General features: G+C 45.6%; 5 protein-coding genes across 7 annotated transcripts; 3 read left to right on the top strand and 2 right to left on the bottom strand.

Annotated features, from left to right (window-relative positions):
- Positions 1-1,519: 1,519 nt before the first annotated feature.
- LOC115407476 (C-terminal-binding protein 1) lies at positions 1,520-21,316 on the bottom strand. The gene is made up of 11 exons (XM_030117825.1): positions 20,844-21,316; positions 11,473-11,627; positions 9,965-10,109; positions 7,382-7,485; positions 7,125-7,227; positions 6,460-6,584; positions 6,300-6,389; positions 5,934-6,064; positions 5,397-5,524; positions 5,124-5,238; positions 1,520-3,753 (listed from the first exon to the last, which is right to left on the bottom strand). The coding sequence occupies exons 1-11, from the start codon at positions 20,881-20,883 to the stop codon at positions 3,558-3,560; spliced, it is 1,332 nt and encodes a 443-aa protein (XP_029973685.1). The 5' UTR covers positions 20,884-21,316; the 3' UTR covers positions 1,520-3,557.
- Positions 21,317-29,259: 7,943 nt separating this feature from the next.
- On the top strand, positions 29,260-41,142 carry maea (macrophage erythroblast attacher, E3 ubiquitin ligase). Its single transcript, XM_030117846.1, has 9 exons — positions 29,260-29,342; positions 33,912-34,094; positions 36,115-36,318; positions 36,467-36,589; positions 37,435-37,511; positions 37,624-37,732; positions 38,675-38,808; positions 39,170-39,365; positions 39,459-41,142. The coding sequence occupies exons 1-9, from the start codon at positions 29,274-29,276 to the stop codon at positions 39,552-39,554; spliced, it is 1,191 nt and encodes a 396-aa protein (XP_029973706.1). The 5' UTR covers positions 29,260-29,273; the 3' UTR covers positions 39,555-41,142.
- Positions 41,143-42,371: 1,229 nt separating this feature from the next.
- Positions 42,372-46,219, top strand: LOC115407515 (heterogeneous nuclear ribonucleoprotein A0-like). Of its 2 annotated transcripts, XM_030117887.1 has the most exons (3): positions 42,372-43,530; positions 44,930-45,037; positions 46,116-46,219. In XM_030117887.1, exon 1 carries the CDS (start codon positions 42,446-42,448, stop codon positions 43,352-43,354), a length of 909 nt encoding a protein of 302 aa, XP_029973747.1. In that variant the 5' UTR covers positions 42,372-42,445; the 3' UTR covers positions 43,355-43,530; positions 44,930-45,037; positions 46,116-46,219. The 2 variants fall into 2 exon arrangements, with proteins under 2 accessions (XP_029973747.1, XP_029973738.1); XM_030117878.1 differs by having other exon boundaries at positions 42,372-45,037.
- A 1,526-nt stretch (positions 46,220-47,745) lies between these two features.
- LOC115407530 (heterogeneous nuclear ribonucleoprotein A0-like) lies at positions 47,746-49,355 on the top strand. The gene has a single exon (XM_030117898.1). The coding sequence runs from the start codon at positions 47,817-47,819 to the stop codon at positions 48,708-48,710; it is 894 nt and encodes a 297-aa protein (XP_029973758.1). The 5' UTR covers positions 47,746-47,816; the 3' UTR covers positions 48,711-49,355.
- Positions 49,356-50,489: 1,134 nt separating this feature from the next.
- On the bottom strand, positions 50,490-59,408 carry klhl3 (kelch-like family member 3). 2 transcript variants are annotated; one of them, XM_030117808.1, is made up of 15 exons: positions 59,337-59,408; positions 57,506-57,643; positions 57,163-57,269; positions 56,842-56,963; positions 55,744-55,906; positions 55,512-55,621; positions 54,529-54,645; positions 54,274-54,423; positions 54,076-54,193; positions 53,810-54,007; positions 53,624-53,725; positions 53,415-53,543; positions 52,696-52,836; positions 52,453-52,596; positions 50,490-52,358 (listed from the first exon to the last, which is right to left on the bottom strand). In XM_030117808.1, the coding sequence occupies exons 1-15, from the start codon at positions 59,354-59,356 to the stop codon at positions 52,330-52,332; spliced, it is 1,788 nt and encodes a 595-aa protein (XP_029973668.1). In that variant the 5' UTR covers positions 59,357-59,408; the 3' UTR covers positions 50,490-52,329. The 2 variants fall into 2 exon arrangements, with proteins under 2 accessions (XP_029973668.1, XP_029973675.1); XM_030117815.1 differs by having other exon boundaries at positions 57,506-57,640; positions 59,337-59,357.
- Between the last annotated feature and the right edge of the window lie 11,157 nt (positions 59,409-70,565).

Below are 70,565 nucleotides of genomic sequence, written 5' to 3' on the forward strand. Positions count from 1 at the left end.
CTGTAGAAATTCAGCTTTATTTCATCATTAATGAAAGCAACTGCAAGCACCATTAATCTAGTTTTATTTTCATTTAAAAGTATTTTCCCAAACTATTTTTCACCAACAAAACCAACTCATTTTCTTTCATATCAATTTCTGAACAAAATAACATTGTGACATCAGAAAATGTACTAAATTTCTAATTTATTGGATATTGTAAAGATGCTACTTAAATTAAGTTTAAATAATTTTGGTCTCAAACCCAAACCCTGTGGAACACCATGCATTTTCCACAAGGTGATTCAGTGTCACTGATTGAAAGAAGTTATTCAGATAAACTGCTACATTTGCTTAAAGCTTAAGAATGAATTTAAAATCTCAGGAGCAGAGGACTGGGCTGACACTAGCAAACAGAAATACACAGACTGAGGGCCTAAATACACACCGAGGAGCTGATGAAACATAAGACAACAATCAGGGAGGAGAGAGCACAGAGAAGAACAGACAGATCTCTAGGGGGGAAAAAAAAATGAACCAGTCCAGATCCACAGAAAACCAAGACCCAGACCAGGAACTAATCCAAACAAAGACCAGAGTGAAACAGTATAAAACAAATTCTTAACAGAGTAGAGTATAGACGGACTGTCTGGATCAGGACTGGACTCATTATCTGGATCACGTTACCTGTGGTTGAGCTGATTAAGCTCTGCAGGCTGATCTCAGCCTCTCCAGCAGCTCCCTCTTGTGGTCACCGTGGGTCATTACACCGAGACCTGAAAAAAAGCAGCTTCTATCCTCTGAATTAATTCCTACAACATATGTTCTTCATAAACTAAAGAAGAAGAAAAAAATGGACGGTCCAGCACGATGTTATAACCCTTTTCGTTATATTTGGATCTTTTAAAAGATTCCATAAGTTTGACATCAATATAAAAAGTATATGATACTGATAAACTAATAAAAACCACAGCTTGGTACAAAATGACAGTACTTTTAGTGATATCTGTCCTCTTGACATTCACTTGAGTAAACCAAGAAAAAGTATGTATAAAGAGTCAATACCAAGCTGGCCTGCTTTTGTTTTGCACCTTCAGACTGGAAATTCTTGTTCCACTGATAAATAAAGCACAAAGTCTGTGTGAATTTTAAACAGTGATGAGACAGAGATAAGCTCAGATGTCTTTGATTCAAGCACAAAGGAAAACTTCAGAGGGCCAAAAACATGAAAAATAAAATCAGAACTCTTAAAGCTGAACAAGGAGAGCAGGCAGGCTGAAAATCAGAGACAAATGAGACACATGAAATCAGTCAGCAGAGGACAATGTGGTTAGTATGTTGGGGTGGTAGTCTTGTTTTTGTAATGGAACAACACAGATTCAGTGTCCTGCTGGGAACATTATGGGAGGACAACACTAAACATCGATTTTAACCTGAGAAACCAAACTGAGAACAGACGTCACCTTTCCACAGTTTATTTCTTTTTAAAATAATTCATACAAATGCATACAGTCACAAACATATCTTTGTCAGTTGTCAGTTTTTGACCAAAAATAATGATATTTACTGTAGAATATAGAATATGTATACTGTATATTGCTACGCCTACTACTTTACCATAAAGGGGACCAAAGGTAGGCAACAGTGGACTGTGTGTTACTACCAGGGATGGACTTCCACCGAGCGCCTCCACACGGCGCTCATTAGAAGGTGGAGTTTCCACGCGGCACCGATCAGTTTCAGGGAGGAATGCTTACAGTTTGTATCTGGAAGGAGCAGCGAGGAGGTTCGTCCTCACAACTGTGAGGATTTTAAAGTAGTCCTGCTCTAACTTCACGAGATTTTCAGATTGGGATCGGTGAGAGTTTGACCTGGTTTTGTTATGGAGACGTCCATCCCTGATCGCTACGCTTACTACCTCACCATGAAGAAGACCAGGTAGGCGACAGTAAACTGTTTGAACTACTCAGCTGCTGGCAGAAGGGGATCCGGGAAGCACCGGCACTCGGCTCAAAGCACACCAACTCCTCGTACGGCCCAGAGGGATCTGGAGATTTCGCGTCGCTTGCACCGTGGGAACGTGAAACCAGTCAAAGTGCAGATTATCTTAGGTTTGGAGTTCAAAGCTTTTCCGAGCGTGTGCATCTCAATGGCAGTTTTGAGCAGTACGAGCTGCCGCCACCCCCCCCTCCTCCCAGTGCTGCTTTTTTAGACACAGATACAACCAAGTCACATTGACACAGGCAGGCAGAACACCATATGTACACATAGACACAGGCCACAGGGGGCGGCTCAACGCTATACTCAGGAAGGACCCATCGCGAAATGTTAAAGGGAAATACAGGTCTGGAGAAGTCGCAACGTGCTCACATGCCAAATCTTTACTTCATTGTGCAAGAACCCTTCTTCAGAACTGGAGGTTTTTTTTTTCCCCTATTGGAACAAGCAGGTTCTTCTCAGAAGGTCCTTAAAGGAAGATCAAAAACATGATTTGATGCAAGTTCAAATGCAAGACTTCTCATCTGTCACTGTTTTCATCAACTGGTCTGCAGGTTATATTTAAAAATCAGCAGCATGAAGCAACACAATGAAACTGGTCTGTATGATGTGTGTGTGTGTGTGTGTGTGTGTGTGTGAAAGTGGGGGGGGGAGTACCAGATGAGACCTTAAAGACGACAATCATTTTCTCAAGCTGCTAAAAAACTCTGTGCATCACCTCCTAGGCCCGGAATACCATTTACTGCCTCCATCAAGCCTTTTCCCTCCCAACATCTGGGTTAAACATTTACACAAGAGGAAAAAAAAAAAAAAAAAAAAAAAAAAAGAACATGCCCCTCAAACAGAATCAACAAAAGCAAACATTAGATCGACTTTCAAAGCTCTTTCTCTAATGGAGCGAGACACGAAAAGGCAAGCAGGTAGAAAAACAAAAGCACTAAGTGGCTTCAAATGAAAGAAAAAAAAACAAAAATTAACCAACTGAGGAAACGTAACTTCCTGAGATGGTGTGCAAAAAGCTGCCTATTTTTTGGGGGAGTTTGCTAATCTTGGGACACTTTAAAGAAAAACAGAAGCACGTGTTGAATTGTGGAAGCGGTTTGGCTACATGAAGACGGATCACCTTCGATTTTGTTAAGACTGGAATACAAATATCAGTATGTTCTCGCTGGAAGTCTAAAACTGTACACAGACGGGTTACATTCATCTCATAACCTACTCACTTCGCTTGTACACCGAACTAAAGGAAGGACACGGAAAAGAGAGAAAGACGTGAAACCCGCCCTCGACCTGTGAACACACTACAGCCTAACAGTGGAGACGCTTTCCTCTCAAATCCAGTCACCCTTTGTTTTTGTTTTTTTTGTTTTTTTTCCTGTTGTTTTTTTTTTTAAGTTAGGTATGGCAGAGAAAGTGAAGATGATCCTGCGAGCCACAGATCTGCTTCTGGGTGGGGAAGAGGACTGACCGGAGCACCCAACAGGCATCCACTCCTCCTCATCATCCTCTTCCTCTTCTTCCTCCTCGGAGTGAGAATCGTGTGTTTTTCGGGGAGGGGGTGTGTTGGGGGGAGGGAGAAGCTACAGTTGGTCGTTTGGATGCTGCTCTCTGTCGCCCTCTGGTGGCTTCACTGTGTTCTGTCCCGGGGACGGGGCGTGAGGGGGGTGTGTGATGGCCGGCGGGAGGGTGTGTGTGATGGGCACGGCGCTGGGCACGATGCCCTCGACGGGCGGGGGGAGGCCGCCGGCCGGCAGGTTCACCACGCCCGGGGGATACCTGGAGGAGGGAGGGCGAGCTCATCAATCACACCACACCATGGAAGCACAGGGAGAACATGCAAACTCCCCACAGTTCCTCTTCTTGCCCCTGGATTATCCAAGCTGTAACTGAGCCTGTATTATTTTTTCAGCCATTCTTTCAGTTTTTGTTCTTGTGACTTCTGTACTAATTAAAGAGATCAACCAACAGTTTTCACCTGGTACATGCAAATAACCACACTTCATTTCCCCATTTTGGATGCACAGTGTCTAGAAAGAGAATTTACCCGTTGAGTCCGTCTGCATATTTTACTTGTTGACACTGTGATAACAACCACAGTCCAAGCTCCTCTTTTATTCACACCAGTCTTGTATTTATAATATAAAATTGCACACTCGGAGGACTCGGTATCCATGAGGGATTTTGCTGAGATTTTCAACATTAGACAGAAATATAAAAGCAGTGGTGTTAATATTCTGGAGGATGAGGATCCTGCCTTCACTCTCAGCGTTCAGACAAAGCACAATAGAAAATGAGCGGTGTTTACATCCACATATCCTGACATGAACACCAACACGCCAGAATTAATAGCTACTCTGAACAGGAACGTGACATCTCGCCTCGGAGCAAAGCAGAAGAATCAAACTCGCGTATTGTGGATGGAAATAACAAACTGACACCCAGCATGGTGTTACACATAAATTCAAAGCAAGCTGTGTGTGTTGTTTTTTTTCACACTGCCGAGCCGCGGTTCGTACAGTGAATATCTAAGTGTAGAGATATTTGGACCGGAGCTGTGAGCTGTAAGCCTCTGAGGTGAACTCTGTTTCTATTTTAGGACGTGATACACCCTGCAAACACTGCGTGTGTGTGTGTGTGTGTATCACTGCCTGGCTGAATTCCTCATGGCATGCAGAGACGGTGTATTTATAGAGCGGTGTGCTGCCGCTCTTATCGTGTGCGGTCGGTTCTGTCATCACGCCTGTGAGCTCCATCAGTCCGAGTCCAGCACGCTCCGCTCATCACAAACACAGCTGCTGAAAAACAAGCTAATAAAAGAAAACTGCGTGCGTGGCGTCCTTCCATTTGTGGCTAATAGCATTAGCAAGTTAACCAGCTGCAGCAGCCTCGGCCTGGCCGGTCTTTAAATCCACTGTCTGGGTATCAAACTCGATAACTCAGCAGATCAAACAGATCCTGGCTGCAGCACTAAAGTGATCCCCTCTAAATAACAAAAAAGTCCTTGGATTTGGTACAAAAAGAGACGTGTGCATGATGAAACAGTCACAAAGCCTCAATAAATAACAGTAATTTCAATCAATGGTGCAAAACACAGCAAAATATTTAAAAAGCAGGTAATCTGTTTGAATTTTTCGTCATTTTTTTACCTGTATGCCCCATTGAGCTCTGGGTGGACGGTTGCCGGGTCGACTCCGGTCCAGTGGTTGTTCTGAGTGAGAAACTCTTTATTCACACAGTTCTTCAGACTGTCCGGGATTCGACCTGGAAAGCAGGAAAACGGATCAAACCCATCCAGAATTAAACCTGTGAGTTCTGATTGTGGATGCGGGACGTTAAATACATCACTGGAAGACAGATTTTAGAATAAATATCCCAGGTATGCATTTTATCTGTGTGTGTGTGTGTGTGTGTGTCTGTACCCGTCACGGCCCGTCGGATCTCCCTGGCCGCCTCCTCCCTCATCTCCAGTGAAGCCTGCTCGCTGTACCAGGCGGCGTGCGGCGTGCAGATCAGGTTGGGGGCGTCCTTCAGCGGACCCTGACTGAAACTGACACACCGTCAGACAAAACCGTCAAACCCTCGTTCATTAGCCACTTTCAATTTTAATTATAATTAACGTTCGCTGTCAGAGACAATCATGCTCCAGATTGAACAAAACCAGCAGCGACACATCTCAAAAAAAACAACAACAACACAAAGACTTGATGACAGCTCGCCTGACTGATGTTTCAACAATCTATTTCACTCTGAAGAACTGAAAAATAGGACTAAAATAAGTCATCAAGTCAGAACACAGAACCTGTTTTTAATTTATCACGGTTTATCAATATGTTCATATATTCATAGCATTTCTGCAAGAAAGACATTTTTAACTGTACATATTAATGATATATAATGTTGATTTTAGCTCTCCGGAGTAGAAAACCGTCTGTTAACATGTTGTTGAGGGGTTTTACCTAAACGGTTCTGTCTCGTGAACGTCCAGAGCAGAGCCACGTATCCTGCCCTCCTTCAGGGCCTGAGCCAAGGCCTTCTCGTCCACCAGGCCGCCCCGGGCCGTGTTCACCAGGAAGGCCCCCTGCCGCATCTTCAGCACACACAAACAAGATCCGACTCACCAGCTGTTACATCAGCAGTGTAAAACCTTATCCAGTGTAGAAGGCAGAGAAAGTCATGCACTCTGCTCCATAGCGACTTTCTCTGCTCCTGGTCGGTCAGGCTGTGAACGGCGCCGTGAGCGTCGAGTCTGAACAGGAGTTCAGCAAGTTCGCTCAGTGTTCACCATGAATGAATCATTCAGACCTGTGTGTGTGTGTGTGTACCTGTTTGATGGTGAAGTCGTTGATCAGGTGGTGGTTGTGCTCGTTGAGGCTACAGTGCAGAGACACACAATCCGAGTGGAAGAGCAGATCCTGAGAAAACAAACATCAGATTAAATCCTGACTCTAGGATTCTGTGCGCGTGTGTGTGTGTGTGTGTTACCTGTAGTGTTGTGACCCTTTGTAGTCCCAGAGATCTTTCTACGCCATCAGCCAGATAAGGGTCATAGAAAATCACATTGAATCCGAAGGCCTTTGCTCGCAGCGCTACAGCCTGACCCACCCGACCTGCGCACACACACACACACACACACCGACACCCACACACACCCCCACGACACACAAAAATGCATCAACACACACAAAGACACGTGCCAGCACACAGGAGCAATATTTCTCTATTTAAATGAAAAGTAAAAAGTGCAGAAGTTGACACTTTTCAGCATCATAAATTCATAATTTTTTTTTTTTTTTTTTTTTTTTTTAACTTCTGCAGAGCCCAGAACTCTCCGCCTGCACCGCCGGCTCATTGTTACTGCAGAAACTTCCCACACCGTGCGGGGATGAGCTCTGCTTTCTGCTTCTGGTTAATCCGCTTTTTTTTTTTTTATCAGCAGTAACTCCCCGGGAAGCCAATTTAGCCGAGCAGCGACCGAACTTCCCCAAATTAAAATAGAAAAGAGGAATTTTTTTTTTTACCTTGTGAAACACGTCTTATAATATTCAACCAAACTAAACATTTCAGCTGTTTATTAACTCTGTGTGTGTGTGTGTGTGTGTGTGTGTGTGTGTGTGTGTGTGTGTGTGTGTTGCTTCAGATTGACCCACCGAGCCCGATGAGTCCGAGCGTCTCCCCTCGGATCCTCGCCGCTCCCGACGCCACCTCTCGGATCTGCTCCACGCTCTGGACCCGTGTGCCCTCCCGGAGAGCCTGCAGCCAACACACAACTTTCAGAGAAACGACTAAAACACAGCGAAGCAGCACACACACTCAGCTCCGCTTCAAGGCGTGACGACCAGATGAAAGCTCGGTCCGGGACTTCCTGCAGAATGCGGAACGCCTCACGGCGCCGGCCCGTACCAACCTGGTGCAGCCAGGTGGTGCGTCGGTACAGGGTGAGGATGTGGCACAGCGTGGAGTCGGCCGTCTCCTCCACCGAGGCGGCGGGCATGTTGCACACGGCGATGCCTGTCGGAGAGAAGGGCTGCTTAATGGCGTCTTCAGGGCGATCTGGGGACAGCAGGGGCGTTTCGGAGCAGCGTGGGCCGCCAGCCGCTCGCTCCACTAAACGCTTCACAACTCCATTCTGATGTGACGGAGCTTCTTGTGGACAGAGAAAGGGCTTCTGGGAGGAAATGAGTGCAACAAAAAGCTTCGGCTGTTCACATTTCTGCTAATATCACCGACATGGCTGCAAACAGTGAGGCAGGAAAATGGACGTTCAGCATTTTTAACCGTTTAACTCAGCGGGTCAAACACTTTTCAGTTCGTCACAAGTTCATCCGGAGTGGGCTGAACCGGTCAGTAACAGTCTGTGGGGGAAAAACTCCTTTTAAAAACCTGATGTTTTGTCCAGAAGTCACTGGAGGAAAAACTTACGAACAAAGGAAGAAGATGCAAACCCACACAGAACATCCTTCTCACTAAGAGGTGAAAGTAAAAACCACGGACAACGAAATGTGAAAACTTCACACCGTTTCTTCTTCTGTGCTGGTGAAAAATCCTCCTTTAGGACTTTATGTTCTGACAAATTGAATTTTCAGTTAAAAGCAGAACTTGACGCTGAATTGAGCCCCTGAGGAAAAAGTGTGTGTGCTCCGCTGAATGTATGTGTGAGAAAGGTGTGTGTTCTGTGTGTGTGTGTCCAGTTAAAGGTGTAACCTGCCGTCAGTCAGGTGGGACCAGCTGGAGCCTCCAGAATACTACGTTGACATGCAGCTAAAATTCGGGTTCAGGTCAATATCTGTGTTTCTGAAACAATTAGGAAAACCCCGTTTACATGCTTTAACAGACAGAGAGTTACCCCGTTTACAAGTCAGCGCATTCAATCGGGATCTCCCTTTCTAAACCACGGCGCACGTCATGCTGTTCTCAAAACAAAACAGCTCTGACCGGAGCGGCTTTGTGTTGCCAGATTGGGTGGGGTTTCCGCCAAAGCAAGCTTCTTTTTTGAACACGCTGGATGGGTTGATTAAATGATTATGTGTTTATGACGTGTTTTCGTATCATACAAATACGGTTTTAACGTGCATTTTCAACCGAGATGGGGGTTTGGGCTGCTTTCTACGAGTTTCAGATGTTTTTACGGTCTAGATCGACAGATCTGGCAACCTCCTCCACCGGTCTGCAGAGGCAGACGCTGCTGCGGTGACTCCGTTCTGTAGACGGAACGCAGACAGAACGGTTGTTCTGTTGTTCATGATTTTTCTGCAGGCCGTACAAGTCGCCAACTTTCAGAAGGAAGCATGTGCGGTGTGCGCGCTCAGAATAACAGTTCGTATCGTGCGTCACGGAAGCCTCACACGGACAAAAGTGTGGTGAGTTTCGCGCCTACTCGTTGCTGGACTCAAAAGACCATGATTCATTGCGGATGGGAGCATGCGCAGAACCAAAAACAATGTCCCTTAACTCGATATCTGTTTACACGGCGGCACTTTCGAGTTTGAAAACGAGTAACCCAGGGGTCTTTATCAGGTTTTACAAATCTCGAAAATGAGCTTTTCCGGGTTTTGGGGGGTGTTTACATGGCCACGCACTACTGGGTTATTGCCAACATTCGAGTTTGAAAAGGGTTTGAAAAGAGTTATTGGCTGCATGTAAACGTACTGACTAACCTAACCCTAATGAAGATTTTCAGAAGATGTTCGACCCTTTTTCTTTTTGAGACTAAAACAATCCAGAACAGGTTTGTTCAGTATTGGTGAAAAGGACTGAAGGACGACGCAGCATTTAAAGATCGCAGGACCAGCAGGAGCGACTTAAGAGATAAATTGAGGTATTTAATGTGTAGAAAACAATCATCCCCATCCTAGCTTTAAACACAGTGCAGTAGCAGCCTCTCCACCAACTTCAGACTGAAAGCATTAATCTGGCCGTGCTGATTTAACGTGTGGAAAACTTTGTGCAAGTGCAGCAATTTGTGTAACATCCACTATGCTCACTATCACAACTGTAAAAGTTCCTGAAATAATTAGGATTTATTTACCCATGACTCATCTTAACAAGTGTAAATGAAAAAAGCTGCAAATTACATGATATGTGCTACAACATTTTTTTTTTGAAAGCTGGGATTTCCCAAAGGGTCCTCGATCAGCTATCATAAATACGTGTGGGTGTGTGTGTGTATGTGTGTTTGTGTGTGTGTGTTCTTGTATTTCTATCCTTGTCGGGGCCAAATGTCCCCACAAGGATAGCAAAACGTGGAACGACGTGCCTTGTGGGGACCTTTTTCCGGTCCTAATGAGGGGAAACAGTGTTTTCTTGACCATGTTGTTGTTACTGAAAAAAGTAAAAGTGCAAAAACATTTCTTTAGGGTTAGATTTTGTTGTGGTGTGGGTTAGGGTTAGGGTAAGGGTCAGGGTTAGGGGCTAGACATGAATGGGAGTCAATGGACGGTCCCCACAAGGATAGAAATACAAGACTGCGTGTGTGTGTGTGTGTTCATACCAAGCTCTCCAGCAGATTTAATGTCGATGTTGTCGTAGCCGCTGCCGATGCGGACGATGATACGGAGCGCTTTAAACTTCTCCAGGTCTTCTCTCATCAGGGTGATAGTGTGATACATCAGAGCTCCAACAGCTTCATTCAGGACCTGGACACACACACACACACACACACACACACACACACACACACACACACACACACACACACACACACACACACACACACACACACACACACACACACACACACACACACACACACACACACACACACACACACACACACACACACACACACACACACACACACACACACACACACACACACACACACACACACACACACAGACACAGACACAGAGACACAGAGACACAGAGACACACACATTCATGTTTTTTTCCATCTGAAAGTGTCACTGAAGTCACATCCTGTTTAGCTGAAATGTCCTGATGAACAGGAACAGAGTAAGTTTTCTGAGGGAGAGCGAAGAACTTCTAACCAAGAGGTCGTCTTTTTGTTTTAACGGAGGGGAATAAAGCGAGGACGAGCTGGAAGACGGCCGGCCAGCTTCTCTGTGAGCAGTTCAGTGTCAGACGCTCCAGTTAATCATCCGATCTTTTTCCAGCCCTTTGATTCATGTGAAAATCACAGAAGAGGAGCACTTTAAAACACACAACGCTGAGAGACACACAGGGAGGGAGCGCCATCTGTTTCTCCACGCCGCGACCGGCTGAGCCGAGCGCTCACACACCGGCCCACCTGGCACACCCCCAGAACTAAACACACAAAGCCATTAACACACACGGCGAGCGGCGGGAGGCCGGCCTGCATCACAGGTTCACTCTTCACACCCAGCATTCCTCTGACTTCCATTTACGAGCGTGTCGGTGTTCAAGTGTTTGTAATATAATTCACAGACTGTTACACAGGGTGATAATACATTTTGATATTAATGGAGATAACTTAAAAAACAAACATCTGCTTGTCACTGTTACTCAAGTTTAACATCACATTTTAAATCAAAACGAAGTCAAACTTCCAATGAAGGATTTCAGAAATCTTTTTATGCTTAAAGAAAATAAAGAATAAAACAAGAAAACATCCTGATGAGTAAATTTGCTTTGACAATATGAACTGATAAGTCTTTCATTTTTCTGGGTTTTGCCTCATTAGTGCTGCAACTGTTAGAATCTTTGATGTTCTTAAAGGTTTTAACTTCAAATTCATGATGATAAATTAAACTAACAGCCGGCTGGGTGACTCGAACAATTCTCTGCTGACTTTGTGTCTCCGGCTAATTGTGACGAACATTTCAGTCATTTTTCAGGCTCAGATTAATCAGGTGATTAATTACTAATGAAAGCAGGAATTAATTAGAGGACGACGGGCTTGGTAGGAACTGAGATGGATGAGAAGCTACAGAAGAAAAGCCAGCTCGTGACAAAACGATCCGTCGTCTCATTTCTGGATTCCATCAAGCTCAAATCCCCTCCGGCCGCCATGCTCACCTTCTCGTGGATCTCCTGCGTGGACTGAGCGTCGCAGAACGCCACCGTGGCCACGTCTTTCAGGATGGGCATCTCCACGGTGCAGTCCCGGCCGTCCAGCAGCGCCACCAGGGGGCGGGGGTGCATGGGCCCGTTCATGATGGGAGGCCTGATGCCTGAAGACCGACAGAGGAGGGAGCGTCAGCAGGGAAACGGGAGGCAGAAGGACGCAACACTGAGCAACACAGAGAGAGACGGTCGCACTCATGCATGCATGGGAAGAACATGCAATCTCAGCAGCCACAGTGCGAACCACGACACCGCCGCGCGGCACCGACTGAACCTGGTCACCCGGCCGTATCCCATAATGTCTCTGCTCTGGGCTGACACAGTTGCTATGACAACAGGAGGAGAGTAGCACGGTCTCCCCGAGCACTCTCCATGTGCGCAGTTTCACTCCTCTTCAGAGGGTTTTTATTGATTATTACAGTTTGATCTTTAAGTTTCCAACTCTAAGGATCAGTAACAAGGACGATTGGGGGAAAAAAAAACAGTTTCTGCAACATTAACAGTCAGGAGGTTGGAAAGAAAAAAGACTGGTAATAAGCAGTATCCTTTAATATTTCAAAATGTTCACACATTTTTAAAATTACTTCTTAAAAACTCCTCTTGAATGTAAATGTTTGCGCTGCTGGAGAGCAGGATGTGACTCTGGGGAGACACTTAGTGGAAAAATGAGGACCAGAATATCATAAAGCACCCAGCCTGAAGCTTCAATACAGCAATTTTCACAGTGTGTGTGTGTGTGTGGATGTGTGTGCATGTCTTTCTATGGCTGTGAGTCCCAGGTCCTGGTGAACACCAACGTTGCGAGGTCTTTTTGCCCCGTCATTTATTTTTGATGGTAAGGGGTTAGAAAATACCTTATGTCAATGAATGTCCTCACAGCTGTAGAAATGCAAACGCGTGTGTTAAACTTATAAACCCCTGCTGAAGATTAAAGCTCTGTTATATATTTCGCTCAAATACAATTTAATAAATTACATTTGAGCAAGTAAATGTGAAAACACAACAGGAAGTTATAAATCCCCCCTAAAAAACAGTGCTCTGAATAAAATGAATAAATGTAATAATGTACCTGCCTCCTCTTTCTTTATTATGATTTATTAATTTTAAAAAATTAAAGCAAAATTATTACATAACTCATGCATTTTTTATCGTTTCAAACTGATGATGTCTGGTAAATGTGCTAATCTTTCTTTAGCTATGTTAAAGACAGTGTAACTGTGATTTGCTGCGTTTCCATTTTATCATGTTTCGTTGTGACAAACGCCTGTTCTGACCAGTCGGTTCACCTCATCAAAGCCTTGAACTTGACAGTAAATGAAAAACAAGGGTTGCTCCTGAGGCTTTAACCTGAACTGGTGGCTTTTACTCATCGGCTCACTTTCAGGGGAAGAATTACTGCAGGTATTTTGCAGAAGTTTCAATAAGTACAGACGAGGAGGAAAACTTCCGCCAGTCTTTGTGTGATTGGGATTCTGTGCTGCGAGGAGCTTTGACAGCTCTGTAGATGAAATGAGTTTTTCTGCTGATGCCGACTGTCCCGTCACTCATTCCCGACTCCCCCCCCCCCCCCACATCAGAGACGTCTCCAATAAGAAACCTCTTCTGTCAGTTCACTCAGAATATCCCACCACTCCCGCTCCTTTTTCCGTTCTGAGCACTAGACTGTGAGAAATATGAAAATCCATTCAAAAAGAATTAACATTTCAAGGGTTTCAAATAATATTTTGAAAAGAAAGAATCTCTGAAGTGTATCTGTAGACAGACGTTTGGGAACTTCAGTCCCACAAATCGCTGGATAATCGGAGAAACGCAACACACTTCCCTCAGTTTATCATCATTGCAGTGGAGAAAATAATGTAAAACCTTTGTGGGACTCATCTCACCACCACCACTCGGTTGCCGTCGTGTTTCTGTACATACTTTAAAACTGGGCTGTTATTGATTTAACCTGCTGAACCTCTTTCATCGGGGGCGTGATGTTATCAGATAAACAGCTATTTCAGTCTTTTCCACCATAGTCTGACCTCCATGTGCAGCTGTTTGATGAAAACACAGCCTGGTCTTTCACGCCAATATTTTTTTTTTTTAGCAGCTTTTAGGAAAATTGTAGTTATTGTGTGTGAATAAGTGAACAGCTACAGTAGATCTCTTAATACTTTCTGAGCTTTCTTCAGCAAATCCTTGAAACGTTTTAAAATGCTGAAGGTAAAAATGACATGAATACTTTCATGAACTTCAGCTCTGAGATATGCGACACGGAGCTTCAAATCAACCTAAATCCCACAGGACTTCCTCTGCACGAGCGTCCAATCACAGACGGGATTCACCAACGGAAACACCGTGATGTTAAAGAAATGACGGACCCTGAAAGTTGAAGTTATCCCGGAAAATGGAGCAAAAAGCTCTCACCGATTGTCCATTTCAATGCTCGTTTGTAACATCAGAAAGCTTGTTTTTGTCCTGCGAGGCCCCGGGGGGCTGCAGGCTGCAGGTTTTCAGCAGTGAATGAGTGTGACCGGGTGGACGCAGCGGAAAAAAAAAGAAAGATGCTATAAACGTCCACGGACCAACGGAGATGGATGAGCTTCCTTTTCTCGTGTGAAATACGGGCATTATCCTTGAAGCTGGAGCCACTCGCTGCACTTTTCTCCGGCTGCTGACTGAAACATACAAATAACGGATTTATTTCAGCGCCAAGTCAGAGTGCTGCGGCAGGAATCTGTATTGAGAAGGACAGAGACGAAGGTTAACGCTCTGTCTGGGCTGTAAACACTAACAAGTACTTTTACGTCCAGTCATCAGTCCGTCAGACGACTACAGTCAATTTAGAGACATATATTAACCCCAAACGCACGTTTATGGACTGTGAGAGGGAACCAGGAGAACACTTACCATCAGAATACAGTGAAAACATTCTGGCTGTAACGTGAGAATAAAAAGATTCTCCTCCTCCGCCATGCAGCCATGAAGACGTTTCACATTCTGAAGCATCCAGAGCTGAGCAGGTTTCATGTTTCTAGTGACGAGCCGTAAAGATTATAGAATGATTAATGTCGCAATGATATGATTCACACTAAAAATATCAATAAATCCGTCATTTGGAATTTTTAGTTTATGGAAACTTAAATTGAAAACAACTTGCTATGTTGACCTCCCTTCACCAAGGCACTTCCTCTCAGCTCTTTAAAATCAGATCACTGTAACGCCGCTCATTTTAAAATAGGAATAGTCTTTTTTTTTTTTTTTTAATGAGCTGTATGGCAGAAGCTGCTCATCGCTGTGATTGATTGTTATGAAGGTGACTGTCCACTGTAAAAACCACCAAGTCCAGGAGAATCTGGTCTGGCACCGGGACTTTTCCCATTTCCACTTGAAGACGTTGTCAACGAGGCCTAAAATCACGTAGCACTGGCAGCTCGTCCCGTCCCTCCAGCACTCCCTGAAGATAAAAGCGTTTCCTACATGCATTCAGCGATAACAGAAAATCAAAGGGTAATAGATTCCACTCTGAAGCACTCAGGAACTCCACCGGAGCGAAGACGTTTGTGAACCTAACCCGGTCCATCACTCAATTTCTCAATCGTCGTCTCCTGCACGTTGTCAGATTACAGCGTGAAACCTGATCTGATGGAGAAGCCCTGCAGCGTGCCAACACCAATAAGGTGAAACTCAAATCCTGCGCTCACCGCCTTATGCAGACCGATCAGACATCAGCTTCCTCCTAATAGGATTTGCCTGGAGGCCATTGCACTTATGCATCAATGTAAAATCTATGCTTTGTCGCTCAGAATCTGAAATTCATATCCAGTGGAAAAAAAATAGTCCAAGGCCTGCACACACACCGTCTCCTGCTCACTTCTCCGTCTGACCTACAAACCTGCACCGCATTTTTCCACAAAAACTGAAGTGTATAATTAAGAAAACACAAACCTCCACCTCAGAAAACAGTGAAATCCTCCTGTGCTGCTGGGTTGCTGGGTAGAGTTTTTGTTTTTTTTCCCCCTCCTTTTTCCTCAGATTCCAGACATTTCTCCAGCTCACACTTGGTCAAACGGAGGGAGGAAATAGTTTTCATTCCAGCTCCATGCGTGACCTTGAGAGGAGCAGCAGGACTGAGTGGAGGATCAAACACTGCTCCATTCATCTCAACCTACACCACGGCCATTTATACCCTCCTTTTATTTCCACTCCTCATCAACCCAACATTTCCTCTCATTTAAAAAATGTATTTTCTTGTTAAACACTCATTAAATCCCTCATTATTCTGAATAATCGCTCCTCTTTCCCTTCACTCCGCTCACTCTGTAAATCCTCATCTCTCTGCCCTCTGCGGTCATATTAAACACTCCCCCCCCCTTCGACCCCCCATTGCCCCGGGGTTGGATGACTGCTGCGAGCTTTCACAGTACAAACAGGCCTCTTGACAGCCAGCAGGGCCGCGGCGTCAGCTCCGCCGCAGCAGTTCATTCACGGCCGCCACAACGCATAATCAACGCTTCTCAGCAGCGCAGCACATCCCGAGTTTCAACCAGGGGAGCGTTAAAAATAAGTCCCCTTCCTTACTGACTGAAAAAAACAGTAACCATCCGAGTGTCGGGGACTGACCTGAGCCGCACGCCATCTGAAAATGGCATCCCTCGCAAAAAAAAAAAAAAAAAATGATGGCGAAAGACCGAGTGAGTGACATTTGGAGACGTGAAAAGCATCTGCTGGTGGGAAGGCCCTGCAGCCGGCCGCCGCTGACCAGATCACACAACAGCTGGACGCGTCTCCCGAGGACGCGCGCATTGTTTGCACGCTGTCCGTCAACCGCAAAGACCGGCGATCTGCATACGCTTAAGGAGCGCAGGTCACCGGGAAGTCCGCCAGCTTCCAGAAGAACAATCTGCAAACAGCCAGCTGCAGAGCTTCCAGAGATTTCCTCACAAATGGACACGAAAACACCAAAAACCCTCCTCCTCCCAACTCCTCAGCCATAAATATTGACCATTTCCTCACATTTATTTCATCAGCTCTAGTTTCAAGAGGCCAATATTCATCATTTCCACATTTCTTCGTGTTTTCAGTAATTGTCCTTCAAATATAACAAGAAGACATTTTTGTGCTCTTTATGTATAAGCCACATTTTTTAGATGATTTCTTCAATGATCCAGTGAGAAGTTATTCTATTCTGTAATACTTTAAGGCTTTAAACTGTAGAATATGAGTCAATTTGGGCAGGTTTACAGTTTTAAGATTTTATTACACATGCACTGCATAAAATTTGTGTTTGAGTTACAAATGTAAAAAATATTTTTCAAAATTTTAATTTCTACAAATTCCAGAGCTTTAAGTGCAGTTCTACATTAACTTAATTAGCTGTAAATATAATAAGGATGAATTAAAATCATCTACTTCTACAATGTGGGTGTAACGAACACTTTCACAGATATCTCAGAGGAGTTATCTGGACCCATATTGATCTGAACAATAGTTACTGTAAAAAAACAGGAGTCAGTCACTGCTCGGTGTGATATAAACCATGCGGGTTCATCTCATGTTGGAAATGAACCCAGTCACCCACATCTCCCTCAGCCATGAAACATACAGCGTTTATTATGACCCAAAGATTTCCATTTCAGCCCGTTTCTCAGTGAAATCCATCCAAACAACCGGCCGCTGTTTCAAAACTCCCTCTTCCGTTGCCGCATCCTGAAATAAGGTCACACTTCCTGGATTAAATCTCTTTAGTGAGTGAACTGAGAGTGAACCCGGCACATGACTCCACCACATTTCAGCTGTTTGCATTTTCCTCTGTGTGAAACGGCGAGACGAGGAAGGAGAGCGTCTCCGTCTGTCGGCGCCTCAGAGAGCCTCCGTCCAGAACGGTTCAGCAGCTACCAGCTCCTGCAGCAACATGCCACCGTGTGAAAGACCCCACATCCTCCTCATCCTCACACCAGCAGCTCATCTATCAGGGCCTCGTTTTCACATCTCCACCCCTCTCTCCTTGTTTAAATCCATTCTGTCTTCTTGTAGCAGAAAGAAAAGAAACAATTATTACAAACACACTAATATATGACTACAAAGTGTTCAGAAATCCTCTTTCTCTTGTGAATACACAATTCCCCTCCTCAAGAGGAACACTGACAGATCCTCAACACACACACACCTTGAAACACAGGTGCACACTCAGCGCCCTGATCCACGCTGGTTGACATGTTCAATACTGGGTGATATATGATGCATACAAGTGCTTACACACAGAAATGATCACCATGCAGGTCTCTTATGTGCACACATCCAAGGTCCTGGGGTCTGCAGGTACAGTGTCAGCACCGCAGGTTCAGGTTTGTCAGCTTTTTATTCCGCTATATTTGACACCAGCAGCCCAACGTTCAACTTCGGGTCCAAACCAGCACAACTTCAATCTATTTACAACTTTAACAACTCAAGATCAACTTCATCTGCAGAAGTTACAAAAGAACACCATTTCTATGTAAAATGTTCCATTTTAAAAGTGAAAAAAATGCATTTCCAATGTGTAAATCTGAGCACGAAGCTAATTAATCAATCCTGATGCTCATTCATAAGCTGCCATGAATCCTTAAGAACTGAACAATACTGCAAATATTACCTACCAAAAACAAGCTTTAATTGGATTATTGTGCATCTGCTGAGGAATTCTCTTGGATTAATCATTAATATACAGAAAAAAATGCTTTTAAACTAGGTCACTATGGAGTAAATGAGGCATCCTAATGAATTATTAAGGCCGCAAAGCAGTCATTGTGTTTAGATTAAGAGTCTTTAAACTGGAGTCAAAGAATCCACAGGGGATCTTTGTGTGGTTTTTCCTCGGCATTTCTTTTTTTCCAGTTTATTACAGTTGGTGTACAAGTAAATACTGCTGATCTCTGGTGAAGAAATGGGAGAAACCGCCACGTGTACAGGCTGTTTTCAAGTCGTGTAATTAAGCTGCCTGTTCCATTAAGAAGAAAACCAGAGTGTGAAGACACAGTTAACACGACCATGAAGATCCGATTACTGGGAATAATCACATAATTGTGATAGTCGGACCTGAGGCCTTGAACTGAGCTTCCAGGATGTGATAATTTAAAGGTTATCAAGTTTCTTTCCGAGTGCGTTCGTATGCAGGGACATCAAACAGGAACGGCCAGTTCAGATTCATTATCAGCATGTGCAGATGTAACAGGACGAAATAAATTAGAGGCTATATGAGCACCGTCAAAGGCCTTCCACGCACGTTTACTTGATCACGTGAATAATCTGATTACTACAGAAATCCTACAGGAGCCAACGGCCAGAGAGTCGTTTCATTTGACGTTTTATTCTGACCAGACTCGACTGAAAGAATAAAAATAATGAAGAGACTTTCAGGCATCAACATATCGTTCATATACTTATCTCAAAAGAGTGACTGAACTGTGAGAAATTGAGTTTAAATAGGGAAACAAAGTGCACGAATGTTAAGTCACATCATCTGCATAAGCTTTTGTTCTCACTACAAATGATATTGTAATCACAATACTGTAATCATCACCATCAGGGCTGTTCACGGAATATGGTGCAGCTCTAATTTGTACCTCTCAGCTGAATTACTGCCTTCACAGTAATGGCTGTTTGGGATGTTCCACTGCAGGCCTGCTGTTTTTCTGAAACCCGTCTAGACCGTCACATTTCTGAAGGACATGTTCTCATCTGAGCAGCTTTGTCCATAAAAGACAGGTTGTGAGACAGCAGTAGTATCACAGATAACCTTTGAAATCGTGTCTGACAGGAACATTAATGGATCTGATGCTGACTGTTGGTTTGATCAGAAGCAGGAGGTGCACACATTTAGTGTTTTTAGGTGTTTGTTTAGCGTTCCCTGGCTGGATGTGCAGTGACTTGCACTCTAACAGCCAGACGGAGTTCCTCTGCACTGACTGCATGTCGCCACACGAGCCCGTTTCTTCTGTATGTCCTTTGACATCTGAACGTGTTTGACATGAAATCTCCCGGTGGGAAACTGCCCGGAGCTAATAACCACAATCACGTTACCGTTGGCCTTCTATCCGTGCAATAAGAGGATTTTATCGGGAGCGTGAAACAACACCGTGCTGGAATAAACAATAGGATGGCTTTATAATCTCTAATCCGGGGAATCGGGTTTTACAAGTCAGGATGCTTGTCAGTGATCTCCATAATCAGATCAGACATGATCTAACATTGCAGATCAGAAGACCCCCCAACCTCTCAAATATGAATCAGAGCATCCATCAGTCACCGGCGGAGGAGGACCTGATCTCCGAGCTCTCAAAGGTTCAGCGACGAGGGCTGAAACAGACCTGATGAAGCACATCACACCTCCGCCACCGCAGGAGATTTGCATCTTAAAAGGGAAACTACAATTCACAAGCATCACTTCTGCGACCCTGTGGACTCACAAGCTGTTTGAAGAGACACAGAAAAGGTGAGGAGGTGGAGGGTAAAAAGATCTGAGCTGCAACTTTAACGTCTGATGTCAAGACGAGAAACGGCCCGCAGCCTGTTGATGACGCCACGTCACAATCCCAGGCTTCACCGGGAGAAACCAGCCATCACAAATTCAGATTTAGGTGAGTGCAAATGCAATAATTCAGCTTTACAGGGGATGATCATTTATCCTCACAGCCGCCTCCTCTTCCTCTCCTCCTCCTCCTCCTCCTCCCTCCCCCCTTCTTATTCACAGCCGCCTGTACCTTGATCCCATTTTCTAGAAGAGTCTTTTCCAGCCTGAATCATGTGCTGCATCTTCCACCTGCACTCATGCACGCTCACACTGGAATATGTGTCAGTTTCGGTATGAGTGCGTGTGTGCTCGAGTGTGTGTGTGTGTGTGTGTGTGTGTGTAATAAAAGATGGATAAAGAAAAGGGAAATATGTGTCATGTCCTTGCTAGCCCTCGAAGGAGAGCGAGATCTATTCCTGTCGACATGTATAAAGGTGTTCTACAGCCTTCAATCGCTGAGATTTTCCTCCTCGCTCACACACATCCATACTCACTCACACACACATACACACACACAAACACACACACACACTGGTGAAAAGGCTAACCATTCTGGTGTGACGAGACAGGCTGAACGATGAAAAAAAAAATAATGGAGTGAGAGAGAATTAGGAAGAGAAGAAGGAGGGGATAGAGAGAGAGAAGGGGGAGGGGAGGAGGAGGAAGGCAGAATAATGTACACTGAGTTCACAAATATTGGCGCGCACACACACACAGGCACACAGACACATGTACACACACGCGCACACGCAGACAGACGTGCAGTTCCCACATAAAGCCGAGTGTTTACCTAGAGGCATGCCTTTGTTGAGGAGATGTGAGCTTCCCATGGTGTGTGTTCCCCGGCCGGCCAGCACAACACAGACTTTCACACAGCAGCAGACATGAACGGGATCCAGTCAGCATATGGCGGCCGTGGCCAGCTACCTCGCTTCCCTCAGCCCTTCTCCCAGCCCCTTAGTGACAAGCATACACATGTGCTCCCCCTCTTTCTCTCTCTCTCTCCTCTCTCTCTCTCTCTCTCTCTCTCCCCTCCCTTCCGTCCCCTTCGCTCGCCTTGCTCTTTCTATCTATCTCACCCCTCCCTGCCGTCTCTCGCCCCCTCCCCTCCTCTTCCTTTCTCACTTTCTATGACACAAAATCTCCTTGTCTTTCCGTCTCTGTCACCGGAAAAAAAAAAAAAAGAACAAGAAGAAAAAGAAATGTGCACACACAGAATGTACTGCTGCATTTATGGGAGCGGGAGGGCAAAGACGTGTGTGTGTGTGTGTGTGTGTGTGTGTGTGTGTGTGTGTGTGTGTGTGTGTGTGTGTGTGTGTGTGTGTGTGAGAGAGAGAGAGAGAGCGAGAGAGCAGGAATGGGGAGGAGCCAGCGCCGGCTAAAATTCATCTTTTGTTTCCTGAAAGACGACGAGGAGATTGAAAAAAAAAAAAAAAAGAAGAAGAAGAAAAGACAGAAGAGTTATGCAACTGGGAGTCAGCAGAGAGACCGGAAAAACTAGTTCTCTCTGTTGATCCGTTTTCAGTCCCTTGAACTCACGTTCGGAACAGATTGAGTTGATAACAGCTCCTTGAAATGAACTGTGGATTAATGTTTGAAGCGCTTCCTCCGCTCATGGAGAAATGTTTTATTTCTATGTTGGACGCGTCCAGAGAGTTGACTCCAGGACGTAATGTTTGTGGGTGATTTGAGAAACACTGATATGATATACACTACTCTGAATGCATTTCTTTTAGCTTTATATTCTAAAGTTATTCTCTTTAATTTAACTTTTGTCTTTTGAATGTGCTTTGTTTTGTTTAATTCCTATGATTTGAATGCATTTTTATGAGTTCCTTTGCCTTTGTGAAGCTCTTTGAATTGCTTTGTGTATGAACGGTGCTGTGTAAATAAATTCGCTTTGTCTTTCCATTATGTGAGAAAACCATTAGAGGATTCAAACTATCATAACATGTTGCGACAATCAATTCATAAAATAACATTTAATGTTGGTCCTCATTACTCCAACACTGCAAACTGTTAGATATGCAGTAACAATTTGTATTTATGGATAAACACCTAAGTACAGAAAGTTTTTATTCCTAAAACTAACAGTGCTCTGTTTGATCCACTTTACTGGACCATGTTTGAATATGTCTTTTTGAACACATGTTCCCTTCAGCAGTGATTCTGAAGCGGTTTCTTAATGTTTCTTTTTGTCTCATTTTTGTGCTTTCTCAACAGCAGATAGGACATCCTGGAGACATAATGAAATGAAAATAAATCTGTTAATACAATACAGTGCAGCAGGCTTCCTCTGAATGGTCCAACATGCAGAGTTTGACTGCATGGAAACATTTATTACAGTTCAGTCAAATGTTGATTTACGACAGCGATATTGTGCAGTTCTCTTGCAGATGTAAGACAGTTTTGTTATTTGTACCAGTTTAACGGTGATGTGTAATCACGTGTGTAATCAGACTCTTTCAGCTAAGAAAACTTAATGTCACTGGGAGAACTTGACAAAAGGGACAAAAATTTGTAGACGCTTTATTGATGCTATAATAAATATAAAATTCAAACGCATGGTTTCTTTTGTCCTTTCAAATGGTGTCGCTGCTCTGCTGCTCATCTCTCAAATGCATAAGCCACACGAGACATCACTTAAAAGAATAATAGATGTGATTCCTCAATGGTGTAAGATCTAATTTTTATTTTTAAGCATCTTTAGGACAATGAAATAATCTACACAAATTCTCTTATTGTGACTAGTCTGACCAAGACACAGTGCAATATAAAAATAATTAATCCCAGAGGGAATAAACCACGCTTTGATGTTTTTTGTACCCGTCTCTTAACTTTACTTATTTTTAATAACAAAATGCACCAAAGCAATAGACGAATGAGACTGTAATAGTTAACGTATGAGATAATCCAGAAATTATTTAAATCAAACAACTAGATTATTTCTCCAATATCTAAATTCCTCCAATAGTCTCATTAAGATAGTTATAAGCCCTCGCTTTAAAAACATGACTGAATATCTTGTTATATTAACTTAGAATATAATTAGTGAGAGATATAATTCCATCAATTGAATTTGAGCATTTCATAGCATCCAGAAGCCACTAATAGACGCCTAAAATTACAATTATTTCAGTTCATTTCACTGCAGGAAAAGACATAAATGATGCTAAACTAATTAGTAGTTTGAGACGGTGTCATCACATGTGTTAGTGTTCAGTCTTTATGAGCAGCTGCTCCATTTCCCTTTCAAATAAACTTATTAGCCAAATATCCGGCTCATTTAAATGCCGTTAATATTTCCTCTCACTGCGACCAAAACTAAGAACAACAAGTTGTCTGATTTAATTAATGAAGCAGAAAGACGGATTAATTAAGAGTTTCTCTCACACAGACACAGTCCTATTTAGAGAGAGAGAGATATCAAACTAATGAGGCATGCGAGGTCCAAAACTTCATCTGGGCCGTTGTTTTATTTGCATTAGATATTCATTTAAGGTTTTGATGAGCTCCACCTCCTGTAGATTTTTATTTTTTTCCTGCTTGAAGGTGGAACATTAGAATGATTAGACCCTGTTAAACCTGGGCGTCTCTCTCCGGTCGGGACCCGTACGCCCAGTCGGCTCGGTGCGGTCAGGATTCACGCACACATGGTCCCCTGACGGCTGAAACGATGCGACAAACCCTGAGCTGTCAGCGCCGAACCTCGTCCAGGAGCACCGACGTTACGTCACGCACTGGCTGTTGGTAAATGTCACAGAGCGCCGACGGGAGACTCGTTCAGCGGGTGAGAGAAACTGTTGTTTTCATCACTGATGCAGGACCTTTAATGTCTGATATTAACCCCGTCTTTTTCCCCCTTCTCTCCCTCACAGCTCCTTTCTGCATTATCGGTTTGATACGGTTGTGTTTTTTTAGTATGCAGAATTAGTTTTTGTTTTAAATTATGAGGCAATTCTCCTCTTGAGGGCGCCAGGGAGCGTGAGGATGTACTGAATATTAAATATTACAGCCAAAGTGAATAACAATGATTATTTGTTGATGATGGAATTGCTAGAGAGAGAAAATAAAGTCAATAACTGGCGGTGATTCGTAACTGATCCATCTACGAGGATGTTAAACACCTCCAGGTGACGGGAATACGATAGTTACTTCCTCACAAGGCCATGTTTAGAAGATTTACTCCTTTCATTTCCTCTAACCTCGCCTCTCCAGATGGTACTGCAACGTTTGGGTCGTATCTAAACTGCCAGGTCATGAACAGAAAAACACGTAATCAATGTAGAGTACATCTTTCTTCATGTCTGCTTTTTACAACAGAAACTTGTTCTTTACGCTGCGTTCACTCTGCAGGTCTTAATGCTCAGTTCATACATCTCTGCATTGTTGTTCAAAATGCAATTTAAAAGAAACGACCGTCACGACGGAAAAATATTGGCAGCCATGTGAACGCAGTCTGGAACTGAACTGAAAACTCAGATATGTTAAAATATGAGTCACATATAGACCGAAAAACAGGCAGATTCACTCCCCTTCCGGCCACATTTTGACAGGGTGTCCACCAAAAAGATGGCCTGTAGAAATTATAATTTAAAAAGAAGAACTCAAGAACTCACCAAATCAAAGAAATTCTCTTTTTTTTTTCATTATTCTGAGTTGTTGGCTTAAAAATAAAAGGTAAAAATCTTCTGGAATTTGTTGAGACATAAGCCAAATCTACAGAATCTACATATTATTGTGAAAAATCTACACAAAATTACGATGAAATGAGGCACTTTCAGTTGAGGAAGCTCGTTTATCACAAAGATTCATCAAAGCTCGTTTTCCCAGATCGCTTTAGTGAGCGACTCAGAATAACCACGGAAAACAGAAGGGACTCTGCTTTCCATCACACATCCTTCCGTTTGTACTCAGGAATCATTTTTAGGAATCATAAAATCAGCTGGTTTGCTGCACTGATCATAGTCCTACAGTGTGATTTGGGGGAAACTGTACAATTAAAAAAAAACAGATGAGTTAGTTCTGAGTGCTGAAAGATGCATCTGCAGTGGAATTTTTCAAGCTTTCACAAAACCAGACCCAAAATATATCACCTTCCGGGATTGAGCTTTATGAAACCAAAACCTCTGAAAGAAACGCAGCAGCCCGGTTAGAAACCCAAACGTGTTAGCGGTCATATCTGAGCCAGTGAAAAGCACACGTGCCGAAGCATTAATTATCTCCCAGTCACGGCAGCAGCGGGAATAATTTGCTGTGGGATCAGGAGACCGGTGAGGGATGGTACCGTGACTTCAGCTTCAACGGCACTGTGAGAAAAGACACTCAAATTATCCATAATCTAGTGATATTAACTAGATTATTAAAAAAAAAGGTGCAGCAGTCAAGCCAAATCATGTTTACAGGTGAAAATGGTGTGTGACACAACGCCTGTTGTCACGGCTGGTGGCCAAAGTGTCACGACTCCCAGTCCACATTACTCTTTCAATAAACTCTAAGTAGCTCTACCCACTTTTTTTTTGGGGGGGGGGGGGGGGGGAATCACTATACGTTCACGTCATCTCAAAGCATCCAGCACAACAGTGGCGGTCTCCAGAGTCTGTGATTCGCTTCATTCAGGGATGAAAATCACAGCGACAACCTGGTGTCAACAATGCGAGAAGCTGCAGACACGTTCGGCTGAGGCCGATGGCAACTTCACTCACAAGCACCTCAAACACGCCCCAGGAGACAGACGGAGCGCCGAGCATTGTGGGCGCTCTCTTAATAAGGACGGAGAGAGGAGAAGACAGTGCGGGGATCCCCGGGGAGCGAGAGAGAATGGGTGAAAGAGAGAGAGACAGAGATGAGAAAGAACAAATGCCCCAAAGAATAAACAATATTAAAGGAATATTTCATGCTCTTCATGAGGGAAACTGCAAAAAAAAAAAAAAAAAAAAAAAAAAAGAAAAGAAAAAGTGGGAGATAAGGAGGACTGGGAGTAGATGGAGAGTGTGTTTATTTAATTTCACACTTCACTCTTTCGCGTATCTCAGTGAAATAATATTCACAGGGCTGGAAATCATGCAGCTGCACCCTTTCTTCACGTATCACTCCATATCTGCCGTTTTCCTCTTTCATTTTGTCTTCACCTCCATTCCCCCACCTTTCACTCCTCCCGTTCCATCTGTCTTCACCTCCCTCTGCCTGCCTCCGCCCTCCTCCTCTATCTCTACATCTTGCTGTTTTCCTTCCCTCCCAGTTTCTCAGTATCATTCACACTCCATGGCCCCCCCTCCCTCCCTCCCCCCCCCAACTTCATCCCTCATCCCCGCATCTCTTCTTCTCTACTGCTCCACATCTGAGGCTTTCTCACCACACATCACCACCCTCCCACTCCTTCTTTTCTCTCTGTAGTCACTGCAGCGTGTCTAATGGCTCAGCTCCTTCTCAGCAGATCCACCAAGCAGAGGCAGGCGAGCGGCAGCTCCGGCTACGCCTCCCCACCAACGGCCTTATCAAGAGTGACAGCCAACAAGACCTGGAGCCATCCCTAACACATGCACATGCACACACACACACACACACACACACACACACAACACACCAAGGCTGAAATGATCATAAAGACACCTGAAATCACAACGGCTGAGTACAAATACACCTGCATGCACACAAGCAGTACTCTTACTGACACGCACAATGCAAGAGCTGCTGCAACAATCATGCACACAAACAAACAAGTGTGAAACCACAGCAGGATGCAATCAAATAATTAGAAAAGACTGCACAACTACAAAGATATCACTACACAAAAAAGATGCAGGGGATACAGAAACAAATGTACAGCACAGCACCCAAGCAGGCGTCTGCAAAAAAACAAACATATTGGTATGGATCGTACAAGAAATACAGCAGTAAACACTGAAATCGCTGCAAAAATGCGAGCCGAGCCCTGCAGAAAATTTATTAATGTGGGTAATGCAAGAAATGCAGTTGCAACCATGCACATGCAATGAAATAATTAGAAGACATTTGGCTGCACAACAGAGATACAACACAAATACAGTATGCCATGCACACACAAAATTAATTATATATACAGTATACCACACTGCTCAACCACAAAGTTGGAAATACAACAGTCACATGGCCAAGTTCCTGAAAATCAATTGAACAAATGCAGCTGCAACCATGCACATGCATGAATTCAAAGGAATAATTCAAAACATGTCTGCTCAACAGAGATACAACACACAAGTACAGTATGCCACATTAGCAAATAAATGCAAATGAAACGCGCGCGCACACACACAAACTGGTTAGATGCAGAGAGTGAGCATGAACAGTGTGGAAGCAACTACAGAGGAGAGAGCAGATGCTGCAGGAGCCAGCAGAATTACCCGGAATGAATAATCAGAGATGTGAACTGCAGGAACCAGTTGAATATTTTTCTTGTTCCTTCCTTTCCTTTTTACATTTTAAATAACGAAAGATTACTTATTATTATCACTGCAATGTCTGAGTGTAAAGGTGTCTGGGCGCAATACACCCATTAGCAAAGGATGGATCCTTAACTTCCACTGACCAACTTCAATGTCCACACAATACATGTTTTCATCTTTCAAAAGTTACACACAATTTTACCATTTTCCATCTATGGAAACTTAAAATGAGCAGGCTCAACAGATTGTGCAGGTTATTGCACAAATCGGTCTTGCCCCTGCTGGAGCTTCAAATACTAACATGTATTGGTAAAATGCGCAGCACAATCGATGGATCTTTGCGCAGCGCGGTCGGTAGATGGTGCAAATCAGCCAAAAGCGCTTTAGGCTAGTAATTTAAAACGAGAGTGGCCTTCAATAAGGTCAAGAAAAGAAACACCTCGAAAATGAGTTGAATAAAATAAACCAAATTAAGGCATTATCCAGATTTGCTTTTAGTCACTTCAAAAGCCTCGTTGAACTAAAAATTGAGCGTTTTCCACACACACGAGGGTATTTAACAGTAAAACTCATTTGAACACGAGCTTAAAGAAACAAATGACACTATTCAGGAAAATAAACCCTTTCTGGGGGAATCCGTCTTTCAAGAGGCACTGACACACATTTCTTTGGAAATGTTTTAAAAGTGAAAAAAGGAACAAAAAGACAAGGCAGACCTGGCATTTTCACTGATCCACTCGGCTCCTGTGCAAGGCGTGTGTGGCGCGTGGAGGGGGCGTGTCCAACAGGCCAATTATACCTGCTGCAGCCAATCAGCCGAGGGAAGAGGTGCTACGATGAGGGGGCGGGACTTCCTGTCAAAAATAAAGAGAGTCAGCAGCGTTACGGGATTTACTGTCTTTTCAAACACTGTTGTTTATTTTAGTGTGCGTTTTAATAAAAAGTACATCATCAACATCAGTCGTCTTTCTGTCACAAAAGTGAGAAATCTAAATAGACTACCGTGAAGGCCCGAGATACATGTATTCTTAAGAATAAGTCTATTTAAACTTTGGATGTTTTGTAATTTAAACTTCTATCCGTGCTCTGCATCAGAAGGGTGTTTACATGTCTTTTTTGTTTCGCTTTTCATGATTTAGATCCCTAACTTTTTTTTATACAGGTAGGCTTTATCAACTTTATCTTCTCACATTTCCCAATTTTTTTTTGTTTTTGTTTTTTGTGCTTTGTGGTTTATTTTGTTCATTGTAAAGCATTTTGTGGTTCTTTACCTGTGAAAGGTACTATATAATGAAAAATCACTTACTATTCTAAAAGAAAATACACTACTCTACCATTATTATCAACAACTACTTATAATACTGCTGTTGTTGTTGGTTTTGTTGTTATATTGTAGTAGAAATACTAATAGTATTTACAGCAGCATATTTATAGAGGGGAACCCCAAGTTGCGTCTGATCCATGGAGATAGTATATGCATTTATGCATTCATTTATGTATTCATTTATTCATTCATTTGTATATTTATTGTTGATTGAACTGCAAAAAAAAACATAATTTCCCCCCCCTTTTTATTTTGATTTCTTGTTTATCCTGGTCATCCCTCGTGTAAAGTAAATTATCAATTTGTTTTAAAATTTTGTTTTTTATGAATTCCTGGCTCTATGGCTCCCAGTTAGTTGACTCCACATGCAGTACTGACACCGTGCCAGCAGGGGAGGTAGTGAGCGCTGAAGTCCATTCTGAGTCGACGGGAAAAAAAACACAAACAACCACAAGAAGACCACAAAACCAAGATGGCGGTGCAGGAGACAGCATCTCAACTGTCCATGGCTCTCAAAGTCCAAGAATACCCCACCCTGAAGGTAAACTACAGCGGAAACCTGGCTGTACTGACAGCCTGAATTCTGCTGCGTCGATAAAAGACGGGAGCCGCTCGGTTCCGAGCGGGGAAAATATGGAATAGAGCTTCTTTACAAAGCGAGGACTGCGAACTTGACAGGGAGGCTAACGTTAGCCTCGCTAGCTTAGCCGTGAAGCTAGTATCCACGAACTACACGTTTTTCTCCAGAGATAGAGAATACACATTAGTTTGGTCGGTGGCATGAGCTGGGGATTTGCTATGTTGCTGTATGATGGTCTTATTCCGGTGTGTTACCCATGATGGGGGTGTATAGGTTTTGTCGGGATGTTAGCTTAAGTTTTAAGCTTATTTTTCGAAAGACGTGAGGGAGAACCGTTTAAAACTTGTCGGACCGATGGAAGATTCGGTAATTTCCGTAAGCCATTGTCAGTCTAAACGGCTTCAAGCGTGTTTTAAGGAGCCTTGGTTCGTTAAATTCCGTCAGTGGTCGTGAGTTAAAACCGCTTAAAACATGTCAGAACGAGTCGGGCTTCGTGAAATAAAGCGCAGCTTGTTCGTTTCCGTCCGTGATCGTGAGTTAACGTGACGGCTCCGCTACAAGGGCCCTCCACGAGGAGAGAGGAGGGACTCCTATGGAAGCTCACACATGATCACATGAAACAACATGGTCGCTCCTGCGGCCGGACACGGCGTCAAAGAGATGACATGCAGACGTGATTGGCCTGCTAACGTTACACCCTGGATAAAACCACGGCCAGACACCATCCCCCCAGCCGGTGAGGGCGACCCGTAGCCTCCGGCGCGTGGACGGGTCGGCGCGGGGCTAACGTGCTCACACGGCGGTCCTGTCGGGTTCCTGTCGGGTTCCTGCAGGTCCGTGCAGTGTCATCACATCGCTGCTGCTGCTGCTGCTCCTCTCCAAAATGGCCAGAGAGAGAGAAACCAGCTGCTGCCGCACACCCCTCTTCCGTAACGTTACTGCGACACGCCGCGCACAGACGGGCTGAACCGGGTCCGGATCCCCCGGATCCTCCGCGTGAGAGCAGCAGAGCCAGGCGTCGTGAGTACCGAGCGTGGACGGCTTTTTGTGCTGCCATGATGTTCGGGGCTGCTAGCGGCGTCAGGATGCCTCTGCGTGGAGAACGCATGGCTGTGGGATATGGATGCTGCAGTGAAATGATGGGCACCATTTTAAGACAGGAATGATGGTTATAATTGGCATCAAATGGGAGTCTACATCTGTAGCACAGCAGTGTTGGTTTCAAGTGGAGCTATATTAAATCTGTAAGGAAATACAGCCTGTGTTGGGTATGTAGAAATCAGATCAGAGCTTTATTTAGATGCAGGTAATTTCTTTCTTACATGCATAAGGGGTTATCCATATGACTTTTATACTCAGTGGTTTGTAAAGCAAGGGCCTGAATGATGAACATCTAGGCTACTCAAGGTGAGATTATGCATTGATGCATTTTTAACCAGGCATTAAATACCTGTCATATGATAATTTAGCCTCTGAGTAAATAATCCATGAAAAGTAAATGCTAATAGTCAGATTATCATTATTGACTGGCATTCACTGTTTGAACAGGGTTTGTCATTGTCTCTCGCAATGTTCCACCCTTTTACAAATCATGAAAGACAACCATCAGAGTGACAATGTCTGCTTGGCACAGCCACAACAGCCAGGAATGACTGAACTGGATACCCATTGTCAATTTAGCAAGGTCTTTTAGGAAAGAAATGCACCACAAATAAGCTTAATATGCGTTATTTTATGTTTTTATATTCTATATTTTTAAACATGTTATTATTAATAATATTATTAAACATATATGGGGTTCATATTTAAAACTTTTTTAAATGAAGACATGTTGATTGAACAGAAATCGATTTTAGAAAATGTATATATATTCCCGATGAGATGTTGACACATGGGTGCACATGCTCTTATCAGAGGCTTTCAGATGTTTGCTGGTTACAGGAATTGTTTACTTATGTACAGAGTTCATTGCCCTACACTGATCCCTCCTATAGATTACTTGCCTTGTGGTTTTGCTCCAGCTCTCATTGCTTTCATACCCTGGTTCTGCCTGTTCCTCCCAGAGAGCGTCATCCTCGCCGCCATCCAAAGACTCTAGGTTGGAGCATTTTAAAGCTTTTGAACGGTGTGTTATAACAGATGATATTAATATCATCTGTTATTGTGACCCCTGGTATTTAACTGACTTTCTCAGGTGTCCATGAATGTTATATGTGAAAAGGCACATGCAGCTGTTAATGATTTGCCATGGTAGGAATGGTACGATTACTCATCTGAACAGTTAAGCATCTTGGGTAGTAATCACCAGAAGCATCTTCTTAATGTTTATGGATGTTTAGCTGCCACTTAGTGGGTTAACACTAACTGAGAGAGCTGCCAGTTGAGTCTCCCTTCCTGATGACGCCCATTATAAGAAGAGATGCTCTCAAGCAGTCAGCTAAGTGTTTATATGTTCAAGCTGGAGTCAGTGTTTTATCCCCCTGCAAAATGCTGTTCACAGCTAGTCAGAGCTAATTGGTGCACAAGTAGACTCCAGTTAAAACAGTCTTGTAGTGAACAAAAGATGCCTCTATAAACCAGCATAGTTTATAAAATGAAAACAAAGAGTGTATCTCACTTCAGAAACAAAACTTCCACATAATCACACCACTGGAAAACCCCCTGCATATGAATCTGCTACCTCGCTATGCTCTGGCTAGGGCTGAACGATATGGGCAAAATTTCATATCTCGATATCCATGCCAGATATCTCGATATCGATACGATATATTACAATGGATTCAGTGAAAGTTAAGCATTTTTCAGAAAAATAAAAACATCATAATACAAAAGGATGTAAAAAAAAAAATGCAGTTTTATTTATGAGAACTCACTGCCACTACCACCAAACTCGTTTGTGCAGATTCTGCAACCGCCCTCTGCCATCAGCTGTCAACCAGTAAAGGAGGTTTGTGGTTGGCTGGCCTTACCTGTGCATGGGCAAGCTTACATGCAGGGCAAGCAGGGGAAATCTTGATATCGTTGATTTTGAGAAACTAATGTCCTGAATGTTCATATCGCGATATCGATATGATAATGATATATCGTTCAGCCCTAGCTCTGGCTATTCTCATTCAGGTCTGAGAAGATCCTGACAACAGTGACTCCACTAGATCTGCTTCCAGCTAACGCTAACTCAGTTGCAGGTTTAAAATCTTCATGAAGTTGATGGGACGTGTTGAATTTGAACACACGATGCAGTGATGCAGAAAGTACCGGAAAGAGTAAAGTGCATCACACTTCAGCAAAATAATGAATAGCTGTTAAAGTCTTCAAATGACTCTGAATACACGCAGCATATTTTAAGGACAGTGTTTAAAATACTCGACTATAAATTTGAATAATTTTTTTTTCATAATTTCCCTTTTTTGACACGTAGGCTAGTCCTAGTTTTTGTTTAGTCAACAGAAATGAGCGTCCTAGTTGAAACTGTCTTAAGAGTGTGGTGAACAAGACAGTGAAGTCGCTTTTCTCCTTTCAGGAGAAAAATACTGAACAAAAAGCTTCTTTCCTGTTAAGTATGCATCCATCAGCATAAACCATCAGTCTTTGGACAGCAGACTGAACAGGCTTGAAGGCATGTGTACACATGTTTAAACAGGAAGGGACACATGGGAGGACGCAGCGGAATTTATTTCGCAGCTGTCTCCCAGATTCCAGCACGCTCTTTTTCAGTCCTGGTTGAATGTTTTCCTCCTTGATTCCAGTGATCTGTGAAGGTAATCTTTCTAAAATGCTCTCAATGGATCAAAGGATTCCTCTTGTTCTCGGGAGGGAACCTCGAGCGCCTCATGAAATCCTTCAGCTCTTTTTGCTCTATTGTGATCTGTAGATTCTATTCAGCGCACGCATAACACTCATAAAGGAAATATTTCTCTGGCAAATGTGCATATTGCTGCTGTTTTCATTACTGTTAATGTCCACAGAATGTATAGACTCTACCTACATGCCAGTTTGTGTTTGCGATTGGAGGACATATTCCTCATTCAGATGTTTGTTTCCTCATCTTTGTGGTCTGAATGAGCATTTTTGAATCATGTGAGGAGCCATTTCTCCGAGAGCAATAAGTACAAACCAATTCTTCAAGTTAATTCCTACTCAGCCGCATGAAACATTTTTCCCCATACATGTTGTTGACGTATTCATGAGTTGGTTTCACTCCACCACATTCTGCCCTTTAGCTTAAATTCCCTCAGACCACGTGTCACCTGCTGAGACACAGATTTCCTGAGCTGAGGTGTGACTGAATGAGAGGCGACGTCCTTCAGCATTGTCCTGCACGTCATCCATCTACGCTGCCAGAGCTTTCATGAGAGAAATGCACAGAATCGAGAATCGAGCTGCTGTAGCGTTTTGGACAAAGGGCCGTTTGGCAGTAGCTTTGGTAGCTGAATGATTTCACGTCTTTGGGAATCTGCAAACTTCAGATTACTGCTGTAAGGTTAGGAAAGTGTCCGCCCGTCTTAACGCCTCGCGTCGTCTTCTCCGCAGGTACCGTACGAGACGCTGAACAAACGCTTCAGAGCAGCTCAGAAGAACATCGACCGGGAGACGAGTCACGTCACGATGGTGGTGGCAGAGCTGGAGAAGACGCTGAGCAGCTTCCCGGTGGTCGACTCCGTGGTGTCTCTGCTGGACGGAGTGGTGGAAAAACTCAGCGCCCTCAAGAGGAAGGTGAGGATCCACTGACGCTGATGCGGTGAAACCGGCGGCCTGTCCATGAGAGTGGAGGTATTTGTGAGAGTAAAGCCGTGTTGCCCCTGGCTGCTCGTGCGCCGCTGCAGGAAAGCTGAGCACACAAAAGAGGTTTTGTCATTGTCATATTTTGCCCGTTCTGTTTGCGAGGGACTGCAACACAAAGTTGGCTTAACACCGCAACTGCAGCTATGCCAGCTATGTTTGTGGACATTTCATCACTGCAGCCGATGTTTTCAAGCTCTTTGCTGCGAGTCCCAAAACAAGCAGCCAGCGTGGCTTCCTGTTATGTGTCGGTTTTTAAAACCTGGCCTTGTGTGGAGATAAGAGAGTTTACAGGAGGCCACAGAAAAAAAAACAGCTTCTGCAACAAAAACCACTGACAAAGATATGGATTTTCTCTCAGAGTTTTACCACACTCGGGGGTTCAGCCAATCATTTACTACCGCTGACAACAAGGTGAAGTCAAACCCGGTGTAGAAATCAAGCATTACTGATATAACTGGATCTTTGTAAATTAAACTGGTGAATCCATCATTTATTTCAGTGAAGCTACCATATATTTTAATGTAAATGCACAGAAACTCATTATCAGCCCATTTGTATTCAACCCTTTGAAATAAAGCTGTTATTTCGACTAAAGAGTGAAAAACTCTCACATTTCCATCATTTCTCTGCTTTCCTCTGTTGGATAGTTTGTCACATGAAAAGACTCCTGTTTTGATTTGAGTTGTAATATTACCGTATCTGGTCATCTGAGGATGTTCTACATGTTTAAGGATCCTTGTTGCAGAGCTTTAAAGCTGCCCCAGATTTGAACTTTTATTGTTTGTTTTAACTTTTATGTCCTGGAAATAAAAAATAGAATCATTATTTTTTCTGGTTCTCTGTCTGCGAGGTCCAGTCTCAATCAGGTTCATGATACTCATTTTTCTTATTCTGACAAATCTGTTTATCGTTAAAGATAGCTGATTCAGGTATTGAGACCTTCATGGTAATTAATTTGTCAACTTCATAAATTGTTAATGATGTGTTTCAATTTCATTGAAATAGCATCAAATTGAGAGAGAGAGATCACTTTTTACAGAGACACTTGAATTTTTTTTTTTTTAGTTTATGCGGCAATTTGCTTTGACTGTGATCTGATCTGCAGCCTCTTGTCTTGTCTCTAATCTTCTAATGTTTAAAGCTGTGCTGTCAGTGAACTGTATCAATGAGAGTCCTGCTGGATGGGTCGTCTTCTGAGAAAATGTGGGAAGTTTGTGTCTGCCCCCCTGATTTTTTATTCTTATTTTTTTTACATGTTGTTCAGAGTTACTGTATCTCGGGTTCGGATGGCGATTTGGTGCATTTGTATCAAAATCTGTCTTTTTTTTTTTTTTTTTTTCAAACTTGAACACTCTTTAGCTAACTTCTTCATCTTGGTGATGAACCGGGAGCATTGTCTTTATTAAAAACAAAATGATTAAAAACAAAATGAATCAGTTTGGTTTTCACATGGTTAATTGAATACTGTCAGTCAGACAGAAGCATACAGTGTCTTTTTTTTTTAAATTTTTTTTTTTATGGATAAACCTCTCTGTACTCACTCTGGTGTCACGGTTAACATTTGTGTGTGTTTGTGAAGCAGGAAGTGGCTGCTGAGTTTCTTCAGACTTGAGCACTCTTTTGTGTCGGCGTTCTGAACTTCTCGTTTTAGTTTCAGCTCTGCTGCAGCTCACTGTTAACAGTGTGCAATTCAATTCAGCTGTATTTATAAAGTGCCAATTACAACATAGTCATTTCCAGACACTTTTACAGAGAAAACTCAACAGATCCACATGAGCATAAGCGACTGGAAGGAAAAACTCCCTTGTAAAAGGAATAAACCTTTGCAGAACCAGACTCCGAGGTTTCACACACACACATGATCTCAAACTGGAAAACTCACATGGTTATTAAACCTCCGCGATGATTCAGCTGTTAATGTCTTCATTGCTCCTGTCTGTGCGTCCCGCAGGCCGCCGAGTCCATCCAGGCAGAGGACGAGAGCGCCAAGCTGTGCAAGCGTCGCATCGAGCACCTGAAGGAGCACAGCAGCGACCAGCCGGCCTCCGTCAACCTGTGGAAGAAGAAACGCATGGACCGCATGATGGTGGAGCACCTGCTGCGCTGCGGATACTACAACACCGCTGTCAAACTGGCCCGGCAGAGCGGGATAGAGGTGAGCGCGCGGCCGTCTCCACCCTGGCCTGAGAAAGTCCGAATTTCAGTTTTAATCAGAGTGGCATTTAATCAAAGTATTTCCTATGTGAGTGGTCCATGTTACCATGGTAACATGAAGTTCTTTCCTCCCCTCACATGTCTTCCAGGACCTGGTGAACATTGAGATGTTCCTCACAGCTAAAGAGGTGGAAGAGTCTTTGGAGCGGCAAGAGACGGCGACCTGCCTGGCCTGGTGCCACGACAACAAGTCCCGCCTCCGCAAGATGAAGGTACGTCCCGAGAGAAGACTACTCAGCTCTCTGGTCTAAATACACGTCACACTGGGAGAGTGTATTGAGTGAAACTGAGCATCGAGATTAGCATCTGTTTTCTTCAACAAAAAATATCTTCCAAAAAAATGACAAGGGTTTTTTCCGAGTGTGAATTTAAAGTGGCCTGTTTGGAAAATCTAATCGTCCCAGACCTCTTAAACTAAAGGCTTTTATAATACGTGGATCATTTTAAAAGTGTAAACTTTGTAATTATTAACTCAGACATTTTCTGTTTTGACATTCTGAACTGAAATAACTGAAATTCAATATTTTATTAAGGATGAAAAAGAAATAAGAGCTGACTAACTTTTACTTAGAAAATAATAAGGAAAGTAAAGTCTGCTGGAGTCCCGTTACTGATTAAACAGACTGGTTTGGTTTTAAATACCGCTAACAGGCCCCGGACACACAGGCCTGTCTGAAGATCACTTCCACCATGTTCATCTTGTTTCCCCGGCGCCTGTGCAGTAATCTAGAGCCGAATGTTAAACCCACCTTTAAAACCACCTCGTTTTCTCCAGGAAGAAAAAGCTCCAGAGTGTTAAACTCGGACAGATGTGGTTCTAGTACACCAAAAACACTGTGGACACGAGAAATGTGCCCTACAGTCACCTTCAGTTAGATCTTTACATGAGGAAAGGCGAAGATCAGCTGGTTGCTCAAAGTTTCTGTCACAGTTAAAGTTGCAATAATCAAGTGTTTGTAAGAAGTGAATGATAAGGGTTTTTTTTTTTTTTTTGCTTTTCTTCATATAAATTCACAGGTTAAGTGAACATCCTGCAACTTTTGTCTTTGTTCCACAGAGCTGTCTGGAGTTCAGTCTGAGAATCCAGGAGTTTATTGAGCTCATCAGACAAAACAAACGCATGGATGCAGTCCGGTAAAAAAAAAACACACACACACACACACACACACACACCAATAATAATGACTGAAATGAATGTTTGTTGGACACAGAGGTTGATTATCTGTCTGTTTGTTTGCTTGATCAGACATGCGAGAAAGCACTTCAGCCAGGCAGAGGGTGGACAGTTGGATGAGGTCCGGCAGGTGATGGGCATGCTGGCCTTCCCATCAGATACACACATCTCACCTTACAAGGTAACAGCCAGTTTCCCTTCCATCCACCTTCTGTACCTCTGTGAGTGAATCAAGTTTTCTGCCTCACCAGAAGAGCTGCATAAAACGCAGAATCCACACAAAGGATGCCAGCAACACTCACACTGGGGCGCAAGGACTCGGTCACCAAGTTAACCTAAAATTCTTATTAGAAGCTAACTGTTAAATGTTAACTCTTTAAAATGATGCCCGGCATGCTTTCGGGTGGAGCTCAGTGGGTGTAGTAGCAGCAGAGCGGCCACTAGAGGGCCTCTGCTGCCTCTCTCAGAGGATCGACTGGGCTTCCTCCATGTGTTTCTCATGCCTGTCCTTGAGTAGCTGCTTTTCACAGCAGTGTTATTTTTAATTTGGATCTGCACTCGGAAGCCCTCTGAGCAGCGCTGCGTTATCTCGAACAGCTTCTGGCTTCCTCTGCTCCGGACGGCCAGACCGGAGAAGCATGGCGGCGTTTTGGCCTGCGACTCCTGCCAACGTGGCAGAAGCATAACTGCGAGTGTGTGTCATCTGCCAATGTGTTTGTAGCACAGCACACATTACTGTCACAGTTATTTTTATAAACTCATCAGTTAAAGCTCATGTTTGGAAACAAATGCAGATGATTGGGAAAAATTAAAGTTGTGTTCTCATCAAGTCAGGCTTGGTAAACGCACTGTTGTGCAGGAAGAGCACTCAGTCCTGCTCCCTCCCAGGGTTCAAAGCTTGAAACCAAAACGTCTTCAAGGACCTCTTTTATCTGATGGGGAAATTAGGTTTTATTTATGTGCCCTGAATCCTACAGTGTGATAAAATATACTGAAAAGCTGCTGTTTTCTTTGTGTCCTTAATTCACCTGTTTCACATCAGTGTTATTGTAACTAGATAGAAGTTAATATAAACAACCTGGCTGTCTGTAAATGTCCTCGTCGTCTTTCTGCTCCCTTTTAGGATCTTTTGGATCCGGCCCGCTGGAAGATGTTGATCCAGCAGTTCCGATATGACAACTACAGACTGCACCAGCTGGGCAACAACTCCGTCTTCACCATCACTCTGCAGGCCGGCCTGTCTGCCATCAAGACACCGCATCCTTTTCCTGCATGGTTTTAGATAATCACAAACTGTTCTCTAACGGTTACACTTTGTTTATTTTACTTGCTGCACGGTGACAGAAACACTTAAATCCACCTCCAGCATATGGTCTCCTGAACCCTCAAAACATCTTTTGTCTCATCACTTCTTTTGGAGCGTCCGTCTCAACCACATCACAAGTTAAAAAAGCAGTATTGATGCTTTTAGGCAAGCTGCTATGTTTTCAGGTGATGAATAAAATCAATGCTCAGAAACAGCAGAACTCCATAACCACAGGGAAACATGTGTCACGTACAATGGAATGAAGTTGCTTCAGAAATGTGCTAATTAGTTCCCTTAACCGGCCTGTTCCAGTCAGTGCTACAAGGAGGATGGTACCTCGAAAAACCCCGACTGCCCCGTGTGCAGTAAATCTCTTAATAAGTTGGCCCAGCCTCTACCAATGGCCCACTGCGCCAACTCCAGACTAGTCTGTAAGATCTCCGGGGAGGTCATGAATGAAAACAACCCTCCCATGATGCTGCCTAATGGATATGTGTACGGCTACAATGTGAGTGCACTGGAACGCTGCCAGAGATACCCACAGCTGCTGGTGCTGCGTCACTGTACGTCTGACCTCTTCTCTGCTCGTCCTCTCTTCCAGTCCCTTCTGTCCATTCGCCAAGATGACAAAGTGGTGTGTCCCAGAACCAAAGAAGTCTTCAACTTCTCTCAGGCGGAAAAGGTCTACATCATGTGATCGCGCTGGCGGCGCCTCTGTCCGAAGATCAGCCGCGCGGCGCCGCTGATCAGCTGTGACCTGGCCTACTCGGAGCCACCTGTGGAGCTGTGATCCAGTGCCCTTCTTCCCTCACAGACACATCCGAAACACTCCCCGAGCCCTCCTCCTCACACACACCATCGGCTCCAGCTCACCCCCTCCGATGCCCCACTCCCATTTTATCTCACAGCGCCGGGGCTCTTCTCCTTTCAGACTCTTTTTAGATGTGGCTAGAAGTCGTTTGACCCGATCCATTCAAGCACATGGACTATCATCATTATCTTACAGGCCTTCACTCTGAAGATTAGAAACTAGATAAAGGACTGACGCAGTCACGAACTGCTCACTAGATGTTTGATTTTCCTCCAACAAATAAAAAAAAATACCTTGAGGTTAATTTGACTTTTTCATTTTACAATTTGTGCTCCTTTGTTAGTTAACAGAAATGTGTTAACTTGATGCATTAACTAGATTAACACTGACTTTTGTTTGGAACATCTTGTTCTGTGCTGCATGCTGTCGGCATCCTTCGTCTTTCCATGCGTTTGGTGGTTGTTGGGGAATATTTGATGAATGCTTCCTTTCAGTTGACCAACTTTTTAAATCTAAACTTGGGCTGAAATAATGTAAATATTCAATGATCGTCGTCATTTATCAATTGGTGACTCTCATGACAACGAAGATGAACCATTTAAGATTGCTGTGTTAACTGAACAAGTCTTGGATTATTTGATCATAGCTTGGAGTATGTTCAAGTTTTAACTGGTTGTTCAGTATAATTTCTCATTTCTGAAAACGTTTGGTTTTTAAATTGGCAACATTTCCTAAGGTTATTTATTATGGAATTGAGACACGATATCAAAAAGAAGACAGACGTTGCCTTTTTTTGGAGAATGAAACTGTCTTCCTTTGTGTACCAGGTTTGATGTTCATTGAGTTATGTTAAACCCTGGGTGATTTTTAGTCTGTTTGAGATTGCCCACCGTTTCCCAGCAGGAAGATTAGAAAAAGAGGGGCCATGCTGATATTTTTTCAGTTTTGTACTCAGCCTGTGTGAAAGCTGCTAAAGCACTAATACATACAGGGTTTACAGAGCATCAGACTGCACCAGCTTCCTCAGCGTTTCATACACTCCCATGCACACGCCTGCCTTGATTTGAAGGCTCAGTTAAAAACCTCCACAGTCCTGTTAACAGACCCGTCATGCATCGCAAAGATGGGAGGAAAACTTTGACTCAGTCTCACCTTTTAATGTCTTTCAGACCTGCTATAGAAAATTGAACTGTGATTTTGGATAAATGCAGCTGGACTTTTTGGCTTCAGTGTCAAACTAATGCACATGTAACATCTAACTTTAACCAATAACCCAAAAATGCTGAGTTGAGTTCAACATGATCAGTTTTGTGGTCGGTCATTTCTTCCATCTGAAGTCGCCTCATTTGTATCCATCGATGATCTGGAACTGTATCTGTGAGACGCAGACTGTCCCGTGTGTTTGTCTTGGTAGACTAGAAATAGGGATTGTTTCATGAGCAATATGCCTCATAAAGATTTCAGTGAACTTTGATTTCTGTGTCTCTTTGTGTTGTTGGTGGTCGGAGTGGGGAGATGAGTGAATCACAGTTCTGTTCAGTGGTAATTTCAATCAAGGGTTTTGTCTTTTCGGCTGAGACAAAAGCATGTAAGAGGAGAGGTTTCTGTTTGGAAGTTTGATTTGTTCTCACAATGTAAATCAAGCATACAAATGATAATGTTGATCATCAGGGCTGTTGTTTGGCAACAAAGAGCCAAGAACAAAGAACTTAGGTACTTTTTTCACTCCTGTTGCTCACATAATAGTCCTTCCCAGACATGTAGTCTTGCATGAAACTTTAGATGATTTTCCAATTTAGTTTTATTTATATTGTGCCTATTATAACATTGAAACTTCAAGTAACCTACAGAACAAAACTAATGAACCTGGTGGAAGTCTACTGGTCTTCTCCAAATGTTTCCCCTTTATTTAGTTCAAATAACTGTCAGTGCTTCACACAAATGTCATAAAAATGAATAAGTGAGACTTACTTAAAAACAAAAAGTAATCATGCCATTTCAGTGTTATTGATGGTTTCTGGGGGAATTAAAAACAAAACAGTCCTCTCTTGCAACAAATGAGGCAACAGTAACTCGGTAACTAAATTGGAAGCAGCAAGTAATTTTATTTGTTAAAACTATGTATTTTTTTAAATTGTAAAGTACATCCTGCAGCCAGTTTTACAGTACTGCAGAGCCTCGTATGTCTCCAGAGCTGCAGATTGAGCACCCCTGACCTACAACATTGCCAATTCTGGATTATTAAGTTTACTTTTCCATTTAAACTGGTGCTTTGTAACTTGAATCAAGTATCAGCACTTTTTTCTAATTAATGAACCTGATATTCAGGCACAATTACTTTCTGAATGATCACATGCAGTTTCCAAAATTTTAATAATCTGGAGAAGCGTAACTTTCTGTTCCTGGTAATCTGAATACTGTTTTTTAGTTTCAATTTCATGACGCCATGTTTACATTTCAACATGCGTTTATTCAATCATTGTTAATGTGATATTCTGCGTGTTTTTGAGCAAGAAGACAAGCTGGATACCAAAAGACGGCGTTATATTTTTCTTATTCGTGTTTTATTTGTTTTCTTTCTTTGTTTACTCGTGTTTATTTAACGCGTTTCGGGTGACAAAAGAAAGACCAGCTCACAGGAAGACACGTCGACGCACGCTAACGTAATGACGTCACGGCGGAGGTTAATAAATATAGCTGCGCCGTTCCCCTCCTCCATCTTGAGCTCTGCGCTTTGTTTCGTAAACTCAGTTTCTGCTCGTTGTTAACCGACAAAAATGACCGACCAGCTCTGCAAACTCTTCGTCGGCGGGCTCAACGTGGACACCGACGACGATGGCCTGCGCAAACACTTCGAGCAGTACGGCACGCTGACTGACTGCGTGGTCGTGGTGAACAAGCAGCTGCAGCGGTCCCGCTGCTTCGGCTTCGTAACCTACTCCAACCCGGAGGAGGCCGACGCCGCCATGGCGGCTAGGCCGCACACCGTCGACGGCAACGCGGTCGAGGTGAAGCGCGCCGTGGCCCGGGAGGACGCCAACAAGCCCGAGGCTCTCGCTAAGGTGAAGAAAATCTTCGTCGGCGGCCTGAAAGACGACATCGAGGAGGAACATCTGAGCGAGTATTTCTCGCAGTACGGTCAGATCGAGAAGGCCGAAGTCATCTCGGAGAAGGATACCGGGAAGAAGAGAGGGTTCGGCTTTGTGTATTTCACCGATCACGACGCGGCAGATAAGGCAGTGGTGGTGAAATTCCACACCGTCAAAGGACACAAAGTGGAGGTGAAGAAAGCTTTGACCAAGCAGGAGATGCAGGCGGCCAACAGGAACTCCATGGCGCCCAGAGGCAGGCCGGGCCGCGGCATGAGGCCGAATCAAAATGGCTACGGCGGCAGGGATTATGGCGGAAACTACAACTACGGAAATGGCGGGAGCTACAACTGCGGCGGTGGCGGCGGCGGCTACGGAGGGTATGGAGGGCCGTATGGTGGTGGCTATGGAGACCAGAGCGGCGGCTACGGTGGCGGCAACGGCTACAACGACTTTGGCGGCAGCTACGGTCAACATGCCTCCAGCTACGGGCCCATGAAGGGAGGGCCTTTCGGGGGCCAGCGGAGCTCCGGGCCCTACTCCAGAGGCGGCGGCGGCGGATACTCCTCGCGAGGCGGCTACGGCGGTGGCTACTAGACGGGACTTCGCAAGGGAAATCATCCACCACACCACCACCACCCTGCCACAGAATACCCCCAACCAAGCCGGGATTTGGACGTCATAAGTCAAAGTCAGTAACGGGGCGTCTGCCGTGAAATCCGACCATGGCAGAGTCACAGAGACCCCCCAAAACACATCAAAAAACCAAACAGGTAGGAAGGTCACTTCCCTGAACACCTGATTTAAAGCGAGCAGCTCTGCCGTTCAACTAGGACACACAAAACGAAGAATATTGGTCCCCTTATGTACCCACGCCTCTGGCGTGTAGCTGTCGTCGTTCAGAGTTGGATTATTTTTTATTTGCGTTCACTCATTGTTTTGACATTTTGATGTAGGATTGTTTTCCATGCGTTTTGACTATTATTTTAATATTGCCTTTTCAAGCAACGAAATTCGACCTGTCTACTGGAGTAAACTTAGTGTGATTTCAATGTATGAGGATGAGAAAGCATGTTATGTGGTTTTCATAGCTATGTTATATACTGATGACATCTATTGTGTTATTTACTGAACCGTGGGTCATTTAGCAAAGACAGGAAAGTGACACTGCAGGATCCAGTTTCCTTGTTTCCTTCCCTATATTGTATTCAAACGTCACACTTAGTAATAGCTTCAGTCTAAATATTGTTCATTTCCATTATCTGTAGCAATATCTAATGTATATTGTATACTTTCATGTTTCATGAGAACAAAATCTACTGTTAAAACACTTTGGTATGCTTATGTATGTTCATTTTAAATAAAACGTTATACCACGTAGCTTAGTTATCTTACTTATTTAACCAGGCTTCAAGTTCATCCACAGGTTTATGGCCTCTCCTTGTTGTTCTTTAGTTACATGGCATCATGTTAAACCCTTAACCTTCAGGTGGGTGAAATGGTTACCGAATGGTTGTAGTCTACCCACAGCCAATGCATGTAGGCTTTGTAGGGTGTGACCTGTTTTTTAACTTTCATTTTTAAACATGATTTCACTTTTTAGATGCTGCTAATGACTTCTGATATTTTCTCTCTTTACATATTTGAATATTATTCTCTTTGTGGACATGAGGGATCTGTTATTTATCTTTGATTATTCCTTACATTTAGGTGTTTTTACTTGTATTCCAGTAGGCTATCCCAGCCAAAATAGCCGTAGCAGTTTGTTTGTAGGCTACATCAGGACCCTGTTCATTACCTGGGGTCGATTGTGATAGGACTCTGAAATATCTCTTTAGGATATCCACATCCAGCAAACTAGGTATGTAAATCAACCTGTCTTCACTCTGTGTTGGTCAACAATGTATGGCTTATCTTTTAAGATGGTGCACAAAGTGTGCCATTATTTAATCTTGACGTATCAGTTTATATATAGCTAATTTTAAAATAACAAATGGGGGTGGGGTGTCATTTAATTTATTTGTACTTTTGAATGAATTTATTAGTGGGTGGAAGGAGACCCAGGTTCTTTTCCACAATTCAATGAGATGGTGGAACAAGTAGACTGGTGTCTCCCTCAGAAACCTCATGCGGTCCATTTTCTCACTCTTGTTTTTCTCCCATCTCCTCCAGGTTGCTACGGTAACCTGGGCATGAGGACATCACCCCAGAATTGGTGGGGTGTTGTGTCTCCACGCTGACGGGGGAGACCGGAGAGAGGCCGTGCCTTCTCCCCCTCAGGTGAAGTCAGTTTTGAAATGGATTCCCGTCTGGTACCAGACATGTGAAAGAGTTTTAAATGTGTTCTGTGAATGTTTTGGTGTTTCAGTGCCATGAAGCTCCCGTGTTTTGATCATTCAGTTCTGAATCTATTCTGGTTTCTGGGCTGGAAGCCACATCCCCACAACAAAATCTTAATCTAAATGAATTATTTGAGGTCTGTTGGTGTCGAAGAAGTTGACTGCATTACAATTTTCAGTATCAAATGAATATTTTGAAGACACAAAATGTTGGAGTTCATTCTTATCTCAAGCAGTTCTTGTGAGATTGTTTAATCATTGTGGTTAGAAAAGAACTGGAGTTTCAACTGAAGGTAGGTGGCTCTTCACAGGTTCGACTTGACTGAACAGAAATGGCCAGGAATGTTTCACAGTGTATTAATCACTACATTGCAGTGGAATAAATAAGGGAAGTCATTAAACTCAACAGTGGATCTACATGCCGATAATCAAACATTTCAACAGTGTGGAAGGGTGTCTCTGTCAAACTCATTTTACTTTACAGGCCACATACGTGCTGAATCTGACTTTTGAGTAATGGTATTAAAATATGAATAGGTTTGAACTCTACCTCTTTTAGTACAGCATAACAAGTTCATGTTTGATGAATTATCCTTTAACACATGATTTACCTGAAATTTGAATAAAATAATTACAATTTTCAACAGCATGGCTCAATTCAGTGTGCTTTACACTGATCAGTGGCTTTTTATTACATATCAAAAGCACAAAACATTTCTCACATGTAGCTGGAACTTGAATATCAGCTGTTGGCCATAACTTGACAAATTTAGAAATATTTTATAGTGATGCATTACTCTGATGAACTGATTCACCTTTTAATACAAACTAAAGTGGAAGGAGTAGTTATAACCCTGCAGTTAATATATTGGTTAATGTGAAATTTCATCTTGGGCTGGATCTGACTGGTGGATACCCTCTATGTGGGGCAACTTCTTTTATAGTGTTGTTTATTCTGCTAATTTAACACTGGAGAGATGTGAGTTGGAATTCACTGTTGCTTTCTTGCTCTTTTATAGGTTAATGATGCTTGATGATTACTGATCCTCCATTAGGAAAACGCATCACTTGTGGCGACCTGATTATTTATAATCACATAATAAATATTTATATTTTCATACAACCTGGTAGTTGGTATTTCATTTCTTTTCATGTGAAACTTTGAAATGTGTTCGTGCCCCCCCCCCCCCCCCCCCCCCCCCAGGTGAAGGATCAGAAACGGGTTGAAAACGGGTAACTTGAATTTTCTGGTTTGCAGAGGCTTGGGAAGGCTGTGAACGCTTGCTGATTTTGGAGGGAAAAAGTAGCTCTTGACCAGGAAGTGTCCTTGTGGCATGTGTGAGGAATTACTTTCATTCATAAAACATTTGCATCATTCTTGGTCCAAAACACATCCCCTAATGCTTGTGATTGAATTTATGAGACAGGAAAATTACAATTCTGTCTTTTATTTACTCAAAGTGCCTCATTGAAGCAAACACTATAAAAGGAGTAGAGTGAAATACATTTTTTTGGCTCATGAAAGTTACCAAGTAGCCAGAAATGTATATATATATATATATATATATTTTATTTTTTAATCAGGATGTCATGATTATATTTCAAATAAATGATTGGGATTAGTTTTATATCACAATTTTTCAAAGCTGAAATAAATGAAAAATCAAAAAACTTGAATCTGATGTATTTTCTGCTTTGGGCTGTGGCTCAGCTGGTGAAAAAGTCATCTTACAATCTGAAGGTTAGATTCTCCATCTCACCTGTGTTCTTGAGCAAGAAACTGGTCCGATTAAACAGAAAGAGCCTTAAATGGCAGTCACATCCACTGTTTTAAGAGTTTCCTTCTGGGATTAATAAAGTATTTCTGCTTATATTCTCTCTTGTCATGCAGTCACCTCAGTGTTTTAGAGGGAAAACTATATATTTGACCCACTATAGGTTTGTGAAGTTAATTCAAGTTTAGTGTTTCATGTATTCCAAACTTGTCTTTCAACAAGCAACTGCAGGTAACGGCCTCTGTTTCTGCTTTACTTTCTGGACCGGTGAAACCAGTTCTCTCCGGAGAGTGAATGCATCTAAGGCTTTAAATGATTCATGAATTACTGAAAGCAGGAGAAGCCCTGAAGTTGTGCTTTTTTCCCCTAAGGCTCAGAGCATTTAAAATGCATTGGTCCTTCATATTCCTATCCAAGCTAAGCTTGTTAAAAAACAGTATGATTGTGTTACATGCAGGGTGCTGCTCTGTGTTGAATTCAGGCCCTTCTTGTAAAGAAAAAACACATCAGGAGGCTGTTTTCTGCTTGCAGAATATCAAAGAGGTCATCGTCTGGGGGAGAAAGAAGTGAGGTTCAAAGAACCCTGGACAAATGAGCTTTTTTTATTCCACAAGAATCAGGGGGAAGTGCGTGATACTTCTTCAGCTAGATAGTTTCTTTCTTGATCATTTACTTCTCCTCGAACCAACTGCAAACCGTTTGATTTTAAAAACAGATAGAAGGCAACGACGAGCTGGTTTTTAAAAATAAGATCTTAAAAGTTCCCGACGTGACCTGAAGGCAGCTGCGGAATGAACCGCTCGCGCGCGCATTGTGGGCGGTGCCCGCGGTTCAAGTGGACCAATCAGCAGCCGCAACGTCTTACGACAGCAGCGCAGTGGACGTCCCGCCCACACGTCGTCCATTGAAGAAGAGGAGTCGAAGAGACGGTCCTCACAAGAAATCATGACGAATAAACTCTGCAAGCTCTTTGTTGGCGGGCTCAACGTGGACACCACGGAAGATGGCCTACGGTCGTATTTCGAGCAGTTCGGCTCGCTCAGCGACTGCGTGGTGGTCATGAACCAGCAACTCCAGCGGTCCCGCTGCTTCGGCTTCATCACCTACTCCTCGCCGGAGGAGGCCGACGCAGCAATGGCGGCTAAGCCACATGTCGTCGAAGGCAACAACGTGGAGCTGAAGAGGGCCATCGCGCGGGAGGACGCCAACAACCCGGACATCCTCGCCAATGTGAAGAAAATCTTCGTCGGCGGAGTGAAAGACCACATCGAGGCCGAGAACCTGATCGAGTACTTCTCCCAGTTCGGCGTGGTGGAGAAGGCCGAGATCATTTCCGACAAGCAGACCGGCAGGAAGCGCGGCTTCGGCTTTGTCTTCTTCGAGGACACTGACTCCGCCACCAAAGCGGTGCTCACCAAGTACCACACCATCGACGGCAACAAGGTGGAGGTGAAGAAGGCCCTCACCAAGCAGGAGATGTCCTCCGGCGGCCGGGGAGGCAGAGGTCGCGGCAGGGGGATGCAGAGCTTCGGCGGGGGAAGAGGAGGGGGCGGCTATGGAGGAGGCTACGGAGGAGGCTACGGAGGAGGCTACGGCGGCGGGTACGGAGGAGGCTACAGCGGGGGTTATAACGGAGGCGGCTACGGCGGATACGACGACTACGACAACCAGATGGGGGGCGGTTACAGTAACGGCGGTGACTTTGGGGACGGCTACGGACAGCAGTACTCCAGTTACGGAGCGATGAAGGGGAGCAATTTTACCCACAGGAGCTCGGCTCCGTACAACAGAGGCGGGGGTTACGGCCGGGGCGGCGGCGGCGGCTACGGAGGCTACTAGGCCCTCTCCCTCACGTTTAGGTGATGATGTTCGTTTGAAAATTTGATTACACACATTACACATGCCCAGGCTGGGTGAGGGGTCTTTGTTACTTTCAGCTAAAGGGAACAGTGCCCATCACCCACCCGAATGAATGAGACTGTCCTCTGGATCCAGCTCCCCCACCCGGACCCCCCGTCTGTCCTCTTATTCCACATTAAGGACTTTACTACTAAGAATTGTGAATTATTGAACTATATGTTATGATTTTTTTTTCTTTGGGGGGGGGGAGAAGGACTTGTTTTGAACCATTTGTAATCCATGTCTGTCACTGCTTCTTGACTCAGAATTGCGTTTGTTCTGTCTTGCAAACCAGTCAATTGTCTTGTTATATTTTGATTTTGCATCACGAACTCAGGGTTTTAAGTCAGTTGGTGGCAGTGCCAGGCAGCGTGAGACTCGATTGCTTGAGTTTCTTGATTATTTTTTTTCATTTAAAAAAACCATTTTGGAGATAATGTCACGGACTGTAAAATTACTTTGTTTCCCGTCCCATTGCAGGCTTTTTTTTTTTTTGTTTAGATTAAAACTGTTTGAAATCCATGTTCAGTTCACCCTTATGTTTTACTCTGCTTTTATTAAAGTTTTTAATGTTTTGAAAATCAATCTGTGTCTGTTTTAAATATGAGGGCTCAACCTTTGTATTGACTTTATTAAGACTACCACAAGGTGGGAGTATTGCCTGTGAAATTCTATTTCAGCCATTTTAAAGTGGCCGACCCTCATTAGAAGGGTTTGACATGAGCTGACGTGCATCGGTCAAACATGCATACACTCTTCTTACAGGTCCCAGGTACAGCTGGTAAAAGTCTTACACTATGCATGTATTTACTTTTAATCAGTCCTGCGTGTGTTTGAATGTTTCCCTGTTGCAAAACTAAATACCTGATTGCAGCAAGAAACACTTTGGCTATGAATGATTGTTTCTAAATCATTTCTAATCCAACTAAATTATTCACATAAAATCGAAAGCATTTTAATATACATATAGACATCTCACAAGTATCTGGAAAAGAGACTTCAAGACTGTTCAGACACTTACCAGTACTGTGAAGCCTACACAGAAAATAAAAATGCTTTACATTTTAATTTTCACGTAATTCACAGGGTCTTAAAGTTACCTTTTCCAGAAGTTTGTTCAATTTTCTTTTATGAATCATGTCCAATTGCGTAACTTGGAACATTTCCTGTTTCGATTATTGCTTTAAATTCCTCTTTAACATGCGCTGCAATCGGTGTTTCGAATGAATTGGTAACCCTGTTAACAGGTGACCCTGCGGCCCCAGTTAGTGCTCGCAATAGAAGATGGAAAAAAAAAAGTCAGACACCCGGAGCTGACCTGGCGAGAACTTTTTGACCGTATTAACATAACTTTAAAGCGTAACTTCTGTGAATCTTTGGTGAGATGGGGGGGGGGGGGGGGGGGGGGGGTTAGACCGGTGTCCCGTACTGTGGTCACCAGTCAACACGGAAACTAATTATTTCGCAACACTGGATTTTTTTTTAAACCAACAAACGCTAACAAGTGACACAAATCAACCTCAGTCTAACAACTCTAAAGCGGGGATATTTTAATTTCAATGAGGAACACGGACATCTCATAAATGTTAGCGCACTAAATATGAATTCACCTGTGATTGCCAGCTGCGATATCATATAATATGATTTAAGTTACAATTTCATTTTATTAACAGTTGAAGTAGAAAACAAACCCGTAGTTAACTCCCTAGGTGAATCTCCTCTTCATTTATCAGCATATTTCCGTTCTACCTGGCTTAAACACCCAGCAGGTAATGATCGATTAAACCTGCCAATCAAACTGATCACGCCCACTGAGGAAGTGCAGCGAAACCCTGATAAATCAACACGTGGAGGTACAATTCTTTAATGAGACACGTTAATAGAACTTATTTTAATGTAAAAGAGAAATGTTAGTTAAATAAAAACAAAAATGACTTTGGCAACAGATTAAATAAAAAAAGAATTTTTCTAAACCCTGTGTGGTCAATTAAAGACAAAAAAAAATATTTTTCCAAATTCAGAAAATTTTTGAAAATTACAGCTCTTCTATATTAAGAATTTTACAATCTCCTGACCGCAAATCCACAACATCGACAGCTCTGAAACACAGTTTACGGTAAAAAATAGAACATCTGCACTTAGTGAGAACGTTAATCTTCAACAGCAATGTAAAGAAACAAGCTCACCTCAGGCTGTTTGAGTCTAAATTTAACCCTCGGTGAGATTGTTTTAACAAGAAAAATGACTGAATTAAATATCATTTACATCTGTAGAAAAAAAAGGGCTTTATATACACTTAATTTACCGCTTTCCATTTTATTCAGAAAAATATAAACATCCATTAGCTGGAGATGAGCTGCAGCAACAAGTGTCCAGCATTACATTTGTGCTTGTTTTGTTTCCTCTTCGTGTTTTGTCTAAAGTTTTCAAAACTCGGCCGTGAGGAATTTGCAGTGACACAAACAGGAAATATCTGGACGCTGAACCAGTGATTTCACCCAATGGAGGAAATGTTTACGGTCGTTTTTAAGTGTAACAGAAATGAAATCTGCTGCAAAATGGAAACATTTTTAAAGATAAGACAAGTGGAAAATGAGTGTGTTGTGCTTCAATTTCCTTGTGTGAAATGAAACGTTTAATTCTTTGATGGTCATAAGCGTCTCCGTCTTCACTCACACACACTTCATTCTGCTGCTGTGCGACGTCTGTACTGAATCCTGGCTTTGTCTTCAGCTTTGTAGCACTGGTCAGATCCACTGAACTTCCTCCAAAATAAAAGCCTCCGTCTCCTAAGTGCACGTGAGGAGGACACAGTGACGGTCCAGACAACGCTCTGTGATCGATCTACCGCCATAAATAAAAGCCCTGCAGCTCATCTCATGAGGCTGTTTCAGTTTCAACAGTGCATTTTGACAACAAGAGAACTAATTTTATCATTTAGTTTGTTATGAAGCTTTAAAAAAATGTCTCCAGCATGGTATGGCCACGTTTCTTATGATGTTATTGGCATGGAAGAGGTTAAAAAGCTGGACAGCAGGTCAGACGGGGCTGGGGGTCCGCCGGTCTGGTTCGGTCAGTGCAAGAGGTCAGTGCATCAGTAGTGAGAGGACAGCAGAGTCCCGGCCTCAGTCTGAGCCACCGTGTGAAAATATTAAATAACTTGGTTTGCATATAAGACGTCTTCTACATTCTTCCTGCGGTCCTGCAGCTCTGGAGACGAGACGGACCGGGCCGGTCTGGACCCCTTCCTCCGGATCGCCCTGCGGACATCTGGCTGAGTCTGTAAACAAAGATATCCGTTGTGCATCAGCCAATCACGGGCCAGACTTTGGGATTATTGCAGCAGCCTGCTGGCCTGACACGGTGCGTTCAGGGCCCTCGGTCCGTCTGTGTTTTCCAGTTTCGAACGCGTCTCCTGACAGCTGAAGCAGCCGTCGCGGGCTTCAAAACGTCCCTCGACACGATCCTTCCGCTGATGAACGCCTCCATGAGCGTCTCAAAGAGCTTCGTCCAAAACCAACCCAGGGGTCTGAGGGCGCCTGACAGCGAGGGGGTCTCGTCACAACGGCTTGTCGATCACCGCCACACCTGAAAGAAGGAGAGCACCGCACTGTCACCCTGAGAGGAGCTGCTGGGCTGTCGGACTGGCCCCGGAGCGAGACGCTGCACGGAGCGGACGTACCGGCGTAGCTGCGGCCGTTGCTCATGTTGGTGGGAATCAGGCTCCACTTGTCTGTGGTGGGATTATAAAACTCCACAGAGGACAGATTGCAGGAGCCGTCGTCTCCTCCGATCACGTACAGCAGTCCGTTGATGGCACAAACGCCTGCGAGAGGACCAGAATGTCCCAGTTAAAGCTTTTATTTCGATGGAATTCAGAGATTTTACTGTCACAGTTTGAAGCAGAGCCAGCCCGCCGTCTGACCTGCGTTCCTCCGACACATGTTCATGTCGCAGACCAGTTTCCAGCTGTTGCTCTGCGGGTTGTAAACCTCCACGCTCTTCCTCACCAGAGGCCCGTCGTGTCCGCCGGCGGCATACAGCTGACCAGCCAGCACGCCCACTCCTGCACAGACACACACACCCCTTTACAAACCACACACGGAACTCATACAAATAGAAGAATCACTTTTTTTTTTTTAATAATTAGCATTAAGAATGTTTCATTTCATTTTAACTATGAATGAAGTTTAGTGACATGCAGCCATTTGCTCACACACAGTGCTCGACCTCCTCAGAGTGTCAGAGATCAAACTGCACAACTTTATTGTGAGGATTTTCACTCTGTCACTAAATGTTTTCCTTTGCAGGCTCTACAGATTTTGTCCACTGGGAGGCACTGCTGCTTCACATAAAGTTATTTTAACTTCATAAAGCAGCAAAGTGTATAAAAATGCTGAACTGGGCTCATCACGCTTTCCTCAAAAACTCATATAATACAATGGGGATTTTGAAGAACTACAAGTCTTTACATTTAGAGTACTGACATGACTCCTTTCATTAAAGTTCTTATAAACACTTGTTTTTTTGGTTTTGATGCTGTTTTTTTACTGACTGATATGCTTCCTAAAACTAGAAATCACCACACACTGAGATAAAACACATTTCTGTGACCGCTGTGTGTGTGTGTGTGTGTGTGTGTACCTGCTCCACTCCGCCGTGTGCTCATGTCGGCCACGTAGCACCACTGATCGGAGGCCGGGTCGTATTCCTCCACCGTACTGAGACACTGACGCGACGCTCCGTCGTAACCACCGACTGCATACAGCTTCCCTGAGGACAGACACAGGTTAGAACTAACACACACAAACACACACACGCACACACACACAAGCACACACACACAGGCTCACCGTCGACCACGCCGACCCCCACGCTGCTGCGCCGGGTGTTCATGGAGGCCACGTACAGCCACTCGTTGCTCTTGTAGTTGTACGCCTCCACGGTGGACAGACCTGAGACACACAGAGGAGTTTCCTTCCTGACAGCTGCAGACCTCGGGACGGATCAATCCACCTGATCGCTGCTGATCGCCCCACCGATGCTGCCGTTGAAGCCCCCCACGGCGTACAGCACGTCCCCCAGCACGGCGGCCCCCAGCGTGCTGCGCCGCTCCTGCATGCTGGCCACGGGGCTCCACTGGTCCCGGGCCCCGTCGTACACGTCCACCGAGCGCTCCCGCAGCGAGCTGTTGAACCCGCCCACCGCGAAGACCCGGCCCGCCATGGAGACGACACCTGGGGAGCAGCAGGAGAGTCAGGGACTCGGACCACCGCGGTTTCCCCGTCCCGACGCCGCTCCTCACCTGCCCGGCAGCGTTTGGACGGCAGGTCGGCCACCTGGTACCAGCGGTCCTCCTGGAAGTCGTAGCACTCCACGCTGCGGATGGCTTTGGGCGCCTGGCCGCCCACCACGATCATGACCTGCACACAGAGCAGCGGGGCTGGGACGGCCGCTCCACGGCGACGGCGAGTCCGCGGGGGACGGGGGGCGGACCGGGTACCTTGGGGATGCTGACGGGCGTTCGGGGCCGCGTCCGGTCGGTCTTGATGAGGTGGCGCTGGTCGGCCGGCAGCAGGTGGTACTTCATGGCCTCGATCAGGAAGTCTTTGCAGGTGTTGTTGTTCTTTATCAAAGCTTCTTCCTCCACGATCTGAACACATTTCACTGCATTTATTCCAACGATTTTTAAAAGCACAAATCCTGTAAAATCAAGAGCCTGAAGCAGCAGAAGAAGAAGGTGTGTAACGTAAAGCACCTGGACCAGGTAATCCCGGGACAGGAGGGGAAGTCTGACGTGCTCCATCAGTTTGGGCATGAGCTCCAGACGAGCCGGCTGGTCGTACTTGATCCAGGAAATCATGGCTTCAAACACCTGGAAGACAGAGGAAGAGGAGTCGGACACCTTTCGTCAGAGATGAATGAACATTAAATGAGGCTGCAATAGGATCTCTGTTTCTCTTTTAACGTTTTAATGTCACACTTGTAAAAGTGTCTGTGGAGCTTTATGTTCTGCTGCTATTTTGTTCATTCAGCTTCAACCCTGCTGATTTGTTTTCAGGCAGATTAGTGCTCCGGATCCTCTGAGCAGCTTCATTTCAAATGCACATTTCCTCCTGAATCTAGGCCACTCACACCTTCCCGGAGCGAAGGAATTCAGAGGCAGAGACCACACCTGGAGGAATGTAAATGAGCAGATATGGAGCTGTGGCCGAGGTTTGAGGAAGGTGTGAGATGAGAGGAAAAAGGCATTTCAGATGCGAGATAAACTTCTTTCAGAGGGAAATCCTCAAATTTATCCGATTCATCAGAGCTGAAGTGCTCTGCTCTTCAGCGTCTTCTCATTCACACATCTTCACTGCTGAAAACGAGGCGAGAGCGAACAGGAATAAAGAGGAAACGAGGGTCGATCATCACACACAGTCCTGAGTTCAGGCCGACTTCACTCTTTTTATGACCAGATCAAATGGATTTATTTGTTAAAGGATAAGATCGGATGCCTGGATCGGACACACATCAGTCGGTCTGTGTTTGTTCTGCTGTTGAGCTGTCGACCAGCCGGCCGCCTCTAGAGGGAGCTGAAGAGCTTCAAGACTGCTCACTCCAAAATCTGACTACACTTCTCCCAATTAGCACTTTTCCTCTGTTATTAAAAGGACGAAAAAACAATTTGACAGAAAAAGCGCTCTTGTGTGTGTGTGTGTGTGTGTGTGTGTGTGTGTGTGTGTGTGTGAGTCTGACCTTTTCCTCAGTGGAGACAGTGAGCTTGTCGCTGGAAATGAGGCTGCACACCTGCTGCAGGGAAAGTCCCAGAAACTCTTCACCCTGCACCACGTCAGTGAAGTGCTGCTCTGAGAGACACAAACACACACACAGACACACACACACACACACACACAATAACGGCAGATAAATACACACAACACTGGTATCACTTGAAAGCTGTCAGACACACACAGAGCAGCAGGGTTACCGGCGTATGCGTGCGCCTGGTTGAGGAGCTGCGTGCACGTGTGCAGGTCAGCGAAGGCCCTGATTCCCAGACAGTTGGTGGGGTGAAGCTGCGACTGGAGGAACTGGCAGCAGACCTGCCGCACGTCCATCAGCTGCAGCAGGGAGGCTGCAGGCAGCAGGACCTGGAGCACACGGCGCAAAACCACCAGACGACAGCACAGATCAGTGAAGACCTCCAAGCAGCGACCGGGGCTACAGCTCTCTGCTGCCCCCTGGAGGAGGCCTGATCTACACGCGTTGAATCGTTTTAACTTGGGAGTATTTCTGTGAAGAGTTAACTGCTTTTTGGGAATGTCTGAGGATGCTGGGAGACAAAGCTCTCTTTGAAACAGAAACACAGCAGCTAACCAGGACAGAGAGGCAGCCTGTCTATGTGTGTGTGTGTGTGTGTGTGTGTGTGTGTGTGTGTGTGTGTGTGTGTGTGTGTGTGTGTGTGTGTTTGTGTGTGTCTCCTGTGTTTCCTGCCTGAAGCCTCGATTCTGCTGAAAGACACATCACAAACGCTGTTCACACACCAACAAGCAGGGCAGAAGAAAAACACTCCCAAAAAGCACAAACAGCCTCTTGCTGAATATTAAACTGGTGGACACACACACACACACACACACACACACACACACACACACACACACACACACACACACACACACACTGAGCGGTCAGCCAATCAGGCGGGCACGCCGCTAACAGTTGGAGGATTTCCTGCCTCCCTCCATACAAACTTCCTGCGCTAATAATCACAGGAAGCTTCCAGCCTGCAGCTGCCTGGAGCTCAGAATCCCGCCGGCTCCGCGGCGTTAATGGCGCCGGGGCAAAGGGGGCGTGGCCGAGTTTCAGCTGCTCGTCTGCCTCACCTGGAAAACATGGTCCAAACACGGCTTCCACCAAAAACTGAAACTTTCGGCTCATTTCTCATCTGTGATGAACTCCACAGTTATTTACATCTTCTAACCCTGATTTTTGACTTTAATGAGTGAAACGTGGACGCGACGGTCTGTTATGTTTGAGTTTGATCCTTTTCTGTGTTCAAACGTCTCTCTCTCACCCCTACTCTCACCTGGACGTTGTCCTCCGTCACCTCGATCTCCGCCGTGTAAATGTAATCCACCAGTTTCCTCAGCGTGTGACCGTCCACCTCTTTGATCTCCACCTGGTGGGCTTTACTCTCACTCATATCACCTGCGCGCGCGCACACACACACACACACACACACACACACACACACACACACACACACACACACACACACACACACACACACACACACACACACACACACACACACACACACACACACACACACACACACACACACACACACACACACCGTGAGACACAGGAGTACAGACTGTGTGAGAGTGTGTGTGTCTATATATACCTGTGAACATGGCACAGAAGTAGGGGCTACAGGACGCCAGGACCACCCGGTGAGCCGGCACCTCCACGCTTCCTGCCACCAGCTGGACGTCGCAAAGCATCTTCTTGCTGGAAGAGTTGGAGGGAAGTTAAACTTTTCTTTTCCTGATTTAACTGAGTGAATGTAAACATGGAGCCAAATAAGTTTCAAAGTGGGGAAAAAAAAATTAATCAAAACAACGCAGCAGTAGCTCCTTTCTGAATGGAAACAAACCAAAATGATTAGAAAATAAATGAAATTAAGAGAATTGAAGAGTAGAAATGCTGGAAGAAATGACTTCTGGAGTGTTTTCTCATCCTCTCACTTCCGCAGCTCGTTCATCAGCTGGAAGGATTTCCTCATGTGCGTCTGGTTGAAGCTGAACATCCCTCCGCCGGCCGCATCGTCCTCCGAGTCGGCGACGCAGGCGGGGCGGGGCGAGGCCGGTGAGGCCTGCACACTGCTGAGACACCAGAACACAACCGGGGGAGGAGGGGTCATGGGGTCAGGGGTCAACACATCACAAGTATGAAGTAAATGCATCAGATCAGATCAGAAACTTTCACTGTTGCTTGTTTTTTGTTTGCTTCTATTGGAGATTTTCCCGCAGTGTTCATTGTCTCTCATACATTCTTCTTCGATCACTTTTAATTTTATTTGCCAATTCTGCTCCTGCATTAAACCGTCAACATTCCTCAAGCTACAAAGCAACATATTTCTTCAGTCACACAGAAAATATTAAGAGCAACAAGAAGAAACCAGCAAAAAGTCAAGGAGAAAAACACACTTCTCCACCCTCTCCACCCTCCACACCAGGGGCGTCAAACAAAAACAGAAACCAGCCCACAAGAAGCTCCGGCCCGGGCCAACAAACCGCCAAGTACATGAGAAAAGAATTCAAAGAAAACATTCATTTTTTAAACAAATGTCTTAAGAGTAGCGACAAAGTGATTCTGCCATGAAAGACGGAAAACTAACATTATTCTCAAAGCTACTCTGCAGCACAACAAAGAAAAACCTTAAGGTTTAGATTAAAAAGCTATAATGTTAACATGTCACCAGTCTGGCCCACTCAGATTCGCCCATGAACTACATCTCTGGTGTTTGACACCCTGGTCTATGTTCTGTGGACTTAATTTTTGAAGATTTAAGAAAAATGAACATCAAAATGATCTTTGAGATGATAGATCACACTTAAAAACTAGCTAAAAGACAAACTCGTCTATTATAAAAAGGACACATTATCACTATGGAAGTTTGTCCTTTTAAAGGATCTTTTCTTCCTTCACAGCATTAACCTGAACACTTTTTACAGTGAAAAGTGAGAATGTATGTAGATGAGTGTTTCACTGTGCTTCAGTGTCAATGGTGTTTTATTCGGATCAGACACTGAATGAAATTCCTTCATCTTAAAGCTCCTTCAAGCAGAAACCAGAGACAAATCTGGAACTCTGCTGTCTACTTATCTAAAGATCTCTGGGTTTATTAAAATACCGAAAAAGATTTAAAGGGTATGTAAATAAAGTTTCATGTGACAAAACGGTAGATTTCAGTGACCATTGCCATAGCATATTTAAAACCGTGTATCTTCACAGTGCATGTAATAATATTCTATTATGATTAGTTTTACAGGATAAATAACTGAACCATTGACACAAACTGATGTAGCAGATTAGATTCAGAACTGTTAGTCAGATATCTCACGTATATGTTGGCTTTACTGTGTAAAATTCACACAAAACCCCAGAAAAATAAGAAGTGAATGAAGTTGATGATGTTTGTTTTGCCTGGCTAGCTTTTAGCATGGCATCATTTCACTTGGTAGCTAACGTACAGTCGGAATTAATGGTGGTAATAACGAGTTAAAGGTGGGTTAAGGGCTGGTTAACAGCGGGTTAGCAGCCTGTAAACAAACACCTGCTGGCAGCTTAGAAACACTTCAACGCGTTAACTTGTTAGCGAGCTAACCGGAGCTAAGTGAAGCTAAAGCTAACCAGTCACCAGGAGCGGAGCCCCGGAGAAACAGGCTCTGTGAGCGGCTGAGACGGCTTTATGTCAGGGGGATCATGTGGGCCAAAATGTTATCCGACAGATGTAAAAGCTGCGTGAATCTCAGATTTACAGAGTAATCCGCATGCAGAGCTGAGCCAACTCACCCCAGCGACACAGCGTCCATCCTCCCGGAGTCAGCCAGCCAGCCGCGCCGCAGAGCGTCTGTCAGAGTGAGGGGTCGACCTGCAAGCCAAGATCGTCTATCAGAGTGCTGCTCTTTATCAGTCAATATGGTGAAGAGCGACCTGTAGTCAAAGATCGTCTATCAGAGAGGAAGGTTGATCTATACTTTCATAAAAGTCAAATTGCACTTCGGTATATTTCAGGTTTTTTTTTTTTTTTTCAAAAATAATAATATAAAAACAACTTCACCACATCGACTAACTAACTCACAGAAATCACTTGAAAATGATCTGTACACCCATAACATATAAACTAAAATGATGTAGAAACTTCTTAATAGTGTATTCACTATATATATATATATATATATATATATATATATATATATATATATATATATATATATAAATAGTTATACATAAAGACGCATCAAGGGGGAGCCAGGACCAGGACAACAGGTCATACGAGATTGGGCTGCCAAGGCTAAGTAATGATAAAGTACCATCGGAATCTCTACTGGAAGATGTGAACACAGCACTGCTAACCATCCCTACCAGCACCATCACTGAAACCAATCAGCTGATATATGCAACAGCGTCAGTTATCCTAGAAATGCTTGGCTACAAGATGAACAGCATGAGTAGCCGGAGTGGCCAAGAACCTCCATGGAAAAGAAGGCTAGAGGCAAAAATCATGGCAACACGGAGAGAAGTCAGCTTCCTCACAGAACTAAGCAGAGGGGTTAATCTCAAGAAAGAACTGCTTAAGAAATACAGAAAGCTGTCATTAACTGAGGCACTGGAGACTGCTAAGCAAAGACTCACAGCCCTAGCTACCCGCCTAAAGAGATACACGAGAGAAGTGGAGACCGGGAGAATAAACAGGGTGTTCTCCAACAATCCAGCTAAGGTCTACTCTCAGTGGCAGGGTAGTAAGACCACTGACCCACAGACCCACCTGAGCAATACTGGAAGAGTATCTGGGAAAAAGAAGTGCCACACAACACCAGTGCCAAATGGCTGGCAGGGTTGCAGGCAGAGCACAGCAACCTCCCAGAACAAGACCCATTAGTAATTACAACAGCAGATGTACAGGCAAGAGTGGCCAAAATGAAGAGCTGGACAGCTCCAGGGCCCGACAAAATTCACACCTACTGGCTTAAGAAGCTAACTGCACCCCATGAATGCCTTGCAGCACAAATGAACCAGTTACTAATATCAGGGACCCACCCAGAGTGGCTAACCCAAGGTCGGACAGTCCTCATCATGAAAGACACCCAGAAGGAAACAATACCATCAAACTACCGGCCTATAACCTGCCTCAGCACCACATGGAAACTCCTATCAGGCATCATAGCGGCCAAGATAAGTAGGCACATGGATCAGTACATGAGTAAACCACAAAAAGGGATTGGCAATAACATCGGGGGGGGGGCAAACACCAGCTACTGGTTGACAGGGCAATTGCCCAAGACTGCAAGGCCCGCAGCACCAACCTGTGCACTGCCTGGATTGATTACAAGAAAGCCTATGATTCAATGCCACACACGTGGATACTGGAGTGCTTGAAACTGTATAACATCAACAGGACTCTAAGGAGCTTCAATCAGAACTTAATGGGGCTGTGGAAGACAAGTCTAGAGGCCAACTCAAAGCCAGTGGCACAGGTGAGCATCAAATGTGGCATATACCAAGGTGATGCCCTGTCCCCCCTGCTGTTCTGCATAGGCCTGAACCCCCTCAGCCAGGTCATTACCAAGAGCGGCTATGGATACCAGTTCAAGAGTGGAACAACTGTCAGCCACCTCCTCTACATGGATGACATCAAACTGTATGCCAAGAATGAGCGTGACATTGACTCCCTGATTCACCTCACCAGGATATACAGCAATGACATTGGGATGTCATTCGGACTAGATAAGTGTGGACGAATGGTATCTAGAAGAGGAAAGGTGATCACAACTGAAGGAGTTGAATTACCTGAAGGGAACAGAACAGATGTGCAGGACAGTTACAAGTACCTGGGGATCCCACAGGTAAATGGTAACCATGAGGAGGCAGCTCGAAAGTCAGCCACAACCAAATACCTACAGAGAGTAAGATAAGTCCTGAAGAGCCAGCTGAATGGCAAAAATAAGATCCAAGCCATAAACACCTACGCCCTACCAGTAATCAGATACCCTGCTGGCATAATATCCTGGCCACTGGAAGAAATGCAAGCCACTGATATCAAGACAAGAAAGCTCCATACAATGCATGGAGGGTTCCACCCTAAGTCCAGCATACTGAGGCTATACACCAAGAGAAAGGAGGGAGGCCGAGGACTAGTGAGTGTCAGAGCCACTATCCAGGAGGAAACCACAAGCCTCCTCAAGTATACCAAGAAGATGGCTGTTACGACCCAGGGTCGTTGGGAGGTCACAGGGAGTGGTCTGTTGTGCTCTGCTGCTGCTCCTGCCTCTCCCCTCTGCACAGGTGCTCCAGATTACGGTGATTGCTCCATGGAGCAGTATAAAAGCCCGAGCGTGCATGCGCTCGGGGTGGTCATTGTCTGGTGGTCGTTGCCTGTGGGTCGTCGTCGCTGCCTTGCTCCTCTGCTTGCTCCACCCGTTCCACCCGTTCCACCCGATGACGTCCTCCTGCAGGGTTCCATTCCTGCTTGTTGGCTGTGGGCTTCGGACCTCCTGATGGCCTCCTCCTGCGGCGTCCTGCTCCTGCTTGTTGGCTGTGGGCTCCTGACCTCCTGATGGCGTCCACCATGCACCTTTGTGTTTGGGCACTGGATCTTTTGTTTACTTTATTTCATTAAATCTTTCCTTTACGCACGTTACCCAGCCTCTGTCTCCCTCGTTTTGTTGCGGCTTTGAGCCGGCCGTAACAATGGCCCCCAGTGATGATCTGCTCAGTGAATGACTCAGACATCAAAAGCCCAGTAAGGAGGAGCCAGAGGAGCTATCATGGACAGACAAAGCCCTGCATGGCATGTACCACCGACAAATTGAAGAAGTGGCTGACATTGGGAAAACATACCAGTGGCTGGAAAAAGCTGGACTGAACGACAGCACAGAGGCACTAATCATGGGTGCACAAGAACAGGCCCTTAATACAAGATCAATAGAGGCCGGGATCTACCACACCAAACAAGACCCCAGGTGCAGACTGTGCAAAGAAGCCCCAGAAACAGTACAGCACATCACAGCAGGGTGTAAGATGCTGGTAGGCAAAGCATACATGAAACGGCACAACCAGGTAGCAGAACATATGTACCAAGTATGGACTGGAGGTCCCAGGGTCAAGGTGGGAGACACCTCCAAAGGTGGTCGAGAACAACTGAGCCAAGATCCTCTGGGACTTCGAGATCCAGACTGACAAGCAAGTGATGGCCAATCAACCTGACATAGTGGTGGTGGATAAACAGCAGAAGACAGCTGTGGTGATAGATGTAGCAATCTCAAGTGATAGCAACATCAGGAAAAAGGAGCACGAGAAGCTGGAGAAATACCAAGGGTTGAGGGAAGAGATAGAGAGAGTGTGGGGTGTGAAGGCAACAGTAATACCAGTAGTGATCGGGACACTGGGAGCAGTAACCCCCAAGATGGGAGGATGGCAGCAGATACCAGGAACATCATCTGAGATCTCTGTTCAAAAAAGCGCAATCCTAGGAACAGCTAAGATCCTGCGCAGAACCCTCAAGCTCCCAGGCCTCTGGTAGAGGACCCAAGCTTGAAGGAGACAGCAGACACAATACCGCCGGGTTGGCGAGAACACAGTATATATGTATATATATATATATATATATATATATATATATATATATATATATATACACACATATACACTGTCGTCTTCAAAGTCCTCTCCTTCGGCTTAAATACACGCTGCAGCCGGGATTTCCACTGCTCAAAGCAGTCGGCAAACTCGTGCGTAATGATCGCTTTAAGAGCGTTCTTCGATTTTTTCTGCACCTCTTCCTCACCATCAAATCTCCGCCCCTTCAGTGCCTTTTTCATTCTTGGGAAGAGACAGAAGTCGCAAGATGCTAAATGGAGGGAATACACTGGATGGGGCAGCAGGGCCATGTTGTTTTTCACCAGGAACTGTTTTACGCACAGAGCCCTGTGGGCTGGTGCGTTGTCATGATGGATCCACCAGTCCCCAGTCTCCCACAGCGCCGGCCGCTTCAGCCTGACCGGCTCCCGGAGCCGCCGCAGCACTTCCAGGTAAAAGTCCTAGTTGACGGTTTGCCCCGGCAGCACAAACTCGCTGTGGACCATCCCTTTGATGTCAAAAAAGCAGATCAGCTTCGATTTTGCAGACATTCTCCTCTGTGCGGGAGGTGGAGGGTCGGCCGGAGCGAGGCGAGTCTTCGATGGACATCTGACCACTCTTAAAGCGCCCATAGACCTGTGTTCTTCCCAGAGCTTCATCTCTGTACACGGTGTGGATCATGGTGAGTGCTTCTGTTGCTGTTTTTCCCAGTAGAAAATGAAGTCGGGTTCCGCCATTTTCGGATTTTTCGAAGAAGGGAGCGGGACTGTAATAACATAAACACTGCCTGTGAGCTGCCTGTGCGTCTTTGGGAGGTGAAAATTTTCACAGTTATGCTTAAGGCTATGCTATAGCGACATATAATGGCCAAAACTCTGAAATCTTTCTTGTTTTTTTTTTTATAACCACAGTCTGGGAACTTTTGGGTCCCCCCTCGTAGAAGCTTCAGATCTAGAAATATGCAGACAGGTAAAACATAAGTCTCAGACAAAGCTGGATAATCAGCTTGGTAAAAGCCCTGATTGAATCTGAGCCAGTTGGTCATTTGAACAACTAAGATTTATTCATTCATTTATTTATTTATTTTTGTGCCTTATCTGGTCTCACGGAGGCATTGCCCCATAATAACTCGCAAATGTGTTTTTGATCACCACTGGAAGCCAGTGCACCTTTCAAGGTCAACATTAGAAACCTTTCTCAGCACAATCAGGACTCAAACTAGGGCTCCGCTCACTGAGCGTCATGATTAAACTGGTGTGTCATCAGGAGAATATTCTCATAATTACACACAAAGGCAAATTTTCACCTGACTGTAGAGTGAGATTTGACAGAGTGCTGCTCTCAGCAGCTTCCATTCACAAAGAAAATTAGTAGTTACTAAATGTAACTCCAGTTCTACGAGTGTATGCGTGCCCACCTACGGGCTTCGCTATTGGTACTCCTCTCGGCGCCAGCCAATCACTGAGACAAAAATCCGAAACCGACGCATTAATCCTCACCGTGCGCTGGCCCACTGCCACGCCCCTCGCAAAGGGTATATCATGAGCAGCTGCAAAATGCTCTTCCTTCTTCTGAACAGCCATAGAAAAGGAAGCAAGACAGCTGAGGCAGCAGGTAGGTGGGCACGCATACACTCGTAGAACTGGAGTTACGTTTCGTAACTACTAATTCTACTTCGTGTAATGCTTAGCCCACCTACGGGCTTCACTATTGGTACTCACCAAGATGGAGGCCGTAGGGATGAATGTACTCCCAGCTGGCGTGCTGACAGGATTGGTGCGGAAAAAGATGGAAGTAAACAGGCCATATGTCCAGTATGGCCACAACAACCTCCAAGAACGTTTGGGCAGGCAGCCTCGCACCGAGGCAACGTGTCCAAGCACCATAAGCACACATGCTGGCCACTGACACAAGTCATAATGGCCGGCGGAAACCACGCCTGGTCCGGATCCCCCCTGGGGAAGAAGAAGCCGGACGGGACGAGAGCCAACACAGCTTAGGGACAGAACTCCTGTTCTCACTAAAAACTGACATGGCCACAGTGTCTGTGCACATATCCATCAGATATGATCGCACAAAGGTGGACGCGGAAGCCCAGGAAGCAGCCTGACAGATGTCACCCACCATGACACCTCTGCACAGGGCCGCAGAAGCTACCATGCTCCATGTGGAATGAGTGCGAATCACCACTGGAGGCGGGCGATTCAGCCCCTCGTAGGCTGCCATATTAGCGCCCCCCACCCAGTGGGCAAGATGCTGGGAGGACAGCAGGGTTCCACGCCCCTGGTCCCAAATCTCACAAACAGCTGGTCCATGGTGCAAAAGACAGCCGTACGCTCAACGTAACAACGTAGAGCCATGACCGGACACAGCAATCGCAGCCGAGGGTCATCCCCAGACGAGCCAGGCAGAGAGCCGAGCGCCCTGATCCGGATCATTCTCGACTGGAAGTCCCAAGTGATCACCTTGAGATGAAAGGCTGGTTTAGACCAAAGGTGCACAAAGTCCCCATCCTGACTGAACACCATGCAGGAGGGATGGACTGACAGAGCGCAGAGATCCCCAGCTCTCTTGGTGGATGCCAGCGCCAACAGGAGAGCAGCCTTAAAGGAGAGAAAGCGGTCCTCCGCATGCTCCAAAGGCTCAAAGGGGGGCTCCCTCAGACCATCCAGCACAGTGTGGAGGTCCCACGGGGAAACCACAAGCCTGGGGGGGCGGCCTCAGCCGACACGCCCCACGCAGAAAGCGCTTCACCAGCGGGTGACTGCGCGCAGAATAACGGCCGAAGCTGCCATGGCCCGCCGTGATGGCCGATGCAAATACCGCGAGAGTGGATGCAGCGCGACCACTGTCCAGCAGGGCCTGCAGAAACTCCAATACTCCACCGATAGCGCAGGGGACCGGGTCCAGACCCCGCTCCAAGCACCATGACGTGAAGAGATGCCACAGAGACCTGTAGGCCTTGACAGTAGAGGGGGCCCTGGCACTCTGGATGGTGGATACCACCGCTGGGGGGAAGATCTAGTTCCACTAATCTCACCCTCTCAGCTTCCAAGCCAAGAGTCTCCCGCCCAGGACAGGGTGGGACTGGAGGGCGCCCCCTGCCTACAGTAAGGCATCGGGTCCATCGGGGGTCAGCCATGAATCTCAGACTGCCAACTGGATCAGGTCCGGGAACCACTGGGTGTTTGGGGTGTCCAGAGCCACCACAATCACGTGGAGGTTCTGCACCCTCACCCTGTGCAGCAACGGGGCTCGACGGGTCAGAGGGAACGCATACAGGAGGCCCGGAGGCCAGACTCTGTGTGCGAAGGCGTCTACCCCAAGAGGGGGTCCGTCTGACGACCTGAGCGAGAACCAGAGTGGGCACTGTACATTCTCTGCACTGGCAAAAAGGTCTGCCACTGGGAGGCCAAACCTGTGCCAGAGTCGGGCTGCCACCCACGGGGACAGGACCCATTTCTCGTGGAGTGGGCCTCCCTGGAGACATTCTGTCCGCGCCGACGTTGAGAACCCCGGGCACGTGTAGCGCTCTGAGAGAGGCCAGGTGCCGGTCCACAGTATGGATCCCACAGTAGGATCTCTGCCGCCTTGCGATGAAGTAGGGGGAGACCGCTTCCCCCCCTGCCTGTTCGTGTGTTGTCCGACCTGACGAGCACATGGCTGCCCTGCAGCCTGGCTTGGAAATGGAGCAGGACCCGCTGCACCGCCGTCATTTCCAGCACATTGATGTGAATGGGCATGGAGTCCCAGGCACCGCCCACCGCGAGGTGTCCTAGGGTGCCCCCATCCTGCGACAGATGCATCCGTGAACACCTCGACGTGATGCGACACGCAACCCATGGGAACTCCCTGCATAAGGAGAGCAGGATCCATCCAGAAGAGGAGATCCAGACGTGCCTGGGGCGGGATCGAGACCTTTCTGCGTCCGTCCTGCTTCCCCAAGAGGCGGAGGCGAGAGAACCACCATTGGAGCCTGCACATGTGTAGAAGGCCCAACCGAATCACAGGGTGGGCCGCGGCCATCAGATCCAGAGCGGTCCTGATCAGGCGGACCCAGGCCACGTGCACTGCTATCAGGGACCTCAGGGTCCATAGGAGAGGCAGGCCTTGGGAGAGGCAGGCCGTCATCCAACTCCAGCTCCAGATAAGCCATCCGCTGAGCTGAGGTGAGCACACTCTTGTCCCGGTTCATTACAAACCCCAGGAGCTCGATATGGTGCAGGACCTGGGCTGTATGTTCCAGTGCCTCCTGATAAGAGGGCGCTAGTATCAGCCAGTCATCGATGTAGTTGAGGAGCCTCAGACCATGAAGACAGAGGGGCTCCAGCGTGGCCTCGACACACTTGGTGAAGGTGCGAGGAGCGAGAGAGTAGCCGAAGGGAAGCCAGTTATATTGAAAATACCGGTCTCCCACGGCGAACTGGAGGAAGGTCCTGCTCCTCCTCAGAATGGGGATGTGAAAGTAGGTGTCCGTGAGATTGACTGACATCATCCAGTCCCCAGGGCGGATGCTCTCTAGGAGGTGTTTGACCATCAGCATACGGAACCCCCTGGTGGCTATGTGAGCGTTCAGGACCCGCAGGTCCAGAATGGGTCCCATCCCGCCGTTCTTCTTGGGAACCAAGAAGTAGGGGGAGTAAAACCCCGAATGCGCCTCCTGCACGCTCAGGTCCGTTACCGCGCCCCAGTGTAGGAGCGAGGACACCTCTGCTTCGAGAGCGGCCGCCCCCGCAGGGTATGTGAGCCACGTACGAAGGATCCCATTGAAAAGAGGCGGGCGACATGTGAACTGCAGAGCGTAACCAAATCTCAACATCCTGGTCAGCCAGGGTGAGAGCAGATGCAGCATAGCACACCACGTCTGGAAGTGGAGCGTCAGCAGCTGCACCACGGCCTGGGGGCCCCTGGCAAAAGGGCCATAGACAGGGCATCCCACGAAGTGGCGCGGGCGGCCGCCCTGGGGCCGCAAACCAGTGCTTTGCTGAAGCCGAAGCTGATGGAGGCGGCGTGATCCCAAGATTTTTCAGGCCGCTGGAGGAAGAGCCGGCGAGGGAGCGGTGGGCCCAGCAGAGCACACGAAGCGGCCCTTGTTTGAGGAAGCGGCGTGCGGCCCGGGGACACGCTCCACTCTGCCCCGTGAGGCAGGCACGGCGGAGGGCTGCTGCTCGTCTGAGGAACCGGGCGGCTTCGCGAGCGCGCTGCTCACCCTACTTTATCACATAGCGGAGGGAGGGAGGGAGAGAGCCCCGTCGGGCTTCACATGCTTCAGTCATGCAAGCACGGTAAGAAAGGTGAGACTGTTGCTCTTTAGAGATGTAACGGGCCTTTCGGCCTTTAATCACATTTTAAACAACAGAAGCAGGAGGACGAGGGGACAGGGCGCTCCGCAGCTCGGGAGCGCAGGACCGTCTCAGCTGGTCAGAACCCAGGGAGGAACAGGATCGGTGGGCAGTCGAGTGGGTCTGGCCGGGTGCCGGGGAACTCCAGGGGGCTGGCCTCCGCTGCTCCGCAGGGTGTCTTCGCTGCGGTTTGGGCGCACGACGGGGCTGAAGGTGCGGGCTGAGCTGCTGAGAGCCTTGCGCCGCCACCTCCAGGCATTCAATGATGACCTGTGTGTCAGGGCCAAACACAGGTGGTGGACAGGGGAAGCGCCAGGACTCCCCGCTGGTCCCGCTTCGAGAGGGAGGAGAGACCAAGCCCCAGGTGCCTCATGGCGAGCTGGGCACTGGCCATGGCGTGGCCCCCGTTGATGGCGGTGGCACGGCACATGCGCATCAGGACCGAGACTGAGACAGCTCAGATCGCTCGTGGCAGATGCCGTCGATGGAGCCTAGGAGAAAGGTCATGTTGTTAGCTAGGGCAAAGACCTGACTGCCGTCAGCATAACCACGATCCAGGAAGCCCGCCATACGCCTGTCCCTCTCTGACGGCTGCATGGGTTTCCCGCCAGGCCAGGCCGAGGTTGTGGGCAACAGGCAGAGTCTCACGGAGTCCTCTATCACAGGCACTCCGGATACAGGCGGCCAGCCGTCCACGCAGCAGTACTCATGGTAGCCTTTCACCGCCTCCTTGGCGGTGAGCAGCATACACCAGTCACGCTGCACGTTGGCCTGGAATGATGGCACGGCAGGACACAGCACTGCAGTCCGGGACCGAGTCCGTGACTGGGTTGCTAGCCCGAGTGTGAAGTCGCGCTGCGCCGGCCCCGGAGGCTGCGGTGGGAGCGCCAGGCCGATGTGCTCGGCAGCAGACGTGAGGAGCTTCGCAAGATGTTCCACCGGCTCGCAGGGGTGCTCTGACGGCTGGCTCGGGAGAAGGTGGAGAGAGAATCATCGTGCCGCATAGATTTCTCCAACACGGCGGAGCTGCTGCTGCTGCTGCTGCTGCTAATATCCCCACTAGCTTCGGCCCAGTCATACAGGGTGGGAGCGGGAAGATTTTCGCCGGCGTCATCAGGGACGGGAGTCGGTGAGACGGCGCCCATGAAAGCTGCCCGCCACTGGCAGGTGAAGCAGCGCTCATGGTTATTGTGCTCCAGGAGCGGTAGGAGAACGGCCTGACGCCGGGTGGCGACTCTTCGCGGGTGGGCTTGTCCATCTTCGAGTCTTGCATGTAGAATCTTGAAGTGGCTTCGTAAGTCTCAAGGGCTGAGAAAGAAGAAGGGAGAGCATTTTGCGGGCGCTCATGATATACCCTCTGCGAGGGGCATGGCAGTGTGCCAGTGCACAGCGAGGATTGGCGCTTCAGTTTCGGACTTTTGTCTCAGTGATTGGCTGACGCCAAGAGGAGTACCAATAGCGAAGCCCGTAGGTGGGCTAAGCATTACACGAAGTAGAACTATAAAAACACACTGAATTAGACACAAAGACTAGAACAGTGGATCATAGAAGAGCAGGTATCAGATGTTAAGTCTGGTTTATCAATAAAATGATTACTGATAAGGTCAAAACAGACCTGACCAGAACAGATGAGGATTACAGCCATCTGAAAACCTTTCTTACTGAGACACTTGTATAATTTCGTTCGAGATGAATGTGCCATGTGAAATGCTTAAAGATGGTTCAGTGATGAGAGGTTTAGCTCATGTGACAGAATCTGCTGCAGAGTATGGAAATTTAACAAAATATGCAAGTATATAAGATAATGCAATTATCTCAACAACAGTAACGAAACTACTGAATACTCTTAAAAACGCCAGTCAACCGAAACCAAACTGCAAGATAAGCGCGAAAAACCAACAACACAGTGGGAAAAAAAATTAAATGAGTTTCTGGAAACTTTAAGTGCCTTAAATTCCATTGTGATTTAAATTTGAGTTTTAATGAGGTAGCTTACCTTCCCCGCTCAGTAGTGATTTCCGTCTACGACGCTACACGGAAGGGGGCGGGATTCACGCTCCCGTCTATCCATCCAGGTGGTGTTACAGTGTGAGTGGTGCCT

This window comes from Salarias fasciatus, chromosome 2 (genome assembly GCF_902148845.1).
Source record: "Salarias fasciatus chromosome 2, fSalaFa1.1, whole genome shotgun sequence".
Classification (NCBI taxonomy): domain Eukaryota; kingdom Metazoa; phylum Chordata; class Actinopteri; order Blenniiformes; family Blenniidae; genus Salarias; species Salarias fasciatus.

Bases quoted from the DNA above. Each gene is read 5' to 3' on its own strand.
- LOC115407530 (XM_030117898.1), top strand. From the start codon at position 47,817: ATGACGAATAAACTCTGCAAGCTCTTTGTTGGCGGGCTCAACGTGGAC.
- LOC115407476 (XM_030117825.1), bottom strand. From the start codon at position 20,883: ATGGGAAGCTCACATCTCCTCAACAAAGGCATGCCTCTAG. The intron at 10,110-11,472 runs GTGAGCATGGCG...GTGTGTGTCCAG, and splicing joins CGCAGGAGATCCACGAGAAG to GTCCTGAATGAAGCTGTTGG. The intron at 3,754-5,123 runs GTAAAAAAATGA...TCCCTCCTCCAG, and splicing joins GAGCTCAATGGGGCATACAG to GTATCCCCCGGGCGTGGTGA.
- maea (XM_030117846.1), top strand. From the start codon at position 29,274: ATGGCGGTGCAGGAGACAGCATCTCAACTGTCCATGGCTCTCAAAGTC. The intron at 36,590-37,434 runs GTACGTCCCGAG...TTTGTTCCACAG, and splicing joins CCCGCCTCCGCAAGATGAAG to AGCTGTCTGGAGTTCAGTCT. The intron at 37,512-37,623 runs GTAAAAAAAAAA...TTGCTTGATCAG, and splicing joins AAACGCATGGATGCAGTCCG to ACATGCGAGAAAGCACTTCA.
- LOC115407515 (XM_030117878.1), top strand. From the start codon at position 42,446: ATGACCGACCAGCTCTGCAAACTCTTCGTCGGCGGGCTCAACGTGGAC.
- klhl3 (XM_030117808.1), bottom strand. From the start codon at position 59,356: ATGGACGCTGTGTCGCTGGG. The intron at 55,622-55,743 runs GTAACCCTGCTG...TGTGTCTCTCAG, and splicing joins CCAGGCGCACGCATACGCCG to AGCAGCACTTCACTGACGTG. The intron at 54,194-54,273 runs GTACCCGGTCCG...CTCTGTGTGCAG, and splicing joins CGCCCGTCAGCATCCCCAAG to GTCATGATCGTGGTGGGCGG.